At 35.9% G+C, this 72,089-nt stretch overlaps 2 protein-coding genes across 2 annotated transcripts; both read right to left on the bottom strand.

The window, feature by feature from the left end:
- Positions 1-17,305: 17,305 nt before the first annotated feature.
- On the bottom strand, positions 17,306-19,861 carry LOC131052084 (subtilisin-like protease SBT1.7). The gene has a single exon (XM_057986673.1). It carries the CDS (start codon positions 19,743-19,745, stop codon positions 17,514-17,516), a length of 2,232 nt encoding a protein of 743 aa, XP_057842656.1. The 5' UTR covers positions 19,746-19,861; the 3' UTR covers positions 17,306-17,513.
- Positions 19,862-26,711: 6,850 nt separating this feature from the next.
- On the bottom strand, positions 26,712-28,937 carry LOC131052075 (subtilisin-like protease SBT1.7). The gene has a single exon (XM_057986657.1). It carries the CDS (start codon positions 28,935-28,937, stop codon positions 26,712-26,714), a length of 2,226 nt encoding a protein of 741 aa, XP_057842640.1.
- Between the last annotated feature and the right edge of the window lie 43,152 nt (positions 28,938-72,089).

Here is a 72,089-nt window from a genome sequence, read left to right on the forward strand (position 1 = left end):
TATTGACCAAGATGTGTGAGAGTAGATGAAAATGGAAAGAGTATGGAAGACTAAGAGTTGGATGGAATGTAAATGAATCTGAGGTGTACTTGCAATGTCCAAAGTGTAAGACCAAGTATGTATGTAGTAGAGTACGTGTGGCTTCCAAAGAGATGATAGTTTCTCTTGATGAAGTAAGTTGACCTTGACTCTAAGTAAGACCAAATGAGACCCAAAGGTGATAGACCTTGATGAGGGACCAATTAGAAAAATGTTGTTGTTTGTAATGTGTTGACAAAGTATGATGAGGACAAGAAAGTGACCTTTTGTCTCAAGTTTAGACAAATGTGTATGTAATGTAAGGTGTAAAGCAATGATGGACTTTGTGAGACCCAAAGACAGGTTGAATTCTAGATGAAAACCTGAAGAGATAGCTTAGGAAGCTCAAGAATGCTGAAACTGATTGCTCTTGTTTGTTGGACTGTAAATTTTTCCAATTTGTGAAGTTGTTTTGTTGTGACCCAATCTAAATTTTTTGACTATTTTCCATGACGAGGATACAATGTTGATGAGGACTCAATGTTTGTAAGTGTTTAGACTCAAAATGACTCAAAGAAAGTGTTTTGTTTGATGTAAAATTATTTTGCATACACTTGAAGACACAAAAGACACAATGTTTTGATGTTTGATCTTGAATGTTTGATTGTTCAAAATAAGACAAGCACAATTCTTATGGTTGGCCAAAACAATAGTTGTTGATCCCACATGAGGCTATGCTATTCAAAGCAAATACTTAGATGCTTGACCCCACTGGCTCCACCTTCGGCACTCACTTCTTGGGGCAGCCAAGCATCAGTCCCCATGAAAACTCCTCATGGTGAACTTTGTATCTCTACTAAGAACAGTATGTGTGTGGGCCACTCGAGAGGTCCGACCTCCTGACCCAACAACTAGAAGGATTTTGGCTTCTAAAACAAAAAGGTGCTAGTAAGGGCATCCCCTCATGTGGCCATACATGCGGCACTTTCAGCTTTGTAAATACAAAAGGCTCCCATCCGGCAGGGGTTATGCCCTACAACTGATCAAATAAATTTGATCAAATGGGTTTGTGGGGAGACATAATGTCGATATGAACTAATCAGCACACGTTATCCATGGTTTTCACCATGAATACAATTGTTTATAGTGGTTCGGAAGAGGTGGTTTTTCCTCACTACCACTTAGGTCATTCTCTCCTCGCTAGTAGTCTTAATGACCACACAGGGAGACAAGCCCTCTAAAGATTAAACAAAAAGAGCCTATTGCCCAAGACACAAAGGACACTGGTTCAATTTTAGTGCACCAATTGAAGTGTTTGCTAATCTATGAAAACAAGGCACACAATGAAAGATCAAAAACCATTGCCAAGGTCCTACAACAAAGATGTGTTAGTATTTTGGATTGTTTCAAATGATCACCCCTTCCTGCAAGCACACAAGTTAGGTAAATTTTAGATCCAAAAGACTTTATGAAATAGGGGCCTTCAACAATGCGTTTTGTTGACCAATTCAAAGATCTGATTCATCACAAAAAAAGAACACCTGTAAAATTTCAAGAAATTTTTAGAAATGTAAGAAAATCCAAAAAAATTGCTAATTTGCTCCAAAAATTAATTTTTTATGAAAAATCATAACAAATTCATATAAAATGCAAAATGGATCCAAAAAATCTAAAAATTTTACTAGAAACTCTTGATGACCTTACAAACCTGCATAAAAACATTCCTACAAAATTTCCAAGCAGTTTGTGAGATATGAGCAAACTAATGCAAAACCCTAATTTTCAAAGATCCAATTTTTTAGGAATTATTTTGCATCAAATTTAAAATCACAAAGAACATATCCTTTGTATAATTCTGAGATATTTCCAAAAATGTAAGAAAATCTGACAAATTCTCTAATTTGCTCTCAAAATTAATTTTTTATGAAAAATCATAAAAACTTCATATAAAATGAAAAATTGATCCAAAAAATCTGAAATTTTTACTGAACACCTCTAATAATTTTCTTGACCTGCAAAAACAATTTGATACCAAAATTCAATTCTGTTTGTGAGATCTGATCAAACTAATGAAAAACCCTAATTTTTAAAGATCTGATTTTTTAGGAAATATTTTGCATCAAAATTAAAATCACAAAGAACAAATCATGTGTATAAATCAAAGATCTTTCTAAAAATATAAGAAAATCTGAAAAATTCACTAATTTGCTCTCAAAATTAATTTTTTATGAAAAATCATAAAAAACTCATGGAAAATGCAAATGTGCTCTAAAATTTCTGAATTTTGGACTGAAATCTTAATGTTGTCTTCAACCTACAAACAAAATTTGGTGCAAAAATTCTAAGCCATTTGTGAGATTGGATCAAATATCTCCAAGACCTTGATTTTGTGTCCAAAACCCTAGTTGCACAAGGTTATTCTCCAAATTGTTTTACAAAACAGCAATATAGGGTTACAAAAACCTGCAAAAAACATAGATCTAACAAAAATCCATGTCCCACCAGGCGTGCCAAAATGTTTATGGTGAAAATGGATAACAACAATATTGAAAGACTAAATGAATTCAACCACAAAACCCTAGCCTAACAACAACAAAGATCCACCATAACATATGAAGATTACCTAAGACAATGCAAATCAAATGAAATCACAAAGATTATACCATCACATGTCCAATAGGGTTTGGATCTCCATTCTTCCTATCTCCATTGATCTTGCTTGATATATTTGCTCTCAGATTTTATGTGCACAATAGCTTAACAAAGAACGAAAATGTGGTTGCAAGTAGGCTTGATCGCATATGAAAGTTTGAATGCTAGGATGCTTGATTAGAATGTATATGTCCAGGGGCTAGATAATGAAGGAAGCATCTCCTTATATATAAGACACTATATGAAATGGAGGGATAAGATTAAGAGGTGTAAAAGATAAATGGTCAGCTATGATTAGAGGGTAGGTAGAGGAAATAAGAAAATAATAAGAGGGTAGGTAGTGTAGGAATTAAGAGATGAATGACATGTGTCATAGGTTGAAAAGGTTAATGAATTAATTAAATAAATAAAGATTTATTTAATTAATAGAAGAAGTGGGATCAATTAACTAAATAAAAGTATTTATTTAATTTAGGAAAAGGGGAATTTAAATTTAAATAAAGGTATTTATTTAAATAAGAAATAAGGCTAGAAGAGGATAAATGAATTAATTAAATAAATAAAGATTTATTCAATTAATAGAAGAATTGGGCTAAAATAATTAAATAAATAAAGATATTTATTTAATTAGACATGACAGTTTTAGGTGTCTACAAATCCAATAGTAGGACAAGAAAATCCATCAAATTACTTAATGGCCACATTAGTATCATCATAGATTGGTTGATGCAAACATAAAGTATAAAGATATTCTTCACTGATGACATTAACCATGCAAGAGGGATCAATAAGCACACCTCAACAAGGTTTGCCTTGGATCTTCGCAACTATGCATAAAGGGCCATCAGGTTCTCTAATGGTCTCACTAGGGTCAAATTTAATACATTGATCATTAGGTGTTTCTTGTTTCTCTACCATATTCACCAAATTTGGAGTTGCGGTAGTGAGATCGGAGGAAGAGAAAGAGGTATGTTCAATCTCAATCATGTTAGAGGAATGAGAGTGTAAAGGATCAGTGAAAATCTTAAGATTTTGATTGGGAGGAGCTACTGATTTGTTTCTCTTACCATTCACACCTGCCACAGATATAGTATTATTATCAATCAGGTCTTGAATCTGAATTTTTAATGCAAAACATTTCTCAGTATCATGACCAGGTTGACGATGAAATTGACAAAAAGAATTATTATTAAAGTAAGTTGAGGCTGCCTTAGAAGGGTCAACTAGTTTTATTGGAGGAAGTTTGATAACATTTCTTTGTAACAACTGAGACATGATGCTATGCAAAGATTCATTCAAAGGAGTAAATTGTCTTTCTCTTTTGAAAAATTTAGAAATAGGAGGCATACTTGCTGTAGAATTCACGTTGTTGCTATTGATGGTATCCTTGAATTTGACGAAGCCTTTGTTCTTTTTGAAATTTTCAAACGGTTGTTGAGAACTCTCACCCTTATCACTTGGAGTCATAGGAGTAGATTGCTCCAATTGACTCACAGTTAGTTGATAATTGTGAAGTGTTGCGTACAACTGCGAAAAGGAAGTAAACTCAAAAAGGAGAAGTTTTTCCCTAATGTCTTTTTGCAAATTAGAAATGTAAATTCTTTGAATATCATTATCAGGCACTGGAAAAGAAATTTGAGAACACAAATGCTTATATCTACCAATAAAATCAGTCACTTTTTCTTTAACACCTTGTTTACAATGCATTAAATCAGTCAAAGTGATTTTAGGACCTATGTTGTTTTGAAATTGTTGAATAAAATCATTTGCTAATTGTTGAAAAGAAGTAATAGAATAAGAAGTCAAAGAGAAATACCATTGTAAATCCTTATCTCTTAATGTTTTAGTAAACAATTTGGCAAGCAATCTTTGATCATAAGCAAATTCAGTGCACAAAGTTTGGAATGTTTTCACATGTGTTAAAGGATCACCTTTTCCATTATAGAGTTCCAATTGAGGGACTTCAAAATGTTTAGGAGAGACGATTCAACAATATTAAGATAAAGTGGGCTCTCAACATCAAAGGTGGGCACACTAAACTTGGATTGACTCGTAGAAGCGATTTGTTGTTGCAATGATGACACAGTTTGAGGAAGGTTATTAATGGTTTCTTCAGTTGAGGAATTTATGTTAGACATGTTTGATTGAGAAGGTGGTGTGATTTTATTGAAATAAGGCATTGATTGAGAATAACATGGTGGGACACTATGATAATTAGGCATAGGTGATGATTGAGTAAGAAATGGGACACTAGAAGGAGGAGTAAAATTATTGAATGAATTGCCCCCTTGTGTCACATTGATTGGTTGAGAGACAATAGGAATAATCATTGAAGGAATAGATAAAGATGGAGGATTAAATTAAGAAGAGGGATTTCCCCAATGGCTAATGGTTGTAGGTATGACATGTTGAGTTGATGTAGCCATGATGTTTGAAGTGAAAGTAGGAATGTTAGTCATTGAAGTGGTCAAAGGAATAGAATGATTGATTTGTGTAGAAGGTTGTGAATAACCTAAGTTCTCAGCACAACTCTTCATAGGCATAACATTAGAATAAAAAATGTGAGCAATACCATGCAATATATCAATTTCATTCTTATCACTTTGAATCATGCATTTTAGACCTTCAATTAATGGAAGAGCTTCACTATTGGGATATTCGTGGTACATCCATTGTTGGAAGTTGTTGAATTGATTGTCCAATTTTGATAGTTGATCTATGGAAAATCTAGTCAAAGCTTCTTCTTCATCATGGGAATCATCAATTGGGTAGATAGGGGCGTTATTAGGATGAGAATAATTAGCAATATCCTTATTGTAGAAGTCACCCAAATTAGGCTCCATCTCCTCGGGAATTAAACCTTGGGAATCCTTAACTCTAGTGCTTCATCTAATAGGGATAGTAGAGGTAGGACTAATAGTTGTAAAACTCATGCACTAGAGGGAAAATTTGAATTTTGAATTTTGGGGACAAAGTTTGCAAAATTGAATAATGCAAAAATCCAAGAAAATTATGATTAGACGATTTGAACTTTGTGGAAAGAAGGAATGACACAATCTCTAAGAAAATTTATGATGAATAAAAAAAGATGGAAATTTAAAATTAGGGCCAACGGGATAAGACTTAATTAAAATTAAAATTGACAAAATTAAGATTTTAAAATTAGGGCAGATTATAAGTAACCACTTAAATTTAAATGTTTCCTTGAAAGGTGTGATGTTGAAATTGAGAAGTATTTTTTATTTTAGAGGGATCAAAATTTGACAAAATCAACCAATTTTCTGGATTTAAGCAATTAAATACAATCATAACAGTCTCCCAAAATTTTGGGAAAAAAGCCAAGGACTAGGTTGAAAGTGTACCTGGTCTACCCAACTTTTTCGGAAATTTTTAGGGATGATAGCTACGATGATTTTAGTGCTAAGCCAAAAAAAATGATTGATTTTATAAATTCTAGATAGGCGAAATTAAGGTTTGAATGTCAAAATAGGACCCTATTAGGGTTTTGAAAAAGATAAGAAATTAAATTGCAAATTTCAAAAAGGTCAAACCTAATAGATAGGGCCACCTTGAATAACATTTAGAAAATTGAAATTGATTAAAATTGATTCAAATTCGCACAAAATCCAAGTAAATTTGAAAATTAGGGTTTCAGGACCTAACCACGGAATTTTGAAATTTTGAATTTTGGAAAAAAGGAGGGAAATTGAAATTTTGAATTTTAGGCAAGAAGACAAATCTGAAAATAGTCCCAAATCTGAAAATTAAATGTGAATCCAATCTCTGACTTTTTAAAATTAGGGTTTTGACAATTAACCACTTAATTTTGTAAATTTGATTTGCAAATTGAATAAGACAATGAAAGAATTGAATTTGATAAGCAATGTAATTTTCACATCTAAGATAATAGATAGCATTTTTTTTGCAAAACACAATTTCACTGTCAATTTTAACAACTAGCGTTTTGATTGAATTAACCACTAAGTTTTGCAAGAAAATTAAACTTGTAAATGAAAAATATGCAATAATTTTCAATGTAAAGCATGTAAGCACATCGGGTTCACCAAAATGTAATGGGGTGAAAAGTGATGAGGGTAGATCAAGTGGAAAGCTTTACTCCCCTCAAAAGAGGGGTGAAAGCTTCACAAAGGATTCTCTTCAACTTTTCATGCACATTATATTTAAAAGAGGGGGGTTGAATTGACTAGATCCAATCCCTACAGAAAGAGATTGAATGCTAAGTGAATTGTAGGAAATTGAGAATGAATTTGGAAAGTAAAGTAACCCTCTTTTAAAATAGACAAGTTGAACTAAGCGAATTGAGACTAAGTGTAAAGATGACAAAGAAACAATTATATCTTGAGATAGAGATGTTAGATGAAGTTTTGCACTTGGAATTAGCAGTAAAATGTCGAGATGAAGCCTCCCTGCAAATTTGAGCAAAAGTTGTAGGGACCGGATTGAATTTGCACTTGGTCCTCCGAAAAATCTACACGCCAAAAAGGGATTTTTTACCTTTGAAAATGAATCCTAAACCTGCAATTACAGTTGTGCACCTACAACCTACACACAGAAAAGAGAGGAAAATATTGTCAGGATTGGGGGTTTGCCTTCAGGTCAAACCCCATTTTGGAATTAACCAAGTGATTGAAAATACTTGCAAGTAAATGAAAAGAAATGTCTGAAGTAGAATCCACCTCAAGAGAGGATGCAATTGAAATGTTGATGGAATTGGTTGAAAGGATATATGGAATATAATGTCTTGAATGTTGATAGAGATCTCATCTTCAATGGTTGAATCCTTGATTTGAATGCAACACCTATCCTTGAAAGGAGACTTGAAATGCTCAATGGATGCTTAGATGCTTGAATGTTTGTTTGCCGCTTATCATCACTATGCTCATGAACTTAATTTTCGCTTGACTTCGCTTCCAAACTTTCTTATATATTCAAATAGGAGGGGAAATGCTTCTTATATACTTGCCAATTAGGGGTATTTAGCTGATTTTTCGTCTTAGGCCGACATAGGAAAACTTTTTCCCACTCACATTTGACAAGCCCAATGCAAAGTTTGATCAAGGGAGACCCAAAATAAGGCTGGGACAAGGGTACCATGCCCCTATCCTACCCTAATTTAGGATAGGCAATGACAATATGCAATACGGGGTGGTAAAAAATGCAAGTTTTTGATGTTTTGAGCATGTCTCAGGTCTCCAATCAGGCTTAGGGATTCATCCGCTAATGCAAAGACCCAAATGCGGTCAAAAATTGCAAGGGTCACAATTTTATGATGCTACAATATGCTTTAAGCATGGCCAAAAAATGACAAGAAATTATCCTTGACTCCTTCAATTGTAAACATTTGTTGATATTTACTTTATCTTATTTTGTTTATTCTATTTTTCAATGTTAACAATCGATACTCATATAGAAAGGCATTTTTCCATTGAACAAAAAACTTTATAAACTTATTTGTTATCCAAAACATAGAGCCTCTTTTTGTATCATTGATTTTTTGTTTTATTTTTTAGACTTGACCAAGGGCATGCAATTCGTTGGTTTGCTAAGGTATATATATACCACTATTTTTAGAGGTGGTTGTTGAAAAGCAAGATACAAAACTATCCATTTATTTAAAAATATTGTCATGGCGGCCTACCTTCTAAATTGGGGGTTACCTTTATATTCTCTTTTCACATATTAACAAAAGAGTATGCATAGATATGGTAACAAGTTATCATGGCACTCAAGGTCATACCAAAGAATCCTTAGCTATATTTCTTTGTCATTATATAATCTTAAAATATCTCTTTGATTATGGTCTATTGTATGAATATTTCACAAGTAGGAATTCTTGCCTAATTGGCAGTATATCTTGGACATCAACTACATTAGAAAATCCCTAATTTTTCCTCGAGTTATATGCACATTAAATTTAATTCATTTATTTTTTTGTAGGATAGAAGCAAGGCTAGTTTGCATCATACCATTGTTACTTCTTGTATTTCATCAAGGTGAGAATTATAGGGTTTTCATATTTTCTTGTATTTGCTTTTTAGAGCCTAGTTTCTTAGATTCATCACTATATGCCTATAATTCTTAGTTGGGTTTGTTATTTTCATTCCTTACCTAGAGTTTACTCCCAGCTCCATTTTGTATCCACTTCTCCTGGAATAATATTTTATTTTCATGCAAATATTGTACTTGTTTATGTTAACACACATTTGGTTGAGCTTCTATTTTGAAATTAGAAAAAAAAAACATTTCCAAGATTTATTTAAGGTAATGGTATGTGTTGCAGGACTACCTTTAAGGTCACAAATAAAAAACCTAGTGTGCTACTTTTCTTCTCATAAACAAAACGTTTATGGAAAGAAGACTATTTTTTTCTATGATTATCACAAATAATGATTGAAATCAATACTACTTTTATGTTTACAAAACAACATCTACAAAATAGGAGCAGAAGAATCTATGTAACTAATTACTTCTTTCCTCTATACAATGTGTGCATTCTATTTATATCCCTTTCATATGATAAGCAAACATGAATTTTCTAATGAAATTTTCTTGAGACTAATTACCACAAATAAATAATTGCACAATTACAAATACCACTCTTCTCTTACACAATACCTTCTCAATACTTCAAATAAATACATGAATGGGTTTATTTTGACAAAGATAATAGAAAGAGACATCTCTAATAAGAAGGATTGTATTAGTTTTGCATCAATAATTCATTGGCTAGGCAAACCTTTATATTTGAGTAGGATGAATATAATCTCTTTCAATGATTAGGGTATCTAAATATCTCTTTCAATTATTAGGGTATCTAAATTTCCTTCCAATAATAACAAAAGTATTATGTTGCCAACATATTCTTCACCACCCAACCAAGGGCAAAAGTTTAGGTGAAGCTTTTCCTTCTACCATTTATGATGCCATCTACTCTTCTTCAGTTCATATTGCCATGTTCTCTAAAAGATATGCAGACTTTGCGTAGTGTTTAGCAAATCTTGTTCTCATGTTACACACTAAATGTAAGATCATTCCAGTATTTTATGAAGTGGCCCCTTCAAACCTGCGCTAAATTGAAAGAGGAGCCCACGCAGATTCGTTTGCCAAACATAAAGAGGAGGGCAGATACATCAGCAAGCTTGAGAAATGCAAAGCATCCCTTCACACTGTGTCTTTTATCTCTGGCCATGAACTAAACGAACATAATCAGTATGTCTCTGTATTTCTGCATTTTTAATCGAATTATTTTGTGAGTCTTCGTTTATTTTTTGAAGAAAGACTAGTACACAACATAAAAATGGCCCACTATTTGACATGATGACCCTTGTAATTTTCTTAAGAGCTATAAACACTTAGATGCCACTTCTTAAATTGGTGTAAGAGCTTGAAGTGGAGGCCCAAAAATTTACCAATTTGAACTCATCTCATTTGTAGTTACCACCGTTACTAGTTCTGAGCTAATTAACAATTTTTTCAAACCTGATTGGTTTCCCCTACTGTAGTTTTGCCTTGGAAATTTTCATTGATGAAGAGAAGCTATGTAAAATGGTGGTTTCAACCGTTCCAAAACAGGTAAGAAAGACACACCACCTAGACAATGATTGATTTATACTTAGAAAAAAAATTTGACCATACTTACAATTTTCTGTCAACTTGATCAGTAACTCCATCCACAATCCATTTCCATGCATCTTGTCATAGATTCTTTATTCTAACATATCTTTTCATAATGATACTTCTATCCACATAGGGTAAAGGATGTAGATCTCAACACTTGTCCTTAGTATGTCCTTTCCTGTTACAATGTGAACATTGCACACTCTGCATTCTTTGATCTGATTTGTTTGGACCTGGAAGACTTGTATTCATCTTTTCTCTACCTATGACAAACGCAAGACCATCATACTTTGATATCATTGTTCGCTCAATTGACTCTCTCATTCTTTACTCATTCTTTCCCAATCCTTGACCTTTATATCTCATTCTTTCCATGATCTTGAAACCAATATTCTTTTCAAAACAACCTTTGTTATCACAAGCTAAAAAATTTGTAGATTCAAGCGCATTTTTACCTTCATTGTCCTCTTGAATAGCCTTTAGGGAAGCCGAATTCTTTAGAACCATCTCTTGGCTTCTCTTAGACATCTCCTTGATTTTAACCTTATGGATCTCCTGGCTTTATTTCAGATCCATAACAATCTTGTTCTTATTTCTTTGAAACACCTTCTCACTAAGATCTTTTAGCATCCCTCCATTTTATCCTAGTCCTCTAATTTATCAACCATATTGTTCATAGCTTCCCAAACCAGTTCAGCTTTTTCCTCCATAACCCATTTGTCCACTCTAGTACCAGCCTTAGCCACAACGTCAAGTCTATTAATCTTCTTGATAGCCACATCGAACTGTAATAAAAAGCCATTTGATCACTAGGTCCTGTCGCTCAACATTCTCATCTATCTTTAATACCTTTGATTGCAAATTAAGAGGGCCAGCCTTGGTGTCAAGAATCTCTTGGCCAGGATGAAAGGAAGCAACTTCCTCAGAGGCTACATGGGACTAGTCTGATCCTGAATCATAGGAGGACTCAGAATCCTCGTACACTTCCTCTTCATCCAACTCCAGCACATCAACGTCCTTTGAAGGTGGATTAGGAGAGGTTTTTGGTTTCACTTCTCTGATGGGATTAAAGCGGGTTGGAACAAGATTAGGTTTAGAAGAGGAACTGACAATGGGATTGGGTTTCACCATGGAGCCATCGAACTAAATTTGGGTTTGGTGGGGAGCTAGGAGGACTTAACAGAAACCTACTTGGAGGGGTTAAAGCAAGGTAAAAGTTCTAGTCTAAGAATTAGTCCTTGATGGAGGGGAAGGGAATTTATAGACTTAGTTGTAGCAATAGATTGAAATAATGAATAACAAACCCTGTAAATCAAATTCATATGTATGTCATACCTTAGGTGGTTTAACATCGGAAAAAGATGGATATGAAATCTTTTGTAACACCCTTCCAGAGTGAAGAATTTCATCAACAAAAAGACAGCATTTTTCCAAATACTAAGTAGCTCTTCTCTATTATACCTACTTTTTAACCTAGAAACATCTTCTCCTACTCTACCACAGATGCACGACCACCACATATTTTTTTGGGTAATAAAGATGATTTTTCTGAGACTTCAGCCGCTTTGTTATGGCTTGAGATTGACTTTAATTGGCATTGGCAAAAGATAATTCTTTTGTGGATTCCTCTATACAATTTAGAGTGTTTTAAAATTAAGAGAGGACATCTTAAAAGATTATGGCCAAGAAATTTACAGTTATACTGCATTCTAGTTTATTAAAAAATTCAGTCAGATTCATTTAAAATAGAAATATGGTTGATGCATTTTAGAAAAGCTGACTTGTCAGGTAGTATAAATAAAAAAATAGCTGACTAAAATACTTGTTTAAGTTTCAGGCAACGTTTGATTTGAAAAATATGCTTCTTACTGAGACGACATCACTGGGAGAGTTTACAAAATCATTAGAAACGTTACCTCACTTGACACTCTTAGCCTTGGAATTAAGTTTGGCATACCGAATGGAGAAATCAGAAAGGGAATGCACAATGTTATGTAGTTTGAAACATCTACTCTCAAGAAGAGAATTGGTAATTCAAGCGGGGAAGTTGTCAAAGTCCCTCAAAAAACTCACCAAACATAGAGTTTTGAGGGATTGCATATTAAGTGGAGAATCGACTTTGAACAGTAGTAGAGCAGAGTCAACTAGTTTTGTGTCTTCTTGAAAGAGCTGAATGTGTAATCTTGAAACCATAGAGATGCCTAATGTAAAACAGACATTCAAAGTTTCAATTAGTGGACAACTTTGTCCCAGACTTGAATCTTTGCACCTTGAGTCCATGGAATCTCTAATATAACTGAACATAACAGATATAACGACACCGCATTTTCTTGCATTGAAAGATTGTAAGGAACTGGAAACAGTGTCAGGAGAATTTGATATGATACAGGTTGTAATAATTTATTGTCTGGAGCTTCAAGAGTTGCCCAGTCTAGCAAATCACACTTCCTAAAGTGGATTTCCGTTGGTAGATATCAGAGTGTGAGCCATATAGAAGGGCTTTTGATAGCATCAAAATATCAACATTATCATACTGATACTAATATTAGAAGTTTCCTTCCGAGAAAGGTATACACACTCTCATGTTTTAGTACTACAATTGTAGACTTGCAGATTAGCTTCACTCAAAGCTTTGTTTAGGAAAAATTGACGGCTTGTTTCGCTGAAGATTTATATTAGACTAAGTTTTTTCTTTTACTCCTGCATTTTTAGATTCCACCGTCAGAATTGACGAGTATAATTGGAAAAGCAATTCCTGGAGCAGACTCGACCTTAAATGCGGATCTCTCTGATTATTCTTAAATTAAGACATTAGACACAATTAGAATAAATAGAAGAGGGAGGGCTGATGCATCATTGAAAGTTGTGCATTTATGAGTGTCATCATCATCTTATGTGTTCTTCTTTGAAGCTATCAGAGAGGGAACGGCTTAAATCTCACACGCTAAGCTTATACTTTTATATTGAAAAGTGTTAAATATTTAGAGTTGACTGACATTTTTTAGACTTAATATGTTGCTTAATGTATATTGTCACATTAAGAATAAACTTTTACACTTAAAAGTGTTAAGGAGGCAGAACTGACTAATATCCTCTAGACTTAATATATTACTTAGTGTGTAAGATTTAAAACTGACCAGAGGGAAGATGTTGTGCAAATCAGACTGCCTGATATGTTTCTGTCTGGAGTAAGGAGAAAGGGTGTGGACTATTGTTGTTATAGATCCTGTACTGATAAAGAGTGCACAGCATTACAGTGTCGAATCCTGTTGGATTCCGACAATGGATCGTCCCCGTTTTGACAGTGAAATAAAGAAGAGCTATGTCTGCACCATCGACGTAGGCGAGGAAAGAAGACAACCCACCCAATTATTGTGTCTGATAATTGATCAACTCTATCTGGAGGAATACTCCGGATGCATACTTTCTATCCAATATCCAACATCGGAAAGCATATATGACTTTATTTATTGATTAATTAGAAAATCAGCAGCATTCGACCCAGTCAATAAACCATCTTGCTTAGCAAAGACAGTCGCAGAATAGACAGCCCATTAGTTTAACGAGTTGTCAATTACTTCCTGCATAGAGGGATTAATGTCAAGTTCTTTATATATTTCTTATATCTAGATAGCAATTCTTTTCACATATTTTATTTTTCCATTATCATAGATCATTCACATGGGTGCAAAATCAATCCTACAATTGACCTCTAAATTTTTCAAATTAAAATTTAATTGAATCTTACTTATTTCGTTATTAATTATTGGATGATCAAATATACATTTATGTTATTTATTATTATGTTCATATATTTAAAGACATTCAGTTGAATTTATTTCTTATTACAAGACTTAAAGCATTCATTGAATGATTATTTGCATTCAAAGAACATTTGGAAGAATGTTTTGATTTGCAGCATGTAAATGAAATCTAGTTTTGCATCGTATTGACCTGAGTGGTCTACATGCTTGCTTATTGCTTATTAGTCCTTATACAAAAATGCATTTTCTTAGGAGTTGACCTTGGAAGATATTTTCCCTAATAGTTTAGTATTCCTCAAAGAGTAATCTTAAATATTGCTAGTCCTCATAGCAAAGAAAAAACAACACATCACAAATTAGTTTTGAGTATGGATTGTATCAAATCATGTCCATTAAAAGAGAATAGATTTATCATAGAGGCGACGAAATATTATGATGTCAAGACAAAGTACAAATAGAGATCTACCATTCTAGTCTAGATATTGTATACACTTAAAAAATTTCTATTCCTAATCAACCAAAAATATCACCTAGTCAGATCCCCTTCACCAAAATTTTCCAACTTAATCAAATCTTATTATTTAACTAATCCCTTTTTTCATAAAATGTGTTAGTCAAATTAGAACAAGTAGTAGAAATGGATGTAAATATTGGAATTTAAATATAAAGTTTTTAATTTTGGGGGTGCATTCCCATGTTCTTTAAGATTGACCTAGAAGTAGTCAATCCTAAACCATGCAAAAGTAAACTAAAAAAATAAGATGATGATGTTTAGACAAGGAAAAAATATCTAGAAGTATATGTTAATAGAGATGAAATAAGAAAGATTAGATAATTAATATATAACAATGTGTAATAAAGATGAAATGGAAACATAAAAAACACAAAAAAATATATACAGATATCTATGTCGAAATGAACATAAAATTAAATAAATATAATATCTATTTCATTATATTATATTTGTATTTAAAATTTTCATACTAATGCAGTTCTTTATTTTAAAAAATTAAATTTCAAGAAATAGCTTTCATGAATGATAAAAACTTAAACAACAAGAGACACAATGCATCAAGTTCCTGTCAATGTGTGGTTAGTGTAAAGTAGATAAAAGTAGATATGAAGATAGAGGAGGGAGGAAGAAGGAGATATTTAGATGGAGAGGTAGAGAAATAGATTAAAATAGAGAAATAGAGATAAAGAGATGGATAGAAGAATAGAGAGAAATATGGAAAGTGTGTGAGATATATATATATATATATATATATATATATATATATATATAGGGAGGGAGAGATATATAGATGGAAATTGTATTGCCTAACAAATTTAGATTTGATATAAGATACTCATAGTTATCTAATTGGATTAATGATATTTCCATGTGTTATATAAGTAATACATTAAAAAAAAAAATCATATATTCTCTAGATCATTTGTGTTTAGTATGTTAATTAGTTATGTTGCAACTACTTATTTATTAACATATAAATAAAATTTAAGACTATTTTTCCAATTTTATTAGTAGATTTAGTTAAAGTTCTTATTGGAAAATAAGCTTTGAAAATTTTGTTGAGTTTCAGGTTTGTAATGTTTCAAGTGATTTGGTAAAATGGATGTTTAATAATTCTTGATTCTTGATTAAACGAGGTTGATGTATTATCCTAACAATAAAATGTTTAAGAATATATGTGTTCTTATAATTTTTTAATCCAAAAGAATCATGTTTTAATATAGTTGGAATGACATCGTCGATTCTCTATTTGTTTGACTAAAATATAACAAGCTCATTGCTTCGATGATTCAAATTGCCACATGCATGAATGTAAATCTTGAGATTTAAAATTCATTAAACTTTGTCAACCTTTTTGCTAGGAATTTTGAGTTGACATGGTACATGTTTGCATGGAATTGTTTGCTTTGTGGCTATATTAAAGGATATTCATCATTCATTTTAAAATCCCATGCAAGAATCATCTACGGGTCATTAGAAAAGTATTAACATGACATTGCCATATTATAATCTAGAGAATCCTAATTGCATCATCCTAAGAATATTTGTATGTTATATTGTGGTATTTAATTGTTGTTCCACAACTATTCAATCAATCTACTTGAGGAATTGACTAAGGTGAACATGAACTTTGTTTACCATGTTTTGAAGTAGCGTTTCTAGAGGCCTCCTGATCTTAACCTTAAGTACAATGATATTATACAAATATTCTACAATCATCCATTCTTTCATCAATTTTATAAATAAAATGATTATTTTTTAATGACACAAATTTAACTTGAACAAAATTTTAAAAATTAAAGTATTCACTAAATACATCCTAATTTTTTAATATCTTAACAAATCAATTCTCAACTTTTAAACAATATACTCTAGATATCTAAATTTAAATAAAATTTTTAATTTTATATATTTAAATTCTACAAATTTTTAATTATGTATTCATAATTTTAATTCCTCTAAATCTTGAATTATTATAATATATTAATTCATAAAAAATTTATTAATGAAATGCTATTTTCATTTCCAGTATTAATATGCGCAGTAATATTTATGTTTATGTATGTCACAAAATAATACATTGACTAAGAGAACAAAGAAATAAGTCCTGAGTAAATAAGTTGAACACCTTAAGGGTATGAGGTTTTTCATTATTTGAAAAGTGTTGTCAATTTTATATTTATACAAGTTAAGAGGTAGACCAGAATTTGGAACTTAATTGTATGACGACGTTATGGATGAGGAGATAAATTAATATGACATTATTTTGCTACACATTATAACAACTTACACAAGATTGGTGTTGATGTTTGGAAAGGTTTAATGATCCCAATTTTAGCAAAGATAAAACTCAAATTTTCATTTGTAGATATCCGAAGATCCTACTAAACATAAGCATGTCAATTGCCCACAAAAAAAACCATGCTAGAAACATGCCTAACAAAGTATTTTGGCCACCAAAAAAATACTTTTAAAAAAAAAATTGGATGTCGTGATGTACTATATAATATAGTCATTTCACCATTTTTCAAGTACTAATAAAGTATTGAACTGACATACATTTAATATTGCTAACATTATTTAATAAATGAAATAATAAAAATTATATTTTTTTTTAGAAAATTGAATTTTCTACCTACTGTTTTCAATATAAACCAATAGATATAAAGAAAATTAATATTTTTATAATTATATAAAATATAAAATAAATATAGACTATAGATTTACAATGGCAGGAACTAATAATCTTCTAGATGTTTAAGAAGATAAGCATTGAAAGGAATGTCCATCGCGGAACAAGAACGGTTCAACAGCATACACCACATACCACACATATTGTATTTACGTGCACTATATATCTCACCATATCAATTGGGCCTTATTTATACATAAGTAGCTATTACCTATTTATACAGAGGAGCTCCACTTCAAACCGGAATCCAGAGAACAGAAATTGGGCTACGAACGATGTGCGTCCCGCCTTTGATGCACTTCCACACTATCTCCCCGTATTCACTCTCCTCTCTCCCATCTACTTGGCTTTCGAATGTGACATTAAAACTTGCCTGCTCGCTCCGTTTCTTCAACACCAATGTGTCTGGTTCCACGCTTACCTTCACGTTTGGGCTGCTCTTCACCCTCACTTTGTATACGGCATTGTTGCCGCCCACGTTGGTCACCGTCCTCCTCTTTACCTGAACACGCTCTCCATACTTTAATATGACAGAGAAAGATGGATAGTTAAGATCTGCACCTGATTCCGATTTGGGGCAGGGAGGCCATTTGTGAGTGAGCAGGGCTATTTGCTTTTTGGTGTAGTTGTTGAGACCACCACACAGATAGTTGACGTAGTCTTGAGGGCGCAAATCGTACACCAGACCCGGCTCCAGCGCCGCCCTTGGATTTACGTGACCTGCACCCACTGCAAAGGGGTCCGCGGCTCGCAAGGTTAGCGCATCTTTGATGGGCTGCTTTCTGTTGTCCAGCGTGGAGGCCGTAGTCATCAGAGCCGATCTGATTGCCGCAGGACTCCACGTCGGATGGGAGGCTCGTATTATCGCTGCGATGCCGCTGACGTGGGGACACGCCATTGAAGTCCCCGAATCTATCCTGAAACCACCCTCCTTCCACGCAGCCAAGATATTGACACCTGGCGCAACTAGATCTGGCTTAAGAACGTCAATATAGAACAAGCTCGGTCCCCGGGAAGAAGACGTGTCCACAATGGGAGCGATTGCTTTTCCAACCACTGTTAACCCCGTGGGGTTGATGGTGGCCGTAGGCGCCGCCGTGCTGTTAACGTAACTTTTTATCTTTTCACCAGTCGAGAAACTCACGGTGGTAGCCGGCAAATATGGTTCGTCAAGAGGTTTATCTTGGGCACCATAGAATTCATCGTTAACAAATATCATTCCTGCTGCGCCCGCCTTCTTCAGAAGCCTTGCCGTTTCCGTCGAATTGACATGGAAAGCGCACATCACAACTTTATCTTTGAAGAGGTGTGGATCGACACCGAGGTTGCTGCAAAAATCGTAGACCAGAGGCAGATTTTGAATCCCGGGTCCTCTGTAAAGCGACGAGCCTTTGAACACCTCGCCATTCCCGATCTTCACAAGAGAGAGAAACTCTCTGTCTATACTGCTGGAGCCCACAGTAGCTATCCACGGTGCCGTGTTTGAAAGAGAAGCTGGGTAAGGCCCTTCGTTACCAGCAGAGGCGGAAACAAATACACCCTTGTCTATGGCTCCGAATGCTGCCAGCGCTTGATGATCCATGTAGAATGGATTCTCAAACCCGCCACCAAGTGACAAAGATATAATGTCGACGCCGTCTTGGATGGCTTTTTCCATAGCAGCAACTACATCGCTGTCATCGCAGTTGGGTTCCGGTCCTCCCCAGCACGCCTTATAGCTGGCCAGTCTGGCCGCAGGCGCCATCCCCATGGCCGTTCCATTACCAAAGCCATTGTAGCTCGCTCCACTTACAGCTGATCCCGCAGCAATAGAAGCAGTATGGGTGCCGTGGCCGTAGCTGTCTCTTGCTGATATGAAATCCTCGCCTACATGCGATTTGTAGCCCACAGAAAAATTAAATCGAGCTCCGATGAGTTTTCTATTACACATGGAGGAATCGAATTGCTCTCCACTTTCACATTGGCCCTTCCATCTGGAGGGAACAGGTCCCAGACCCTTGTCATGGAAGCTTTCACTCTCAGGCCATATTCCCGTGTCCACCACGCCCACTATCACATCTTCTCCACGACTCAAATGCTGCGACCATAGTCCTCCGCCATCGGTGAGGCCCAGAAACCGAGGTGAATGAGTGGTATGAAGCTTCTTGAGAGATGATGGAATCACAGCCAGACAACCATCTACGCTCTCCAAAGCTGCAGCCTCCGCACTGGTCAGCTTGGCCGCAAAGCCATGGAGGAGTACATCATACGTATATAACAGGACACTTGGATCTGAGGTGGAGGTAACAGAAGTTGCCTGGGTGAGAATTGAATGATACCAGTGCTCATACAGACTGAAGTGCTCGGGCTTCATGGATTTCATCATGTGAACGATATATGGCTTCCTTGTATATTCGTCACTTGCTGTAGTGGATAGCAAGAACAAGAGCAATGTTGCGAGCGTGGCGATTGGCATGCTGCTGCTCATGATGAGTAACTCACAAGCAGGGGATGAACAAAATTGCAGGGAAATGAGTTGGTTGTTATGCAGATAGCGAGGATTCCTTTAAATTACTAATTGTAAGAGAAACTTCGATGTCATTGTGAAGTCCTGGTCACGCAGACGATATGAAGAGAAAATTACATGTGTAGACATTGTCCACAAGAGATAAGATATCGCGATCTGCCCACGCGGAATCATAGACTTTGAAAGGATTTTGAAACAGGTGTTTTACTAAGCAAACGCGGAAATTTAGCCTTGTTGACTTGAATTTTGAAAGAGATATGTAATTATGAGTCAACTAAATGTGCTTATACCGGGGAAAAAACACACAAGTTGAATAAATTAATGAGTAGGAGTTTTCAAAGATGTGAGAAAAGAAACAGGAATTTCATAAAATGTTAAGTTGAAATGTCATAAGAATCTTAGGAAAATTAAGAAATGTTTTATATTAAGAAAGCAAAAAATAAGATGTGAGAAAAGATATAAAAATTTCAAAGTTGAAATGTCACAAGAATCTTAGAAAGATCGAGAAATTTAAATTTTATTGAAATGTCTTATATGAAGAAAAGTAAAGATATTTAATGTCTTATAGACTTTCTAAAATAATATTAATAAAAAATTAAATGAATTTTAGAGTTAGAATGTAAGAAAAAGTGTAGAAATATGTAGAATTATGGATTTTCAAATAAAAGTGTTTGATATATGAATATAAATATAAAAGTTGAATAAATTATTGAGTTAATTTTAAGGAAATAATAAGTGAGAAAAAGATTTAAAAAATATATAGAAATGTAAATAAATACGAATGTGATAAAAGATATAGTTACATAAAACATTGTTAATTTTTTAATAAACATTTAAAACATGCAAAGAAAATATAAAAAGTATGAAATTGATATATCTACACATACACCCACAGAAGGGGGGGAGGGGAGGGTAGTGTCTATATAAAACATAAATATGTATGTAAATGTGTATATGTGTGTGTTATTTATATGAGAAAATATATAAACATATAATGTATTCTTATTTGTAATTGATTGTGTAATTTGATAACATTCAAAATTTTAAAAATTTCCAACTTGCATTTATAAAGAAAATCTTACCCATTTTCAAGAGCTCCTTTATGACCTTCTCAATCTCTTCCTTTTTACATTCTTGAATATAACTAAGAATAGGCATGACCACCTTAGACCCCAAATCCAACTTCATGATGTGTTGGGACCCTTTTTCAAATTATAATGTTGGAGGAAAATTATTAAATATCACATGCTTGTTTAAAACATATCTTAAAAATCAATATGATAATATATTATTAACTCATGGATGAATTTGTAGGCAACACTACACAACTTGCTTCCAAGCAACTTTTTCTTTATGGGAAGTCCTATTTGTTATTTTAGTTGTACTTGTGACCACTCATAATATTTTATTATAAATCCATCTAAATGCCATCATTTTTCTTTTAGATTTGAACTTAAGCTCCATGGATTGCTAGTTCTATGAAAACTCGCCAAGGGAGTGCAACCATTGTACACCCAAAAACATGTACATTACCCCCAACCCCACAACATATAATTCATCACATACTATGTGATCTCTAATGACTATGTTGATTATTCATTCTATTTTGGTGCATGGAATAGTGAATCCGTCAACAACAATAACATTGAACCCTTTAATGTCCATAACTGTCAATCCTCTCTTAGCAAATTACTCTTCATCAATGAAATTTATAACAATCCCACTATCAATAAGAATGGTTAACCTTTGGCAAGATATTACTCCTTAAATTCTAAATGGGTGATTTTTTAGTGATCTTGAAAGAGGTGCAAGTGTTCCTCTATTTGCACATTGATCCTTCTTTATTAGGTTCATGCTACTCCATGATATGTTGTAGCTTAGGTTCTTTATAATTTGATTCACCATCAAATAGTATATAATAAAATGGAATTTTCCCTTGCCAAGGAATTAATGATTAGGTTCGCATGGTTCCTTGCTGAGAAATATAACTTCTTCCTTTGAAGTTCAATCTTGAACTAATAATCTATTTTATTTTTTGTAAAGGTTTATGATGTAACTTTTTGGGAATTAAAGATATATCCTCCATTATAGAAACTACCTTTTTTGTAACCATAGTTGGATGGTTTAGATGAATTATTTTGGTGTGTTAATGAGTTTAGTGTTGAAGCCCTCTTTAGGGCTTCCTAGAAAGATGATGGATCGATATCCTTAACTAGGCCTTTGAGATATCTAAACAAACCTTGAACATAAAGGACAATAATTCCTTTTTTAAAACATAAGGTACCATTACTACAATCCTTTTAAAATATACCACATATTTGTCTACTAAATTGGTGAATAGTGTGCTCCAATTGTGCTAAGTCCTTAAAATGAATCTCCAGATCCTTCCTCTAGAATCTATCAATTGACCTTTGGTTGAACTCATCATATGTAGTAATAATAGTAAGACCTTATTTGATGAGGCTATAGTATTACTATTCATGATCTATTCATTTTAATTGAAATTACTTAAATTTTCTTTTCTTTTCCTCATACATCAAACCTGAGAAAAAGTAAGTATTGAACTTCTAAATCTAGGCACTTGGATGAACACTTGTTGGAACCATTAAATGAAGGAAAATCCTATGAGATTAAATCCTTATGATTTTGATTATAATTTAGCCTCTTCACATTTTTAGGCATATTATTTGAATTATGTGTGTAAAAAATTATAAGAGATATAAACACTAGAAGCCACATCACTCAATACTATATATTCAACATGTAGAGATAGCATCTCATTATCCTACTGATCTATGGATTCTTCATTTAGCTATTCCATCTCATTTTGTAAAAAATGTGAGATTTAGTATATTATAACCAATAGCTAGGCTAGATATCTGATACACTTTAGGGAAGAATATTCTTCTTGATTTTCAATTTTCGTGGATGTAACAACAAAATTTTGATTAGGAGTCTAAAATATTTAGTTAAATAAAATATTAGTTGTTGTTACCAATTATTAATAGGACTTATGGTTTCCATGGAATATTTTTTCTCTTAATCTTCTACATCCATTGCTTCCTCTTGATCAAGATATTATGTTTGACTGATGGTTTTCTTCAATTTAATTTTCTCTCTTCTTTTATACTGTAATGGTGAAAAAGTTACCCTGCAAAGGGAAGAAGTATGTTCCCTTGAGAGCCAATTTCACAAGATACATTCAAATATCTCCAACTAGTGAAACTGGTGAAGATATCTAATTAGAGAAGTGGAGAGAGAAGACAACAGAGAGTCTTCAGTCCGAGTCTAAGTGTCTCAGTCAAGGATGTTAGCACAATGCGTAGATTTATATACAATGCACTGTAATCTCGTATAGACCACAAATAGAAGACTCAGAAACATGAAAACCTAACTCTGTGTTTTGATTAACATACAAAACCTAGAAGTTAGAAATGCAACAGTAAATACTAGATGATAAATACAAATAGAAATGAATATAAATGAAATAAATAGAGCATAAGAGAACCCTCATGCATTTGAGTGCCTTCAAGAAACCTACACACATAAAGAACAGTAAAATTGTTGGGGCTTTATAGAGGCTTGCCTTAGTCAAACCCCCACTTTGGTGTTTCCACCTCCACGAATAGCCAGATAGATAGATAGATCAAAAGGATAAATAGATAGGATGATAAATTATCAAATAGATGTATGGGATATGATAAATCCCAAGATACTCAAAGACACAAGATAGATAGAAATATATTACCAGTAAGGCTTGAGAAAGCCAAGGGAGATGCAAAAAGTGTTACAAGAGCTTGAGATAGTTGTAGAAAGTTAAAGACTATTGTAGCGAGCAGGAGAGAGCAAGAGAAAATTGTAAGAACTAGAGATATTTCGTAAAATAACCAAGAGAGATTACATGAATGAAAGAGATAGATTTAAAAGAGAGAATAGGAGGGAAGGAAGAGGCTAGTGAGCCATTTGGAAGATTTTGAGTTGTTTCCACTAACCTGGGTAGGTGACAAGTGTCGAAACACTCAAAACTAACATTTGAACATTGATATGTCATATGATGAATTCATGGTGCATAGACATCCTTGCAGTGAGCTTATGTCTAGATGAATAACATTAAAAAACTATGGGTGGTAAGAGAAACACACAACTAATTTGCAAAACTAATGTTGAAAGCTAGCTACTGAAAAGGTGTCATGAGTATATTGAGAGGGAAAAGGCTAACGCAAGGGCTGAAATGAGCCTACTCAGATGTTAGGGAATAGACACTAAAATGGACACAAAAGTGTAGGTGGAATTGAAAAGGGGTATGCAATTTGAGACACTACACATACATAATCTCATTTTCACTAGGAACCATCAACATTACTTTATACAATAGGATAGAAAGATCAAGGTTATGGTTCCACTATAATTTTCTTATCAAACACCATAATAAATATACTTAAAACTTTGTAATAGGTTTTTAGTAGGAGTGAAGGAAAGATTTTGTTTATTAAGATCTATGATGCATTCTAGATTGAAGAGTTTGTGAGGGAGGAAAACATAAAGATTTAATTATAGAAGAATAATGTTTGTGAATGTCACATGAGGTTCTTAGCATAACATTGACTAGGGTTGGATCACTAATAAAGGAAACTACAAGATAGCTTCTAACAAATCAGAAAAGCCATACCAAACCCTATATGATCTACTTCTGAACATGTTTATGGTGAAAAATATTGAATTCAATTAAGAAGTTTAAACCCACGATCCCTTATCTTGCCCAATGTGGAGTCTCCTTTGAACAAATAAATCTTCTATTGAATGGACATACATGGTAGAGACACTTATCGTAGAGTGGAATGGTGAATTTATCATTGATAATGATTAATTTCTCTATATTTTGTATTGCATTAAAATTTTCAGTAAATTATAGAGCACATGTCACCCTAGTACCTTTTGTACTTACATAATTGTTTTTGGCCATTAAAGGCCACAATGTCATTTCAAATTATGCATGCTAGGGAAACCTTACTTCCCTTTATGTCATCTCTGGACTATATGTGCTTACCATACTTTATCAAATTATATATGTTACACATTTTCTCACATGATATATTCATTATTACTAGTACTCGACATGATGTATATGCTTACATTATTATCTATAGATTATATTTACTTTAATCTATGACTTTACCTCTCCCTCGATTCTATTTATTTAATGAATAAATCGATCAAGAACTTAGACATATATTGTCACTAGCCTTCCTATATTGATCTTGTAAGTAGTGTTAGGTGCTATGGAGACTCATTATTCTAACTATTTGACAGAGTATTATCAAATGACTTGTTTTTCACTTCCTACAACTTATTATCCGATGGTCACCACACAAAAAATATCATTTTCAGTTATTGAACATGAAAAATTCTCATTATTCATTTTCCATTATTTAAATTTCCTAGATAGTTTGCAAGTTCCTATTTTGTAGTAGATTTAATGTTTGTGAGATAAAATACTAATTGCATACTTTTTATATATTTTAAAGGATCCATAGAGACTATATGAACACCATATACTATAAAATCTTGCATGGTCCATTACATTATATGGATCACCTTTTATATCTTTTGATGTCTACATGTTTACTTTGTATGCATGTTTATGAGTGCTATAGACTTTGAATACACAACCATTTTAGGATTCATGGACCAAAAAATAATAATAAAATTACATGTACCCACACATGTCATTTCGCATTTAGTTTTATGCCCATTTTGCCTTGATATGTGTGGACATCAATAAATGATGTAGTCTTTTACAAAGTTGGGTTCATTACCCTAGCCTTTTACCTCTCCATATACACTCACATTCCAATACATTTAACACCTACAATGTCCTTATATGCGCACATACATATACATTCTTCTTATCCTAGAATAATTGATCACATTCACTTATGTGCTTATCCTCATTTATTTGTTAGCTAGCTAGGACATTCTCATGGTCATGTGGTAGCCTTGTGGTTACAAATTTTCTCCCATTCATTTAAATATTTAAATTTTAAGTTTGATTGGTTAGACCGATTCACTTTCTCACCTTCAATCAGCTAAACACATATTTTGTGAAATTTGATGCTATGTGTTAGTCCTTACAAACATTTGATTGCATTTATTTCAGAACCATCAACTATCAATCATCTTAGAGCACTAGAGAAGCAAGTAGTAGCAACTCACTTCGATTTGGTTCACTAAAAACAGTAATGAATCTCCATTCTAGGGCACTTGCTTGTTGTTTTAAATTTTTGTACACCTTTTGGGGGTTGATCTATGAAATCTATGACCTTGTGACAAAACAACAACTCTTTCAAGTGTTTTTCAATACCATGAACCCCCCAATCTTCTAAAGATCAATAAAAAGAATTATCTACTATGCTAAGGATTGAGGAAAATATCACTTTGCATAAGAATGAATGCAAGCTCCAAAAAGTAATCCACAACCTTTATTTCATTAAAAACCTATCAATCAGTATTAAACAAATTTAACTATTACAATTATCAAATTCATCAATCACTACTATAACTAATTAATACTTATTTTATTATAATTAACTTATTCATCCTAGATTAACTCAAATATGTATCTATTTTCCTCTACAATGTTATTCCATGTTATTTTTTCAAGAGAAGTGTCGTAAGGAAGGCATGGGAACAAGAATAGTAGTAGATCATAAAACAAAATACTATATAGAACTGGTCTTACATTAGTAGAGGGTTCTTTTCTCCAACCTCGCCAATCCTTTCACCACGTAAAATAGTATTTAATTATAAAATTGCTTATAATGGCACAAGTTTTTAAGTGCGGATTCAATCCACAGAGGAAATTTAAGTTCAACACCAGATACATTAGTAAAGCTATTCGCTATATAGTATATAAAGACCTACTCCACTTCAAAGTGTAAACCAGAGGATGGCAATTGGACTACGAACGATGTGCGTTCCGCCTTGGATACATTTCCACATTATCTCCCCGTACTCTCCCTCCTCGCTCCCTTCCACTCGGCTTTCGAATGTCACATTATAACTTGCCTGGTCACTCCATTTCTTAAACACCAATGTGTCTGGCTCCACCTTTACCTCCACGTTTGAACTGCTCTTCACCCACACTTTGTATAAGGCATTGTCGCCACCCACGTTGGTCACCGTCCTCCTCTTTACCTGAACACGCTCTCCGTACTTCAACAAAACTGAGAAAGATGGGTAGTTAAGATCTTCACCTGATTCCGATTTGGGGCAAGGAGGCCATTTGTGGGTGAGCAGAGCTATTTGCTTTTTCGTGTACAAGTTTTGACCACACAGATAGTTGACGTAATCTTGAGGACCCAAATCGTAGACCAACCCGGGTTCCATGGCAGCCCTTGGATTTACGTGACCTGCACCTATTGCAAATGGCTCCGTGGCTCGCAAGGTTAGCGCATCTTTGATGGGCTGCTTTCTGTTGTCCAGCGTGGATGCTGTCGTCATGAGAGCCGATCTGATTGCCGCAGGACTCCATGTCGGATGGGAGGCTCGTATAAGCGCTGCTATGCCGCTGACGTGGGAACAAGCCACTGAAGTACCTGACTTTATCTTGAAGCCGCCCTCCCACGCAGCCAAGATATTGGAACCCGGCGCAATTAGATCCGGCTTAAGAACGTCCGGATATAAAGCGCTTGGACCCCGCGAAGAATACGTGTCCACAATGGGAGCAATTGCTTTTCCCACCACTGTCAACCCCGTGGGGTTGATGGTGGCCATAGGCGCCGCCGTGCTGTTAACGTAAGCTTTTATCTTTTCGCCCGTCGAAAAACTCACTCTGGCAGCCGGCAAATATGGTTGGTCGAGAGGTATATCTTGGGCACCGTAGATTTCATCGTTAACAAATATCATTCCTGCTGCGCCTGCGTCCTTCAGCAGCCTTGCTGTTTCCGTCGAATTACCTTCGGAATTGCACATCACAACTTTACCTTTGAAGAGATGTGGGTCGACACCGAGGTTGCTGCAATAATCGTATACCAGAGGCAGATTTTGAATCCCAGCTCCTCTGTAGAGCGACGAGCCTTTCAACACCTCACCGTTGCTGAGCTTCAAAAGGGAGAGAAACTCCCTGTCCATACTGCCAGAGCCCACAGTTGTTATCCACGGTGCCGTGTTTACAACAAAGCCATCAAAAGGCCCGTCGTTACCAGCAGAGGCGGAAACAAATACATCCTTCTCTATGGCACCGAATGCTGCCAGCGCTTTGTGATCCATGTAGAATGGATTCTCAAACCCGCCACCAATTGACAAAGATATAATGTCGACGCCGTCTTGGATGGCTTTTTCCATAGCAGCAGCTACATCGCTGTCATCGCAGTTGGGTTCCGGTCCCCCCCAGCAGGCCTTATAGATGGCAAGTCTGGCCGCAGGCGCCATGCCCATGGCCGTTCCATTACCAAAGCCATTGTAGTTCACTCCCCTTACAGCAGATCCCGCAGCAACAGAAGCAGTATACGTGCCGTGGCCGTAGCTGTCTCTTGCTGATATGAAATCCTCGCCTACATGCGATTTGTAGCCCACAGAAAAGTTAAATCGAGCTCCGATGAGTTTTCTATTGCACATGGAGGAATCGAATTGCTCGCCACTTTCACATTCGCCTTTCCATCTGGAGGGAACAGGTCCCAGACCCTTGTCATGGAAGCTTTCACTCTCAGGCCATATTCCCGTGTCCACCATGCCCACTATCACATCTTCTCCTCGATTCAACTCCTGAGACCACAGTCCTCTGCCATTAGTGAGGCCGAGAAACTGAGGTGAGTGTGTGGTATGAAGTTTATTGAGCGAGGATGGAATCACAGCCAGACAGCCATCCACGCTCTCCAAAGCTACAGCTTCGGCACTGGTCAGCTTGCCTGCAAAACCATGGAGGAGTACGTCATACGTATATAACAAGATACTCGGATCTGATGTGGAGGCAGTAGAAGTTGCCTGGGTGAGAATTGAATGATACCACTGCTCATGTAAACTGAAGTTCTGGGGCTTCATGGATTTCAACATATGCACAATATATGGCTTCCTTGTATTTTCCTCACTGGCGTTAGTGGACAGAAAGAACAAGAGTATTGTTGCGAGCGTAGCGATCGGCATGCTGCTGCTCATTGTGAGTAACTCTCAAACACGGTATGAACAAAAACTGCAGGGAAATGAGTTGGTTGTTAGGCAGATAGAGAGGATTCCTTTAAATTACTTGCAGGAGAGACTACGGTGTCAATGTAAAGTCCTGGTCACGCAGATAATTTGAAGAGAAAATTACATGTGTAGACATTGTCCACATGAGAGAAGACTTCCGGATCTGTCCACGCGGAAACATACTTAGTAAGGATTTTCAAACAGGCCTTTTTCGAAGCAAACGCAGGAAATTAGAGTCTTATTCAATTAATAATTTTAGTGATATTTCAAAATAAATTTATTATTTTCATATTTTTTTTTATAAAAAGATAATCTCAAAAATCTAAAAAATTTTAATTATCCTGATAATTATCTTCTTCCTGTAAATTCATAATAATATTATTATTATTATTATAGTAGTAATACTTTATTCAAAGTAATTTAAATTACTTACAGGAAACATAGACTTTTGTAAGGACTTTAGAAGAGCTATTTTTTCTAAGTAAACGGGGAAATTTACAGCGTTATTGACTTGAATTATCAAAGACCTCTTATTCAAAGCAAATGCGGAAATACAGTGATCTTGACTTTGACTTTTGAAAAAAAAAATCATGCAAAGAAAATTCAAATTCAGAAATATAGTGTTACTGACTTGAATTTTCAAAGAGATATGTAATTAGTGGAGAAAAGACGTAAAAAGAAAAACACTGTTATTGACTTGGCACTTTAACGCAAATGAGATGTGAAAAAAGTTAAGAAACATAACAATTTAATAATAAATGTGTTTAGGTATGGACGAAAATGATAGAAACTTAATTGTCAAGAATTAGAATTTTCAAAGAAATGTGATTAAGGAGTAAATATAAAAATATATTGAATTTTGAAGTTAAAATCTAAGATTAGATGTAGAAATTTGAAATATTCTTTGTTTTTTTAAATATATAGAGTAAAATATAGAAATTTAATAAATCATTGATTTAGAACATTCAAAGAAAGATCTCATAAAAAATTACAAATTTAATGAGATATGATGTTAGAAATTTCAAAAGAAATTGATGTGAGAAAATACATAGAAATTTAATAAATTGATAAGTTTGAATTTTCAAATTTAAGTGTGATGTCAAAAATATAAAATTTAAATTATGATGTCATTATTTTTTATTAAATATATTTATTTTTAAAATAAAACCTTGCAATCAGCAAAAATTGATTCCTCGTAGGCTCATTAAGAGTCATTCAACTTCATAGTAGACCAAAGACCCATTAACATGAGTCATATTTTTAAAAGAGATATATTATTTTATTTTCAACTTGAATTTTATATATATATTATTTAATTCATTTTGAAGAAGAATGATTCCTCAAAGAATTTCAAGAGATGTGTCAACTTATTATTAAGATAGAATTGTATAGTATACGCAATTTTTAAAATATTAAGAAATCTTTTTAAAACTTAACAATAAAAATCTAATGGAATATTGAGGTTAAAATTTTAAATAATTTTATTGTACAAAATAAATTAATAAATCCAATCCAATTATTTTCAAGATGGAATTTTTTAAAAATAAAGCGCATAACAAAATATAGAAATTAGACGAGATAATTTCAAAAAATGGAATACAAACAAAACTTAGATACGTATGAGGTAAATTAAATGAATTGTTCTATATTATTATCTACTTATCCAAGTTAACTATGTAACTCTCTCTTACATATACTCTTATATGTCATATATTCTCTTTCAACACTATCTTTATCATAGATACTGTACTTAGGGGTAAATTAAGTGTAAATTGCATAATCATATATCAAAGAGAAAATCACAACTCTAATCTAACTAATATTACTCCTAAATTACAATGAAATGATGCAAAATCAATTGAAATGAAAGAAAGCTCTATCTAAAGCTCCCTCAATTGACATAGCAAGGCTTCCATTTCTCTTCTCCATTATTGTTGATGTAGGTGTCTCTCAGGTATTGCACTGATTTCCTGCATGAGATGGACAATAGCTTTGAAGACTGTGATTCTAGATTGAATTGAGAAAAGAGGTTCAATTTATAGATTTTTAACACAAAAGGGGTGAGAAATAGAACTCAAGTGTTGATTGACAAATAATTGAAATTGATTGATCTATTAACTCATTTGATTGATCTCTTAACAAAATTGATTGATTTGTTAACTCAATAGATTGGGGAGTCAACTAGATGGATTAGATAGTGAACTGAATAGACTAGTCAATTGACTGAGATGATGAAGAGATTACTAAATTGATTGAGAAATAACCGGTTAGTCAAAAAAAGGTGATTGAAGGAGATTGAAGAGTTAACTGAGTTAACTGATTGGTTTAACTAATTTGATCAACCAGTTATGATTTTCAACATGTGTTATAGGAGATTGACTTGAAATTCAATTTCATTTTGATTTACATTTGAATTTGGGTTTTCGAATGCTGAAATGCACATGAGATAAACAGAAATTCACATTTGGTGAAATGTGAATTTGATGATTTGGAATTAGATGAGATTAATTGAAATTCAAATTTGGGGAAATATGAATTTGAGAGAAATGAAATTAGATAGAATTATTTGAAATTTGAATTTGGGGATTTGGAAGAATTATTTAATTAATTTAAATAATTTAAATAAAATTATTTAAACATTAGATATGAGCAATTTAAATAATTTAAATAAAATTATTTAAACATTAGAAATGAGCTTAATTAAATAATAAATATTATTTAACTAAGGAATAAAATGCAATTAATTATATAATTATTATTTAATTAATATTTGAAATAGGGTTAACTGATTAAAATGATTTGAGAATGGAAATAGAATAATTAGAAGTGTTGAAGGGTGATGATTAGAAGAAATAATTAGTTTAATCAAATAATTAAAGAATTACTTAATTAATTAGATGAATAATTAGTATACAATTAAAGAGACATTTTTAGGTGTCTACATTTGCCCCTCTTTGAGACAATATTGAAATGATGTTGTTTCAAAGAAAACAAAAAATTTTGCCCCAGTATGCCCCGGTAATGCTGGGGTATAATGCCCCCTTGAGAGATTGTTTGTGCATTGAAGGCATGAATGATCTCTTGAAAGAAGAAGAATGTTTGATGAAAGATGAAGAATGGTTAATTTGATGAAAATGAGTTTGATTATAGAAAATAAATGGTTGAAGTGATTTGTAGATTGATTGATTTGATAGGATTGGATTGATAAGATTGATAGGATTGATCTGATTGATCTAATAAAGATAAAGTTTGGGTTTAGAAAGGAAACATCCTGTATAAGACAAAACTGATCAAAACGTCTGGTTTTAGGAAGGATTCATCTTGTATAAGACTGATCTATCTGGTTTCAGGAAGGATACATCCTGTATAAGAAAAAGATAGATGATCATGTCTGGTTTCAGGAAGGATACACCTTGTATAAGACGAAGATAGATAAAAATTGGATGAATGATAAAATATGATGAAGGTGAGGAATAATTGATTGATAGATAGAATAGTTGATGTGAGGGAATGAAAGAGTTATAGATGAAAAGATTGTCCAATTAAGTGATGAGAGAGATCATGTTAGATGAAAGAATGATTGTAAAGAATTGAAAAGGTTGATCCAAGAAAAGATGCTTGATGAGAGAATGATCTTGATTAAAATAATCAGCATGATGAGACTAGAAAAATGAAATGATGTGATTGATGATGAATAGTCTTATTGTCTTTATTCATAGTGCAACACTTTTTCATCATTGAGCCTTATTATGTAACAATGAAGCTTTCTACATCAGGGTATGAGGAACCAAGATGTAAATATATCTCATTGCAAAGAAATGAACATGTAGCAGACAAGGAATGAACCCTCCATTCTGGGAATAGCACCAGGGGTCGAGGTATGTGTGGTATTCATAAGCTGAATGCTCCTATCACAGACACCCACTAGAGCAATTGCCCCAGAACTTCATTGGTTCAAACCACAAATAGCAAACAAAGAAAAAGGATCATGCCCATCACGGCTCCTCTAGTCACTTTTGGACATCCTTGAGTAGCTAGAAAGATGATCTTTGCCAATTGATAAAAGATAAAACCAACTAAAACAAAATGCAGCAGCCATACCGATTTGTGCGACCCTATTTAAGACTGATCTGTCTTGTTTCGAGTGTATCCTCTGTTAGGGTTTCAAGCAGATCCGAAGCAAATATGAACTAACAATTATATGCAGATTTAAATACAAAAGATAAAGAAATAAAACAGGACACAGATAACACGGAGATTTAACGTGGTTCACCCAGAATGGGTTACGTCCACCATACACAGCCGTCCAATCTTTCTTATTATCTAGCAAAAACAGTACATTAACCTTACAATGCCTTAAGCATCCCAGCCGCTTATAACATGCGTTTTTAGGGCAACAAACAAAGTCGGCTTTTTTAGGGTTTTATAACAATGTCGGTTTTCATCAACAAAAAAACGGCAAATAAAAAATTTCTCAGAGGCTGCCGCCCCCGAACCCCTACCTAGGGCCCGGCCCGGCCCTGGACCCCGATGAGGATATGTGCTGAGTGTACAATACTTTGTTGATCAGTCACCACATTTCAACAATCTCCCACTTGGAGACTGATCAAGCTCCACACCAAACAATCTCCCACTTGGAGACTAATACTACACGACACCACTGTACATGCAACATTCGCTGGATAAAACACTAGGATTTGACTGGTATAAATTCCACAATTATCAATCAAGAAGACCAACAGAAACTGATGAAGAAATCAGCTTCTCCTGTGGAACTGCCTTCGTGAACATATTGGCAGGATTCTCACTTGTGTGAATCTTCTCAAGCCGTAACTGACCCTCCTCCAAAACAATCCGGATGAAGTGGTACCTGAGCCGAATGTGCTTTGTCCTTGAATGAAAAGAAAAGTTCTTCGCAAGATGAATGGCACTCTGGCTATCAGTATACAATGGGCGATCCTCCTGTGTCTGACCCAATTCCTCCAGAAAACATTGTAACCAAATCATCTCCTTGCTAGCTTCTGTAGCAGCAACATACTCAGCATTAGTGGTTGAAAGTGCAACAACCTTTTGCAGCCTAGAAACCCAACTGACTGTAGTTCCCCCTATAGTAAAAAAATACCATGTAGTACTCCTCCATGAATCAATATCACCCGCCAGATCAGAGTCAACAAATCCACTTAGAGCAGCATTAGATCCTTTGAAACATAATGCCTTCGTAGTAGTTCCTTTCAAATATCGAAGAATCCATTTCACAGCATTCTAATGTTCCATACCCGGATTACTCATAAACCTGCTCACAACTCCCACTGCATGTGCAATATCTGGCCTTATGCATACCATTGCATACATCAGACTGCCAACAAGTGATGAATACAGGATGTTAGACATTTTATTAACCTCTTCCTATGCCTTTGGGCACATCTCCTTAGTCAATTTGAAATGACTAGTCAAAGTTGTACTAACTGCTTTTGCATCCTGCATGTTAAATCTTTTAACACCTTCTTTATATACTCACTTTGGAACAAATTCAAGGTTCTATTTTTCCTGTCCCGTGTAATCCTCATACCGAGAATTTGCTTAGCTGCACCCAAATCCTTCATAGCAAATGACATGGCTAATTTTTGTTTAAGATCATTTATATGTTGCATGTTAGACCCAGCAACAAGCATGTCATCAACATAAAGCAACAGGATAATATAACTGTCATTATCAAATCTCTTAAAATATACACAATGATCAGAATGACATCTACGATAACCGTGTTCAGCCATGAAACTATCAAATTTTAAATACCATTGCTGAGGTGCTTGCTTTAGGCCATACAGACTTTTCTTCAACCTGCACACCAAGTTCTCCTTACCTTTGACCTCATATCCCTGTGGTTGCAACATATAAATTTCCTCCTCCAAATCTCCATGGAGAAAAGCTGTTTTGACATCTAATTGTTCAAGATGTAAATCATCTGCAGCCACAAGACTAAGTACAGTTTTAATTGAAGTCATTTTTACAACTGGAGAAAATATTTCATCATACTCTATACCCTTTTTCTGTGCAAAACCTTTTACCACAAGTCTGGCCTTATATCTTTTCTGACCTCCTTCCTCCTCCTTCAGCCGATAAACCCATTTGTTAGGCAAGGCTCTTTTTTCTACAGGTAAAGGGACTAAGTCCCAAGTCTTATTTTTCATCAAGGAGTCCATCTCCTCTTTCATGCCTAGCTCCCACTGTTGTTTGGCATCTACCTGCATTGCTTCTTCATATTCTTCTGGTTCACCAGAATCTGTTAATAAAATAGAATACAAAGAAGGAGAAAATCTTTCAGGGGGTCTACTTGTCCTCGTAGAACGTCTAACACTTGCAGGAGTTTGTGGGACAATCTGTTGTTGTTGAGCATCAAGTACCTGTGGCATTTCATTTTCAGGAATCTCATCCAACACCACATATTCTTGTTTGTCATGTTCATGCTTCTTTTCCTGCATCTGTTCTTTATACATAACCTTCTCATTGAATATAACATCTCTACTTCTAATTATTTTCTTATTTTCAAAATCCCATAACCGATAGCCATATTCATCTATCACATATCCAATGAAGGTACATTTCTAAGATTTAGCATCAAGCTTGGTTCTATTTTCTTTATCAACATGAACAAAAGCTTCGCAACCAAAAGTTTTTAGAAAAGAATTATTTACCTTTTTACCAGTCCATGCCTCCTCTGGAATACCACCATCCAAAGGGGTTGAAGGTCCTCTATTTATCAAATAGACAGCAGTATGTATAGCATCTACCCAAAAATGTAAGGGCAATCCAGCATGCAATCTCATGCTCCTCGCATGTTCCATGATGGTCCTATTCATTCTTTCTGACACAGCATTTTCCTGTGGAGTTCCTAGAACTGTCTTCTGTTTTCGAATCCCATTTAAGGACAGTAATCTTCAAATGTTTTGCTGCAATACTCACCTCCATTATCCGATTTGAGACACTTCAACTTTTTTCCTGTCTCATTCTCAACCAAAGCTTTCCATTTCTTAAAAGTTTCAAAAACATCTGATTTTTATTTTAGGAAATATACCCATGTTTTTCTTGTTGAGTCATCAATAAAAATAACATAATAACAAGAGCCACCAAGAGATGATACCTGAGCCGGTCCCCATACATCTGAATGTACAAGCTCTAACTTCTCACTCTTTTTCTCTTTCCCAACCTTGAGAAATCTGACTCTTTTTTGTTTACCATAAACACAGTTTTTACAGAACTCTAAATCAATCTTCTTTAGTCCTGGCAATAGATTTTTGGAGTGAAGGATTTTCATCTCTTTCTCACTCATGTGCCCAAGCCTATGGTGCCACATTATCGAATCTGTTCTTGCAACATTTATTGTTGTTGTCCCTGTAGTAACTTTATCTGTAGCAGCTAAGGTAGAGTAAGTGTTACCAATACACAGATATAATGTTCCTACCTTCGCACCTTTAGCTACTACTAATGATCCTTTAGTGACCTTCAACATACTGTCTAAGAAGGTAACTATACAACCTTCACTACCTAGTTGCCCTGCAAAAATTAAATTTCTTCTTAAATTAGGAACATATCTTACCTCCTGCAGAAACCAGTCATTACCATTTTGCAACTTGATCTTTATCTTTCCTTTTCCAACAATTTGACAGGGCTCATCATCACCCAAATATACCTGTCCAAAATCACCTTGAACATAATCTAGAAAATATTTTCTATGGGGTGTGGCATGAAATGAAGCCCCAGAATCTATTACCCAGGAATCATTAACTTTATCCAAACATAAGATTAAAGCATCTTGTAAAGTATTACTTGCAATATTAGCTTCCTTACTATCATTTTCATTTTTGCCTCCTTCTTTGTTTTTCTGAGACCAACAGTCTTTCTTTAGATGATCAGGCTTTCCACAGTACCAGCAATCTTTCTTTCCTCTAGATTGAGAGTGTCCTTGCTTTGACTTCCCTCATGACTTCTCATTCCCAGGGCCTTTTCCTCTTTCCTTTGATCTTCCTCTGTTCTCCACATTCAAAACACTACCTGATGATGTTGAAGTCTCACCTGTGCTTTTCCTTCGCATTTCCTCGCTTAGGATAACACCAACAATATCATCAAATATCAAAGTATTTTTACTAGAGACAGAGTTACTTATAGCCATAACCAAGCTATTCCAGCTTTCTGGCAAAGAACATAAAATCAAGAGAGCCCTAACCTCTTCTACAAAGGTAATTTTTACCGAAGACAATTGACTGGTAATTATATTAAATTCATTTAAGTTCTCCGCTACAGATCCTCCCTCACTCATTTTCAAATTAAACAAACGCTTCATAAGAAATACCTTATTCGAAGCCGAGGGTTTCTCATACAACTTAGCCAATGTTTCCATCAAATCTACAGTCATTTTTGCTTTTGTTATATTGAATGCTACAAACGACGCAAGGCACAATCGAATGGATCCTAGTGCCTTTCTATCTAAAATGTCCCACTCTTCATCTGATATTGTGGTCGGTTTCTTTGCCTTTCCTTCCAATGGCCGCCACAAATCCTTTTGATACAGGTAATCCTCCATCTGCATTTTCCATAACTGATAATTCTAGCCGTTAAACTTTTCGACCTTGAATTTGGAATCCTCCATTGCTCCCACTCAAATCTAAAAAGTCCTGCCAATTTATAGAAAACCTCGCTCTGATACCAATTGTTAGGGTTTCAAGCAGATCCGAAGCAAATATGAACTAACAATTATATGCAGATTTAAATACAAAAGATAAAGAAATAAAACAGGACACAGATAACACAGAGATTTAACGTGGTTCACCCAGAATGGGTTACGTCCACCATACACAGCCGTCCAATCTTTCTTATTATCTAGCAAAAACAGTACATCAACCTTACAATGCCTTAAGCATCCCAGCCACTTATAACATGCGTTTTTAGGGCAACAAACAAAGTCGGCTTTTTAAGGGTTTTATAACAATGTCGGTTTTCATCAACGAAAAAATGGCAAAAAAAAAATTTCTCGAGGGCTACCGCCCCCGAACCCCGGCGAGGATACGTGCTGAGTGTACAGTACTTTGTTGATCAGTCACCACATTTCAACATCCTCTTCTATTTAAGACGAGATAATGATCACGTTGATATGGATAGTTGAAGATTGATAAGACTTGTTCAGTTTGATTGTAGATGTTTGGTTTAAGATAGTCATATCCTTTGTGAACTTCAGGCGAATTGTTTGTTGGATAGCTGCTAGGATATTTGATTCTTGTGAGACATGTTATTGCAAGTTTTTTATATTTTTTTATTTTTAGTTTTTTTTCAAAGTGTTTTTCAATGTTTAGGGTTTGGTTTTGAATTTTTCAATGTTTTTGTTTGATTTTGAAAAAAATTCGATGTTTTGGGATTTTCATGTTTTTGATTTTGAGTTTTTGATTGTTTTTGTTTGATTTTGAGTTTTTTGATGGTTTTTTATTTTTTCAAGACTTTTTTCGAATGTTTTGGTATTTTTATGGTTTTCAAATGTTTTGGGTATGTTGATGTTTTTTTATGTTTTTGTTTGATTTTGAATTTTTCGATGTTTTGGATTTTGATGTAACATGACTTGCCATTAATTGATAAAGATAAGACTAACTTGGACAAAATCCAGCAGTCATACTAATCTATGTCATTGTTTTGATTTGTGTGATCATTAATAAGAATGTCTGGTTTCAAAGAATGAGTACGCCGTATAAGACCGATCGGTCTGGTTTTGAGTGTGCCCTTCCTTGTATAAGACATGTTGATGTTTGATAGAGTTTGATCGATAGATTGATTAACAAGACATGTGATCAGTTTGATTGTAGATTTTGAGAGTTTACCTTTTGTTGATCTAATTTGATGGATGGTACATGCTTTCTTGCTTTGATTTTCAATTTTTTGATTTTGTGATTTTGATTTTTATGGCTTTTTTCAAGACATTTTGTGATTTTTTTATTTTTTTAGCTATGCCCTAGTATGCAGACCTATGATGACATCATGATTTAGGCGATGCGTATGGAGACAATGATTTTTTTATATGAGTTATGCTAATGCAGGATGCATGACAAAAATGCAGATCCTATTCGAACAAGGATGAGTGTGTGTGTGTCTTTCATTCTGAAATGCACAAATAGGATTAAAGGTATGAATTTTTTCAGAGATAGGAGTTCAATCCGTTCTCAAAAGACTTAGACCATCCAACTTAACACATTATGTAACCAAGATTTATGAATGGAGGCATGGAAAACTTCTCCATCAATTCTTAAAACTTTGGTCTTCTTTTGCCCATGTGTGTGCATTTGAGTTCATTTTGACTCTTATAACCATCAAAGACCCTTGGAATCCTATGTGGCTAGCTACATGAGTTCTTCTAACTTCAAAAACATCCTGGATAGAGCCTCGTTGCCAGTAATCGTTTAGGACTCCGATGAGATTATACATCATAATCTCTCAAATATTGCTCCATTGCCAACAGGCGTCCATAGCCCTGATGGATTTATTCGCATGTTCCCATAGTCAAGTTTTTTGATGCACTTGTATGCATGATATTTCAGCTATATCTCTTTGCTCTTTTTGCTCTGATATGGATATTGGCATAACACATTTTCCTTTTATTTTCTTTCCTTGACTTGTAAGTAATGAAATCTACTTGGGTATGACAATTACAGCGGCGCTGAAGCAAAATATTGGATTTTTCACTAGCCACATGACCAACTAGGTATCTATAATGACTTAGAGCTATTGATTAATGTGTGAGATATAGCAATTAATAGATTTTGGGTAACAAGACTTGATAGTGAAACTTATACCCAACCAAGGATAAAGTGTAATCACAAGGTGACATTTAAGATGAATGACTGAAGACCTCCTAAAAGCTTCATGAACAAGTATCTAGGAAATGAGACCACCTTCTCTCCCTTTAGTGCATCTAGGTGAATGACTTAGACAATCTCCTTGATTTATTGATACCACTATATGAGAAAGCAATAATGATATGAAGCTATATGTTGTGCAATGGTGATATGCAAGCAACAATGATGTACTCTGAAATGAAGATATGTAATGTAGTAAAGAAATATGCAAATGCAGTACTAAAAATTGAAATGAACCCACCCTTAGATTTAATATCTTTTTAGGTGCATGTTGTTATTGAGTTGGTATGAATTTTATGTAGATATTTCATTGGTATTTGTTTGAAGAGCTGGATGAACCTATCTTTTTCAATAGGATATTCAACTAGGAGTCTTTCATGTACAGTTTTTGCTATAGCCTCCTTATTTTCAAACCAATTCGACTATAATAGATCTTCTTGCCCCCAGTCTTTCAAGTGTGGGTGTATGAGGCAAATCGATTTTGGTTTCGAAGTTGTGACATGAGCAGGTGTTTTTTTTTTTATTGAGCTGAGTCCACTTTTTGGCCAAAAAGTGGAAGTGTTTTCCCTGATTTTTTTAGGTTTTGTCTCATTTGAGCTTAAATTTTGAAACACTTGGAGATTGAATATTGGAAAAAGTCAGTAATATAAACAATATCCCTCTGAGTCTACTTTCCAAATATGTAATTTATTTTAATACCCACATAATAAAAAAATAAATTTTTAAATGGTTCTAAAAACTATGTTTTAAAAATGTTTGTTTCAGGACCATACCATGCATGTGTACAACCCACACTTTTTGACACAATTAAAATTATTTTCTCAAACCATTTTGGAAAATGGTTTGTAACACATGGAGGATTGATGAGCATATTTTTCTGTTTTTTTTTTAATATTTTTTTTTAATTAATTTTTTAATGATCGTAATTATCTTTTTAAAAATTTGTCGTGTACAGCCCACATAATTTGACATAAACGTAACATTCTTTTATTTTTATTTTTTAAATAAAAAATTATTTTGTGTAGATTAATGACATATAAAAAAAAAATCAAAATTCATTAAATTAACAAAATTAGTTAATATTTCAAGTTTATGGACCCGATTTAGTATAAATTAAATGAAAAATAGTTAAAATAATTAATTTTTTTTTAAAATTACATAATTAGAATCTAGACAGTATAATCTGAAATGGGTTTTAATTTCATATAAAAATTCTCTAATTAGAGGCACATAAACTATTTCAGATGTTCATATTTGTGTTTTCGTTCATGGAGATTTGAATTTGCAGGTCCATGTCTCACGTGTGGCCATCCCAGGCCTATCTCGGACCTAATCCTGAGGCAAGTGGTGGGTTGTGGAATCAACTTCCACAGAATGGTCCCTCGTTTTGAAAACGGGGGCTCGTTCCTTCTTTAACCGTTTTCAAGCGGGCCTCCATTTGAGAACAAAACGGGGGCCTGTTTAGTTTCGCCTTGGGCCCTCGTTACTTTTTTCCTCAAGGGCCCGAAGCGAAAATGGGCCCCCATTTTTTGAAAACGGGCCCCCATTTCTAAGAGCATGTCCTCAAGGGCCCGAAGCAAAAATGGGCCCCCGTTTTTTGAAAACAGGCCCCCCATTTCTAAGAGCATGTTTTCCAACACGCGTAATTCCGCCAATTTGTGACCCATTACCTTGCACTTACCAACGCACTTGAAGAGTATGGTGAAGCCAACCAAACGTTGATCTCATTAGTTAGTGTTATGCTTGTTACTTGTTAATGCATTGGCATTTGATGATGGAACACATACCATTGTTGATAAATTTGAAAGGAAAGCAAGTGCGGAAATACGCTTCCCTAATGTCAATTTGTAGGGGAAAATAGACTAGTGTTTACAAATTTTCAACATTTACAAAATATGGCATAAGCATGAGCATACACAATTAAACAACACAGAGATAGAACACACAGAGTTAACATGGGAAAACCCTTTCGGGAGAAAAACCCACCACTAACAGAAAATAACTTTATTATCAGTATGTCAAATATAATAAAGTTCAGTTTGCAGACTTCCTTACACTCTGTCAAACAATCGTTCCAGATTGAAGCATATAACACTCGGGTCAAACTACTTCATAGATCACTCAACAGCTATTCTGGTTCGTAACCTTCATTTGGTTTACATTTGGCTTCAAATACCAAACTGGTCGACCGTTACATCTGCCCAAGACGGTTGGGAAGTCGAACTGTTTCTATCGATTTGCAATCATGGAAAGCCAATTATCCCACATGCATCAGGAAACTGGGTTGGTTCGTATTCATATACACCGATGGGACTATCTTCAGTATACAAGTGTTCACCTTTTTGAACCTCGATTGGATCACACACCCGCAGTCTGCCTCCGCTCCATTAGCCATCAGTATAGCTTTCAACCGGTAGAGCTAATCGCCCGATGATACCCAATCGCCAAAGTTGACTCCATTGGGTCATCAGTAAAGCATGTAAATTAATACCCCGATCTCCGATAACCAAGAGTGGACCTCATCGGGACATCGGCACCAACCTTGAGAAGTTATCCCGATCTCTGATATCCAAGAGTGCACCTCATCGGCCCATCGGAACCAACCTTGAGATGTTACCCCAAACATGCATTGTTATCCCGATAACCTAAGGTGGTCTCATCGGGTCATCTACTCAAGCCCAAAACTGCTATCCCAATAAGCGAAGCACTCCGAGACAAAATAGAGCAAACTCATCGGGACTTTGACGTAGCCTTCATCATGTCGACCTGATTGTCGATATCAACCTGATTGTCGAAGGTGACTTCATCGGGTATCAGCTTAACTCCAGACTGGAACCTCTGATAGTCGATGACAACCCGGACCACCTAAGATAGCTCCATCGGGTCATCAACACAACTCTCATGCAGTCATCCCTAAAGTCGAAGTTATCCCGATAGAGAGAACACATCGGTGTAAGTCATACCGATCAGAAGGTGTTCTACTACCAAGAAGGTAACACTCTGCTATTCCATCGGTGTAGGCTAGCCCAATCAACCCAAAACTGTCAAGTGAATTAGAGGCACATTTCCAACAAACTCCCACTTGACGAGGAATTCACTAGACCGATTACCATTCCAGACATTACTGGGGAACATGGGTATCAAGACCCATAGAATTTGAACACCACTTGAACTTGTGCGTGCTCATCGGTTTCGTCAAAGGATCTGCAATTTTGTCCAGAGTGTCTACCTTGTTAAGATAAACTTTTCCATCTTCCACCATGTCATGAATGAAGTGATACTGAACATTAACATGCTTCAATCTAACATGGAAAGTAGGATTCTTCGCCAAACATATGGCACTCTGACTGTCACTCCAAATTTCAACCTGTCCTGCATTAAAACCAATATCTGAACTCAAATGCCTAAGCCAGATAGCTTCTTTGCAAGCATGTGTGGTCATCATGTATTCTGCCTTTGTAATGGACAAAACGACTACAGCTTGCTGCTTGCTCATCCAACTAATTACTCCACCATTCAGGACAAAAACATATCCACTAGTGGATCTTCTGCTGTCAACATCTCCTGCCCAATCAAAATCTGTATAACCACAAATGCTGAGAGTTCTCTTTGAATCCTTCAGACTACCATGGTAACACAATGCAAAGTCTAAAGTACCCTTCAGGTATCTAAACACTCTCTTTACAGCATCCCAATGTGGTCTCCCTAGATTTGACATAAACCTACTAAGTACTCCCATTGGTTGGGCAATGTCTGGTCTTGTACAAACCATAGCATACATCAGACTACCTATAGCACCTACATAAGGTACACTTTTCATCTCTTCAATCTCTTTTGGATATTTCAGACTGTCAAGCATAGATAACTTAGTTCCTTGCAAGATGGGAACAACTTGTGGTTTATAGTCGGACATATGAAACCTGTCAAGAACATTGGCTATATACTTTCTCTGGCTGAGCCAAAGTTTCCTCTTAGATCTATCCCTTTTGATCTCCATTCCCAGAATGTAATTTACTGGTCCTAAGTCCTTCATTTCAAATTTCATAGAAAGCTGAAATTTTAAATCTGAGATCATACTTTTTGTGTTTCCTATGAACAACATGTCATCTACATACAAAGCTATGATAAGAATCCTATCACCATTAGTTTTTTAGTAAACACAATGATCAGCTTTTGATCTCACAAATCCTAAGGACAAAACAAATGTATCATACTTTTGATACCACATTCTGGCAAACTGTTTCAAACCATATAAAGACTTCTTGAGTTTTCATACCAGATGTTCTTTACCTTTTTCCACAAAGTGCTTAGGTTGGGATATATAAATTTCTTCTTCAAGATCACCATGAAGAAATGTTGTCCTCACATCCATCTTCTCAATCTCCCAATCATATGTTGTTACAAGTGATAAGAGAAATCTAATAGATGTCAGCTTAGCTACAGGAGAGAAGATTTCCCCATAGTCAATACCTTCCTTTTGAGAATACCCCTTTGCAACCAATCTTGTTTTGTACTTGTCAATGCTGCCATCTAGACCATACTTCTTTTTGAACACCCACTTGAAGCCTACAGGCTTTCTGCCTTTAGGCAATAGCACTAAATCCCAGGTTCCATTTTTATCCAATGATGACATTTCTTCATTCATGGCTTCCAACCAGGAATCTGAATCAGGCATTTCAATTTCTTCTTTGACAGTCCTAGGCTCATCAGTATCTACAAGTAAAGCATAAGCACAATTAACATTCAACATAGAGTGACTATACTTATTAGGTGTATACCTATTAGATTGTCGCCTCTCTCGAGTAGATCTTCTCAACTCTGGTGTTGAGACTTCTTGAGGTTCAACAGGAGGCTTGTCATCATGTTCTTCTTCAGAACTGCTTGAACTCTCCTCATCTTCAAGTATCTTTGGAGATTCTTCTTTGGCTGGAGGAATTTCAACCTCAGCTTCTCCTTTCTTTTCTATTTTATGATCTAGTGACATAGGCTTTAGCTCATGAAAGATCACACTTTTGTTGTACACAACCTTACCAGTCACTGGATTCCAAAGTTTGTATCCTTTCACACCAACTTCATAGCCAATGAAGATACATTTCACATCTTTATTATCCAACTTAGATCTATTAACATCAGGCACATGAGCATATGCCTCTGCACCAAAAACACATAGGTGTCTTAAAGAAGGTTTCTTACCAGACCATGCTTCCATAGGTGTTTTGTCAACCAATGTTGAAGTAGGAGAACGATTTAGCAGGTAACACGTTGTAGCAACTGCTTCAGCCCAGAATGTTTGTTCCAGCCCAGCTCTGCTCAGCATGCTTCTTTCTTTCTCCCTTAGAGACCGATTCAACCTTTCTGCAACTCCATTTTGTTGTGGAGTGTAAGGAACAGTCTTATGTCTCTTAATTCCATGATCAATGCAGTACTTGTCAAAATCTACACTACAGTATTCACCACTATTGTTTGTTCTTAAGCATTTAATCTTTCTCCCAGTCTGGTTTTCAACAAGGTTCTTAAACTCCTTAAACTGACTGAACACTTCTGATTTACTTTTAAGAAAGTACACAAATGCTCTTCTTGAATAATCATCTACAAAGGATACATAGTATTTAGACTTAGACAAAGAAGGTACATCCACTGGACCAAACACATCAAAGTGAACATAATACAGGATGTCAAAAGATTTATGAGAACTAAAATAAAAATGAATATGGTTATGCTTTCCATATATGTAGTGTTCGCAGAAATCGAACTCAAAACTACAATCATCCAGACCTTCAACTAGATTTTTATTCTTCAAGGCTTTTAAACCTTTTTCACCTATGTGGCCTAACCTATTATGCCAGAGCATTATTTTCTCAGCAGGAAGTTTAGCTTCCAAAGAATTAGCATTATGCATCATTACGATTGTCTTAACGGACTTTTCAGAGGTTACATTACAACATATAGGTTTAGCATTTAACTTATACAGTGTATCAATGTGTTCACCCTTTGCCAATACAATAGAACCCCTAGTCATATTACAACCATCAGATACAAAAGTAACTTGTACTCCAGCATCATTAAGTTTACTTACATAGAGAAGGTTTCTTGCTAGACCTGGTATATGAAGAACTCCGTTTATACCATTCACTTTACCATCTGGGTATTGAATTTGAATTCTACCTCTCCCTACAATCTCCAACATAGAATCACTAGCTAGGTATACCTTTCCACCAGCATACGGTTCATACTTCGAGAACCACTCCTTGTGGGAGGTCATGTGGAAAGATGCGCCAGAATATACTAACTAGGTGTCATCTGAGGCAGGCACTGCGAGGGCTACTACAAAAGCATATGCATCACTCCGAAAAGACTCATTGTCAGAATACTTCTTGTTCTTCTCCTCCTTGCAATCCTTTCGGATATGCCCTTTCTGTCCACAGTTTCAACACTTCACCTTTGACTTCTTGCCTGGAGATTTTGATCTCTCTTGAGACTTGGACTTCTTTCCTTCCTTCTTGTCTTTGTTCTTCGGTCTGCCTCGAATAGAGAGTGCATCTTTTGTCATCTCAGAAGACTTCTTTCTCATTTCTTCTGACAAAAGAGTATTTACCACAGTATCCATCTTGAACTGGGTCGTAGTACTACCGATTGCCATCACTAAGTGTTCCCAAGAGTCAGGCAATGAACACAACAACAACATACAATGTTCTTCTTCCTGGATGGACACACCAATAGAAGTTAACTATGCAAGAACCATGTTGAATGCATTTAAGTGGTCTGCCAATGGTGTTCCTGTATCCATCTTCAGAGAGTACAACTTCTTCCTCAAGAAAAGTTTATTCACCAAGGATTTTCCTTGATAAATGTCTCCCAACTTATTCTAGAGAAGATAAGAAATCTTCTCCTCATGGGCGTTCAACAAAACAGAATCAGCAAGACATAGCCTAATTAGACCCCTTGCCTTTCGGTCGGCTAAATCCCAATCCTCTTGCTTCATGCCTGTAGGTTTCTGTGCAGCCATAGCAATCCAAAGATCTCTGTCAACCAACAAGTCTTCCATCTTGAGTTTCCATAGTTTGAAACTGGAACCATTAAATTTCTCCATGTCTATGTGCCCTAAGGTGCTCACCATCTTAACCTGTAAAACAAACAAGTAGACACTTTGCAAGATTCCCACTGAAACAGAATTGGCACAAAAAACCAACCCTACCCAACAAGGATTAAAAAATGGGTCAAGCTCTGATATCAGTTAAAAGGAAAGCAAGTGTGGAAATACGCTTCCCTAATGTCATTTGCAGGGGAAAACAGACTAGTGTTTACAAACTTCCAACATTTACAAAATATGGCATAAGCATGAGCATACACAATTAAACAACACAAAGATAGAACACATAGAGTTAACGTGGGAAACCCTTTCGGGAGAAAAACCCACCACCAACAGAAAATAACTTTATTATCGGTATGCCAAATACAATAAAGTTCAATCTATAGACTTCCTTACACTCTATCAAACAATCATTTCAGATTGAAGCATATAACACTCGGGTCAAACTACTTCACAGATTGCTCAATAGTTATTGTGGTTTGTAACCTTCATTTGGTTTACATTCGGCATCAAATACCAAACTGGTTGACCGTTACATCTGCTCGAGATGGTTGGGAAGTCAAACCATTTCTGTCGATCTGTAATTTTGGAAAGCCAACTATCCCACATGCATCAGGAAATTGGGTCGGTTCGTATTCATATACATCGATGAGACTATCTTCAGAATCTGAGTGTTCACCTTTTTGAACCTCGGTTGGATCGCACACCCACAGTCTGCCTCCGCTCCATTGGCCATCAATATAGATTTCAACCAATAGAGTCGATCGTCGAAGGCGACTCCATCGGGTCATCGGTAAAGCATGTAAAATGTTACCCTGATCTCTGATAACCAAGAGCGGACCTCATTGAGACATCGGCACCAACCTTGAGAAGTTATCCTGATCTCCGATAGCCAAGAGCGCACCTTATCGGCCCATCAGAACCAACCTTGAGATGTTACCCCGAACATGCATTGTTATCCCGATAACCTAAGGTGGTCTCATCGGGTCATCGACTCACGCCTAAAACTGCTATCCCGATAAACGAAGCACTTTGAGACAAAATAGAGTGGACTCATCGAGACTTTGGCATAGCCTTCATCATGTTGACCCGATTGCTGATATCAACCCGATCGTCAAAGGTGACTTCATCAGGTATTGGCTTAACTCCAGACCGGAACCTCTGATAGCCGATGACAACCCAGACTACCTAAGATAGCTCCATTGGGTCATCAGCACAACTCTCATGCAATCATCCCAAAATTTGAATTTATCCCAATAGAGAGAAGACATCAGTGTAAGTCATACCAATCAAAAGGTGTTCTACTACCAAGAAGGTAACACTCTATTGTTCCATCGGTGTAGGGTAGCCCGATCAACCCGAAACTGTCAAGTGAATTAGAGGCACATTTCCAACAAAAATATTCTGTGGTATGATCTGGATTGGTGATTTCATTGATGAGGGGCTCATTTACAACTTGTGTAGAGGTATTGGGATTATGAGGAAGACTAGGAGAAATGGTAGATTCATTTCAGAGGGAATCTTGTGAGAGAAATGGAGGATTATGACATAGAAATGAAGGGAAAGAATGATCTTGATAAGGATCCGGATAAATAATGGGATCTTGTTTAGGACATGAAGGTGAAGGGATACTTCGATCTTTACTTGGAAATAGATTATTAGGAAGGATGGAAGGGATGTCCTGATCTTGCTTAAGAGGTGGATGTTGGATGGAACGTGAAAGAACATCTTGCTCTTGAGAAACAAAGGTGTTATTATGAGTGGAATAGAAAAGAATGAGGGGATCATCATAATACTCTTGATAGGTGGAGCCTTCATCAAAAATTGGTTGGGATGAAAAGGTTTGTTCTTGATCCTGATTTATTTTATGACTGATTTCTTCTTATTTTGGATTGTCCTCCTGACATGGGGGAGTTTGCATGGGAGATTTTTGGAAGGTTTCAACCTTTTGACTTGATGAGGAAGGATTTTGAATGAGATCCTCTAAATCATAACTTGAATTAGATTGGATTTGTGCTATGGATACCCCTTGAGAGATTGTGTTATTGGGTAGAGATGGTGTGGATTGGTCTTGTGTGACTTCAGGGGATAATGAAATGGTGGATAGATATGATTAATTTGGATTTTGGTTGAAAGGGATTTGATTTTGGTTGAAAGGAGTATGATTTTGGTTGAAAGAGGTTTGATTTTGGTTGAAAAAGGTTTGAATGTTGGGTTCTAGTGTGAATTTTGATTTGGACTTTGGTTGAATGGGGTTTGATTTTGGTTGAAAGTGGTTTGAATGTTGGGTTGATGTGATTGATATGCTGGGTTGAAAGGAAAAGAAGGTTTACCTGAATCTATTGTCGATTGAACTAAAGTAGAAATGATTTTGTTGGAGAATGAAGGTTGGCATGTTTGAATGGTCTCGCAAGAAAAAGAAGGTTGGCCTGATAATGATTCCCTTGTGGTTATCACCTCCCTCATCATTTTTTCTAACCAATCCCTATGGTTGTTAGGACTAGTCATGTCTCTCATTTGTTTTTGCAATGTCTTGATTTGTTGAGCTAAAATTTATATGGATGGCAATGGAATAAGAATGGAAGGGATGAATTCTCCACCTTCCCTATGAAATTTATAACACCAATCCATGATGTTGCTTGATTGGTTTGGACCTAGGATCATAGCATGTAAGATGTTTTCTCCATTTGTTGATTTTGACAAACTTGTTTTCTATAGGGTTTTGATCTTGTTGATATTGAAACTTGACTTTGTTGAGGGGTTTGATCTTGTTGATATTGATGTTGCAAAGACACAGTAGCAAGCAAATAAAATATTCTAAACTAAACAAAGAGAGCACTTATTTAAAGGAATTTTTCAAATCCTCATGAATGTTGAGATCTTTTTCAAGACCCCATTTTGTTTTCGATGGTATTTTGGCAATTCGATAGCACATCAAGCAAACTCTCCTAAGGTCAAAAGGTCACAAGTATTATCACGGCCCAAAGCTTGATACTCTGTCAGCTTAAATAGCCATGTCACAACCTAGGGTGCGGTGCGCCTGTTTTTTTTCCTTTTTCCGGAAATTAGACCAAAGAAGATTTCTCCTCAATTGGCTTGTTATCTTGGGAGATATATGGTGAGTGTCTTGGGGGAAGATTCTTCCCCACCCTTGCATGGTGATAATCCAAGTGCCTCATTACTGACTCAGCTAGGCTTCTAATTTCTATGGTGTTTAGATAGGGTTCTGTTCGAGTGGTCACAGTCAACAACGTTTTACACAACATTGAGGGAGGCCTCCTAGTTTGTAGAGGTTACGCACTACATATTTTAATGTATTGTATAGGCACTCAAGGAGGCATAACGTTGTTGTGACAGCATGTAACACTTGTCGCATATGATTTTCATCACATACACATTTATTTATAGTGGCTTGGATTACTTGGCTTTAGTCATTGCCACTTGGGTCGTTCCCTTCTCACCAACCCCCTCAAGGCAACTTGGAAAGGCATGCCCTCTAAAGGATGTAATTGCAAGAAATAAATGAAAGCATGAAAGAAGAGAGTCTGGCTTTTTGATCATCCATTGAAGGGGGGAGCATAATAGCCATCCCTTCAAAAACTTGTAAAATAAGGGTTCTTTCTAACCTTTTATCGCTATGATTTTCTAATATATCTAGAGATGTTGCTCCAAAAAATCATGGGGTTCAGTTTTAACTTTCATCGCAATTGTGATATAGAAGACAAGTTTGTTTATGTTTTATTTCATTAGCACCAAACTGAAGTGTTTCTAAGCTACCCCTGCAGAAAATGATGTTAGTAAGCACATGGTGGGCTATCCAGCCTAATTGTCCAATTACAAAGCTCTATCTTTTTATAGACAGAAATAAATTCTGATAAAAACCATAACTGAACTAAAATAGAGTGAAAAAAATCTAATCTAACAATTGCAACTTACCTACTGAGCAAATGTGAATTGATGTCGGATCAATTATGAATTGATATACCATCAATTGTGAATTATTGTTCGGTTGCAGATGTGGGTGTGGGGGATTTTTTTGGTTAGTAATGTCCGGTTCCTTTTTGGAAAAGTTATTATAGGTTGCTTATGTTTGTAGTAAACTATGTAAGCCCAATATGGGTCAGAATAGCATAGATATGTTTAAATAGTAAGAAGTCTATATATCATCATGTGGGTTTCTAGGGAGATGGATGGGTGGGTGTTTTTTTGTATCTTTTTGGTGGTGGTCTGAACACCAATGCCTGGAATATGAGGCAAGTATAGGTTTGAAAGTTCTAGGAAAGGGATAAAGAAATTCATGAAAGCCTGAAATTTGAAGATGTAATAACCATATTTTATAATGATAAATAAAAATATTATTACTGATCAAAAAAAAAATTGTGAATTATTGTTTAAGCAATTGCAATGTGATGACTGATCAATTGTGAATTGATATAAGATCAATTGCTCATCAGTACAAAAAAAAATTGAATTTTAAGAGACAACAAAAAAAGACAGAAGATAGAAGGATTATTCTACAATGATATTGTAGTCACATAAATTTGTCCACTTAATTAAATGAATACTTAGTATTTATTTGATTATTTAACCATCAATTAATAATTAATTAAATTAATATTTAATTAATTCATCTTAACCCTATTCTCCTATTAATTAAATAAATTATTCAATTTATTTGATTTAATTCACTTAACCAAATTCAGACCATTAATTAAATAAATAAATCATATTTATTTAATTAAATCTTCTCTCACATTTAAATAAATTAATATTTATTTAAAACCCCCAAAATCCCACCTCTCACATTTAAATAAATAAATCATTTATTTAAATCACCTTTATCCTCCACCCACTTGCATTTTCCTACAAATGCAAGTTGCACAATTATTTTAAATAAATAATTTATTTAAATCACCTTTATCCTCCACCCACTTGTATTTTCCTACAAAAGCAAGTTGCACAATTATTTTAAATAAATAATTTATTTAAATCACCTTTATCCTCCACCCACTTGTATTTTCCTACAAAAGCAAGTTGCACAACTATTTTAAATAAATTATTTATTTAAAATCCTATTTATCCTCACCCACTTGAAACCTTTAATGGTTTCCCTTAAAGTAGTCAAACTTGATGGCTTTAAAGTCTTCAAACTTGATGGCTTCCTTCTATAGTCTTCTTAAGACTTTAATGGTTTTCCTTAAAGTCTTCAAGCCTTTAATGGTTTCCCTCAAAGTCTTCAAGCATTTTAAATGCTTTATCTTCATTTTTTTCATTTAAATAAATTAATATTTATTTGAATATTTATCCAAATGCAAATTACACCATTTAATTGAAATAAATGATTTTATTTTAATTGAAAATACCAAAATTTCTCCCACTTGCATTTTCCTACAAAATCCACTTGCAAAATCTAATCCCCTTCTAGATTCTTCTAACCCCTTCCTAATTAGCCTAATCCATCCCCTAAATATTGTCACATTCCTAAGCAAATTGGAGTCACTTCTCAAAGACTCCAAAGTCTTTGAAAAGCAATTAATGCTTTGTGTGTTCAACAAATTAACCCTCAAAGTCTTGGATAACCTTTGAAAGCTTTCAACCTTCAACCACTTAATCCCCAAAGTCTCCAATAACCATTAATGGTTACCTCAAACCCTCCCACATGGTTAAAACATTTGTTTTGACTCAACCTCTACCCAACCCAAAGGTCTCATCAAGCCTTTAATACTTTGACCATGATTATCTCTTAATCATTTGCACAAAGGTTTATCCTTGCATTAACTCCTAATCTAGTGGGTAATCTTAATTTAGACTTGACCCTTACCTTCTAGATAACCATGAGGTCTTCTCAGGCCTTTAATGCCTCCAACCTCTTCTCTCAACCCAATCCTATGTTGACACTTGTCACCATTTTATTGGTGCCAATTGTGCACATGGATCCCCAACTTTCAAACTTGGCCCTTGATTAAACCATTTAATCTTAACCCTTCATTTCCCCATTTCTTCTATAAATAGAACCCTTCTCCTCAAGCAAAAGAGAAGCATTTTTAGAGTATTGTTGTTATACTGGCATTAGCATAGAGCTTTTTCATAGCATCACTATCTACTCTTGCATAGTATTTGCTTATCATATTCAACCATCTTAAATCTCCATATGGCATCCATGGCTAGTGCTAAAAGCTGAGAGCTACACTCATTTGGGACTTGGAGAGGAGAGGAACAAGGGAGGAGCAACTATGAGCATCTTGATTAGCTATTTCATTCTATGTTTATATGCTTTCTATTTCATGCTTAATATCTCTCTTGATATGTCTGTTTAGGATAATCTTTTGTTGCTAACACTAACGTTTGTTTCTTGTGCTCTTGTGTGTGTTGCCATCAAACAGATTTTCTAATCCTTTTTGCAGAGCATCATTTGGTGAACCCGACGTGAATCCAAACACCAAAAAGATCAATTTTTTTTTTTAACCAATAACATGTTTGAATGTTGAAAATGTCACACAGGTTGCGATTTTGACACTGTTTTGGTGCGTTTGGCATTATTTTGGCGCTATTCCCCCTGTTTTAGTGTTTTTCCCTTCTCTGTCTTTCCCTTTCTTTTAATACGTTTGTGTTAAATAGTGCCTCTGTTCAAACGCAGACTAGCGCTATTGTAACAAAACGTTGTACAAATCACTTTGTAACCAAAAAAAAAAAAAAAAAAAAAAAAAAAAATTTAGGCTTGTAGAAGCCCACCAAATAGGCGGATTTTACTAACTATTTTTCTCTTTTGTGCAGATTTAAATTAGATTAAAGAGTAGATTTATATTTTTTTACTAACTTGTTTTTGAAGTTGGTTTTAAAAATGAATTCACTTTTTATTTTGGTTTAAAATTAACTTCACATTTCAAATTTGGGCTTTTGAAAAAGAATCACACATTTGTTTGGGGCTATTAAAAAGAATTTCATTGTTCAAAGGTAAAAAGAACCACAAACTTATACAAAAACAACTTTTTTTTTTTTTTTTTTTTTTTTTTTTTTTTGCAAGTTAGGAAACAAACTTCGTTTTGGTGCTTAAAATCAACAAGACAAATTTTATTTCTTGCATCAAGATAAAACTCACAATCCACACTTCCATTTTTGGTGCAAATAAAATTCACAATCAACTTGTCTCATTTTTAAAGCAATCTTACTTCATGCAAACGTGTTTTTCATTAAGTTGACCAGGATTTTCAAATTCTAGTTTACTCAAACAATTGCCTTTGAAAATTAAAAAGAACACCATGATTGTTGGAGCAACATCTCCAAATAGTTAGATCACATTGCAATGATAGATTAAAAAGAACAGGTGTTTTTCGTGCTTGGCACACTTGTGCAAAGAGTTGGTCGAGTGGTCCTACTCCTAACACACACTATCCTCTCCCTTGGCTTTCGTGGTCCTAGGTGCAAGAGAAAAGTGTTAGTAACACTCACATTTTATCTTTTTAAGAGAGGTCTGCCAAGGGATCGATACTCTTGGGAACGACCTCGAGCGGTAAATCCTTCGAGCCGCTATAGAAATCAGGTGAGAGCGAAAGCTGTAGCCTTGGGTATAGCTGTTCCTACAGTGTAACTGGCCGAAAGGACAAATGGGCCCCACCACCAGTTACAAGGCTCTTAAGTGAGTCACTGCAGAATGAACTTATGTCCAAAGCCATCGAACATGACTAAACACCTTTAAGTAGTAGCCCACCTGTTCTATTGATTGAGGATATTTGAGGTATAATTTAGTGCAAGAGCATAGATGGTTTTGCTCCCAAGATACTCACCATACATATTTCCTTGAGTAGAAACATAGCTTTTTGAAAAGTCACTTGTGGCTTGATAAAAGTGGTGACTCCCCCATCATAGGGATCATCTATTTGTTATGCTCGTGCAAGACTTAGTATATCACATCCTTACCTGCCATGACGGGATTCATAAGGTATGTAGTACCAAAGTCGAAGAAATATCAAGATGTGGGCTAAATTTATCACAACTGGCCATTTGACCTTAGGGATAAAAAGTGTTTGAAGTGTGTTCGTTTTACAGACCTAGTGCGAATTGAGCCGACTTCAGGCTTTGGAAATACACCTTAAAATAAATCTAAAGGAAGGGTCAAAAACAAGTCCAAGGATTGGGTTGATCTAGACCCATACTCATTTGTGCCTTTGAGGCTACAATTTTGTGTTTGTGTGCTTGCTTTGTTTTCTTGTCAAAGGAAAAATCAGAAAATCACTTTCAAAAACAAAGTACTCATCCAACATCTGTCAACACAACCAAAAACATCAAAAACAAGGTACAAACAAACAAAGAATCAAAAATTTATGACCATTCTTCACATCTTGCGAAAGAAGAAGTGTCATCAAAATATCACCTTGAAAAGGAGACCACTAAGCTCAAAGGCTTTGATCAAAAGGAGGAAATTCTTCTATCTCAATAGACAAATCTTTGTCTCCCATAGAGTCTTTTTACATCGCATGCGTCTATACCTTCAAAGTAAAACAAATGAGTTTGATTCAGAATCATTGAACCGCAGAGCTTTTATGCAATATAGAGCTCTGAGTTATCACAAAAATCAAGGAGGAAAGATTAATCCCAAATTCTTCCCAAACATTTGTATCACCTACAACACAGCTCGAGAAGTGCCACCAACACCTGAAAGGGAAGAAGAAGAGTTTGTTCCATTTGTGACACAAAGTTTTTATTGAAAGATTGAAAGTTGAAAACAAAAACATCCATCATCTCACTCATACATCATCACTCCATCATCAATCCATCCCAAAACTCTCAAAACATTAAGAGGTTCTTGTCCCAAATTCTCTTTTTAGATATTGCTTGAAATCAAACACATCACATCACTTTTAGATTGTTTCTACATCTAGGATAAGTTCATCCTAAGAGACACATCTACGCAGGTTAAAACTAGTTCATGAGTGAATCCTCTCATTACTAGGTAGTCAAAATCTGTAACACATCTCAGATTTCTCTACACCTTATCACATCCAAACTCATCAAAACAAACAAGCAATTCAAAGAAAGAATTCTGGTTACATTTACCTTTAGAGTGCTAGAGATCTACAATCCACTAATCATCCATCTTTCATCGAACAACTCATCATCATCTTCAATCAACTTCAACACAAACTTGCAAACAAAATGGCTCAAACCCGATCGCGATCAAGGCAACGAGAAATAGAAATTGAGGAAGAAGAGGACAACCTCAATGAATTTCAAGAAGCACTTGGAGGAAATGTAAATGATGAAAACCCAAGTAGTCCCACTCCTTCAACAATCGAAAGGGTTCAGCATAACCCTCACTTTAACAGATTATTTGATGAAATTCTCAGGAGCAATGCGGATGCTCACTTCTTAAGACTTGCTCAAGAAGGAGCCAAACTCCCCTCAGACTTTGATCTTGCCCAATTAAGACAAGCATCAGAAAGACAAAGTCGCCATGAGGAGGAAAGGCGTAGAGATCCCATCAGATATAACATCCCTCGAGGTAACCCACCACCTCCTCCTCCAAATGAAATGGAGATGTTGCGGCAACAAGTCGCGAATCTCGCCCAACAACTTTATAGTGGTGTTAAGACCAATCAATTTTCACTTAACGACATCTGTCCCTATCCGTTTGATAGGAATCTTTATATGCCACCCTTTCCACGCGGGTTCGAAACACCCAAATTTGAAAAATATAGAGGAAAGGGGGATCCCCGTGATCATGTCCGAGAATTTCATTCCGCTTGTCTTGAAGTGGCTTATGAGGACACATACCTAATGCGCCTTTTTCCCCAAAGCTTGGGAGGAACAACCACATCATGGTTTTCCCGACTTCCAGGTGGCATTAGAACATTTGAGGAACTCATCCAGAAGTTCCTATCTCATTACTCTTATAATATTGAACGCGACATCACCATGGCTGATCTATGCAACACCAAACAAAAACCAGGTGAATTATTCACAGTATTCCTGCAACGATGGCGCCAAATGTCTAGCAGACGTTCTCTTCAGTTACCTGAACGAGAACTAGTGGAAATTTTCATTTCCAACTTAAACGAAGAAATGGAATTTCACCTGGATGTCAAAGAAACAGACTCTTTTAACGATATGATCACCAAGGGTATAAAATGTGAAAGGGCACTCATCAAAAAAGGACTCATCAAAATATTTAATGAACCAAAAGATGCTCCTCGCCCGCGTTTCAATAGCGATAAACCGAACTTCTGGAACAAGAATAAGAATATCGTTAACGATGGAGTTGTGGATGCTCGGACTGTCCAAAATGCACAACCTGTGGTTCGATTTGCCGGACAAAATCCTCCATCTCAAAATAACACAAATGTTCCTCTTAATCAAGGTCGCATCACATCTCATGATGAACCAAGACCTCGTCCACAAAAACAAAAACGCACATACACTCCCTTAGGGGAACCCATTGAAACAGTGATGCGACAACTCATTTCTCAGAATTTGATCACTCTACCTAAGTTATCGAATTATGAGCCTCAAGTCAAACCTGCATGGTGGAGAGATACTGAACACTGTGAGTTCCATCAAGGAAGAGGACACAAGACAAGTAATTGTCACCGATTGAAAGATCTCATTCAAGATCTTATTGATCGAGGAGAAATTGAGATTGAAGGACATGATCCAAAAACAACCAATAATGATCATCAGATGTTCAAGAATCCACTTCCATCGCAAGATCAAAGGGGTCCTTCCACTTCTAGACGAGGTCCTGATACCACTGATTATACGCAGGCTGCGTATAACTATACTGTAAATCACCTGTATGATGCCAGTGAACAAATTGCAACTATAACCTTCAAAAATCCCAAATCCAATTGCAATGTTGTTACGCGTCGCGGCAAAGTTACCATCAAGGCAGCTCCACAAGGCACCACCTCCAATCCAAAGCAGTATAATCTTGTGGAACAATTAGACAAAACGCCTGCGCTTATATCCATTTTGGAGCTATTGCGTCTGTCACCGTCTCATAAAACTATCTTGGATCAAGCACTCCAAGAGGCGTCAGTCCCTGCAAACCTAAACATGGACCAATTTCAAGCCATGGTTGGAAATCTAAAGTCATCACCTTGTCTCACTTTTTCCGAAAGTGACAACTCTTCGTTCCAACAACCTCATAACGCCTCACTCCACATTGAAGGCTTTGTCAACCAACACAGGATCAAGCGAGTCTTGATAGATAATGGAGCAGGCCTAAACATCTGTACACTACAGTTAGTCACAGCATTGGGATATGCAATAGAATCAGTGGATCCTCGTAAGAAGATCACCATCAAGGCCTATGATGATGCAGAGCGTTCATCCAAAGGAGCTGTGGTACTACCAATCCGAGTGGGCCCTGTGGTAAAGCATATCATTTGTCAGGTTCTGGACCTTCCTCTGCCATATAATCTATTATTAGGGAGACCTTGGATACATGCCATGCAAGCCGTTCCATCTACCTACCATCAATGTATCAAGTTCCCACATAATGGTGCAGAGATCACAATCCCGGGCGATGCAAATCCCTTTGCATTTTGCCATAATATTAGCCATCAACCAGAAATTACTGTTCCTAATAATAGAGAAGCCATTTCCTCCACATCATATGTAAATCCCGCCTCTCTTGCCAGTTCAAACACTCTTATACCCAAGCAAGAAAAGCTTAAAATGAAAGTCGCAGAGGAAGGTCCTGGAGAATACAACTTGAGTCAACTCTTTTGTGTGGGACAAATGCCCACTTCTCCTAGAACACATGGTAAACCACAGCAGTTGCTCCAGCAACCACTAATCACGCCAGCATGTGCTTTGACGCCTTTCGTCCTTGGAAAGAGTCAAGAGGAAGAAACCCAAGATGAGGACCTAGCGGACTGGATCTATAAAGATCCCATCACCACTGACAAACTGCAAGTTACACTTCCTACGGAACAATATGGCAAAGGCCTCCTCATTATGCAAAGAATGGGGTATGATGGTCAAAGTGCTTTGGGATACTGCAAACAAGGACGACATGAACCTCTGCTGCCAGAGTTCAAGCCCAAAGGTAATACAGGCCTAGGCTTTGAAAAAGAGATCCTTCCTAAACTCAAATTCAAAGGAAAACCCAGCAAACCATTTTGTCCACCTACTGCAAAGAAGACACCTTTCATAATCAAAGCACCATCAAACACTATCCCCACTGCCCCATCGAGGGTCACAAACCCACCGCAACCATCACCAATGCCAAACATACCACCAATCGCACCAGTAATCCCATCAATAACACCAATAGCAGCAGCAACTATATCAGAATCCGCAGCAGCATCTATGGCGCCAGTAATTCCAGCAGAAGCCACTGAGTCACCATTACCAATACTTCCAGTAACAAATCCTTTAAACCCCATCACGGTTCCTGCAGCACCGATCACCACAAAGGTACATAAACCAATCACACCTGCAGTATTCAACTCCAGCGACATCCCAGTATGGTATAGCAATCGGATGCTGGAGAGTGATTCAGAGACCGACTCACATGAGTGGGAATTTGATTCTGTACAGCTTAACACTTCAGATGAGGAAGACACATCACCACCTCCGCCACGCAAAGACATTCCTGTTTACGGAGAAGCACAGATAAAGACCACTTGGGTACCTAAGCTGGAAACATCTTCCACAGACCCTACGTCTCATCCTACGCCTGATTCTGACAAGGAGAGTACCATCAACGACCTTCACCACACTGTCTTAACCCTCACTGATACATCTCCCACACTTAACTTAATCGATGAAGTAATGCCCATTATCCACCCTGAACTCATTGAATGGAACCAACCAAATCCCCCATGTCTTGACCTCTTCCAGAACGATGAGGCTATCATTGACTTTTTGGAATTAAGGGATAATCTACCAAGCGGGGATCACAAAGCTGGATTCGCCATTGAACTTAATAGCGCAGCATACTTCGGGGTGGATGCCAAACCCTTCAGCTGCAAAAATATAACAATAAAACATGGATCTTCTAGTGAAAACCACACTGTGGCACTATTTGATCCGACAAAAGTAAAAAGAAAGAGCGTATCCAACGGTGAAAACCTCTCTGAGGCGCCTGAGGATGAAGGGTTTGACATTCTCCCTGCTAATACACAACAGGAACGATCAACGATCCTCATTGAGGAGACCAAAGAATACAATGTGGGGACTCCTGAAAACCCTCATATCATACATCTGGCATCTCTTCTCACTCCAGAGGAACAGCCTCAATTTATAGAGTTCTTCCAACAGTGTCAGATCAACTTTGCATGGTCATATGCAGACATGCCTAGGCTTGATCCTGATTTAGTCATGCATCATCTCACAGTAGCAAAAGGAGCCAAACCTGTCAAGCAGAAGCTTCGTAAGATGCATCCTCAGATTGCCGTGCTAGTCAAAACAGAACTCAAGAAACTCCTGGATGTTGGTTTCATTAGACCAATTGATTATGCAGAATGGATCTCCAACATTGTACCAGTTGGCAAACCAAAAGGGGGCATCCGCATTTGTACAGACTTCAGAGATCTGAATAAGGCATGTCCTAAGGATGACTTCCCTCTACCAAATATCGACATCATAGTAGATTTGACAGCAGGACATGCCATGCTTTCACTCATGGATGGCTTTTCAGGATACAATCAAATAAAGATCACACCAGAGGACCAACATAAGACAGCCTTCACATGTCCATGGGGCACATACTGCTGGAATGTAATGCCTTTTGGTCTAAAGAATGCAGGAGCGACCTATCAAAGAGCAATGACCACCATCTTCCATGACATGATGCATACTATAATGGAAGATTATGTGGATGATTTACTAGCAAAATCACTTACTAGAGAAGGACATCTTCACATCTTAGATAAAATCTTTGATAGACTGGAACAATACCATGTTCGACTCAACCCAAAGAAATGTGTCTTCGGAGTGACCTCCGGGAAGCTTCTAGGATACATTGTCTCAAGCAAAGGCATTGAGGTCGATCCAGCAAAGTTTAAAGCAATCATGGACATGCCACCTCCAAAGAATATCAGTCAGCTAAGAACACTACAAGGACGGCTTCAATCTATCCGCAGATTCATTGCACAATTGGCTGATAAGTGTCACCCATTCACACACCTGCTACACAAGAACATCCTCTTTCAGTGGGATGACAGATGCCAGCAAGCATTTCAGGCGCTTAAAGACTATCTCATGAATCCACCATTGCTGATGCCACCAGATCCAAGTAGACCATTATTGCTCTATATCTCAGCAACAAGTACAGCATTGGGTGTACTACTGGCACAATATAATGCAGAAGGAAAAGAGTGTGCTATTTACTACATCTCTCGCACACTGGTGGGCTATGAACTCAATTACACACCTATTGAGCGAGCTTGCCTAGCAGTAATCTTGGCAGCCACTAAACTGAGGCACTATTTGTTAACACACAAGGTGCAACTCATTGCAAAGATTGATCCACTCAAGTATTTACTTAGCAAAGCAGCATTGACAGGTCGCTTAGCCAAATGGGTGATGATTCTAAGTGAATTTGATATTGAGTATGTGGACCGTAAAGCTATCAAAGGTCAGGTTATTGCAGATCAGTTGGCCGATGCACCTCTCATAGGTGATCATCCCCTCATTTCCAATTTTCCAGATGAAGAGATATTCATGATCACAACAGCACAACCATGGAAACTATATTTTGATGGGTCATACACTAGGCACGGCTCGGGGGCAGGCATTCTGTTTATCACACCTCAAGGTGATAGCATCCCGAAGTCTTACAGGCTCACATTTCCATGCACAAACAACATAGCAGAGTATGAGGCCTTGATCACAGGACTCAGATTAGCCATACAATGGAAATTAAAAGAACTGCAAGTATATGGCGATTCCCAACTAGTCATTCGACAAGCAACAGATGAGTATCAGACCAAAGATGATAAACTCATGCCATACAAGCAAATGGTGGACAATCTAAAGACATCATTTACTACTATCACTTTCGAGCAGATACCAAGAGATCAGAATCGAGCTGCTGACGTTATGGCTACCATCGCATCTCTACTAGATCTTCCACAGAATTCAACACGCTACGAGTTCTTGGTAGAACAACTTTGGATCCCGGCTTATGATATCCCCGAATCCGAAATGATATGTCGCCTTGTTGGTTCTGAATCCCCATGGTACGATGAGTTCTACACCTATCTCCGCGATCACACCCTTCCTCCCAACCAATCAAATAACCAACGTAAAACCTTCATTCACCAAACTGCTCGATATACCATTATTGCCGAAACCCTATACCGACGCGGTCTTGATGGTACTCTCCTTCGATGTCTGGAACAAGGTGAGATAACAAAGGCTTTGGAAGAGGTACATGAAGGAATTTGCGGGACTCATTCAAGTGGTCCATCACTAGCCAAGAAGATCATGCGAGCTGGATACTATTGGCCATCTATGGAAAAGGATTCCTACTACTTTGTCAGGAAGTGCAAGAAATGTCAAGTTCATGGCGACCTGATACATGCACCAGCACAGGAACTACAACCAATCACAACACCATGGCTTTTTTGTCAATGGGGCCTTGACCTTGTGGGTAAAATCCATCCATCTTCATCCAATGGCCATAAATTCATTATTACCGCCACCGAATATTTCACCAAGTGGATCGAAGCTGTTCCACTTACCCAAGTCACCGGCAAGCAGATTGCCTCATTCATCCTCAATTACATCATCTGCCGGTATGGTGTGCCCATGTCCATTGTCACAGATAACGGTCTTCCTTTCAAAAATCAGGATGTCCGTGAGCTTTGTGAGAAATTTCATATCCAACACCGCTTTTCCACTCCCTATTACCCACAAGGCAATGGTCAGGCCAAAGCATCCAATAAAAACATATTGAGGATCCTAAAGAAGACAGTCAATGATGCCGGCCGTGATTGGCATGTTCAATTGAATCCAGCGCTATGGGCATATCGAACTAGCATTCGGACCCCTACAGGTGCAACTCCTTATTCATTGGTCTATGGTGCTGAAGCTATCTTACCTATTGAGGTCGAGATACCATCCTTACGAGTTTCATTGCACAATCTCATCGATGATGAAGCATACAGAGTATCTCGTCTTCAGGACTTAGAGTTACTAGATGAGAAGCGACAAGCTGCATACAATCACCTCAAAGCCTATCAGCAGCGCATGAGTAGAAGCTACAATCACCGAGTTAGACCTCGTACATTTGAGGTAGGTGATCTTGTTCTTCGAGAAAATCCTCGCAACCAACCAAACAGAGAACATCAAGGCAAGTTTGAATCAAACTGGTTGGGCCCATATGTTGTCACTGCTGTATTCGGGTCCGGGGCATATCAGTTGGCTACATCAGAAGGAGAACCGCTCGCAGATCCAATCAACAGCATGCACCTCAAACGGTTTTACACATAAGCTGTACAGAGCATCAGGCTCCCCTGCCTATCAGAAAATACCAAAAAACATTCAGAAAAATGTCCTGAAGAAAATATAAAAACATTCAAAAAAGTAAAGAAAAATCATGCATCCAAACGGTGAACAACCACTCCGGTGGCACCTTGGGTAAGTGCGATGGTGAAAACCTGGCAAACAGGCGCCACTCGTAAAGGCAATGGCTCCAGTATCTTTCACGCTCGTTGCGATCACATTCATACATACACACATCCATCCATCTAACCATGGCTTGTTATTTGATCTGTCATCCAAGAAAGTACTTCATGCGTCTAGCATCCCGCTTTTTCATAAATCATGTCCAACTTGGGGGCAATGCCCTTACAATCTAGATGATGGAAGTGGATTCTACATTACTGGTGATTCATTGGCAAAAACATTCAAAAATGTCTCGCAAAATACAAAAACATTCAAAAATGTCTCGCAAAATACAAAAACATTCAAAAATGTCTCGCAAAATCCAAGAACATTCAACAATGACTCACAAAATCCAAAAACATTCAAAAACTATTACACAAAATCCAAAAACATCGAAAAACCCATCGAAAATCACACAAAAACATGACAACACCTTGTACATATTCATCCGATCAGATACAAAATACTCACACAACTGACCACTTATCAATCAAACCAAAACAATTGACATCAACAATCCAACCCGTCTTTAAAACAAGGATGCATCCTTCCTTATCAAAACAAAGACAAGATGACATTTTCTTTGACAAGAAAATTATGTTAAGCTATCAAATACTTGGTTGATTTATGAGTACAATCATTTGTTTATCTGTATCGGGATCTTTCAGCATTGTTTTGTATCGTTTGCGCATTACTTCCGATGAAGTTCTGGGGCATGTACTAATGGTGTCTACGTGGGAAGTTCACTAGGCTACGTGATCTTATGCCAAATGCAATCATAGATCACTACGGCTTGCTGACTACAGCGTATACCTCTACCATATGAGCATGAACCATTACCAAGGATCCTTATTCTTTATTCTTTATGTATATATTGTTTGTTTGCAGGTGCAATGCTCTTCCTTTGGTTCCTCCTACCTCATCCAAACTGGATAAAGGTTTTTTATCTCTTATTACGGTATGCACTTGTCTCAGGATATGATCAGCCTAAGATCAAGGAGGACGTTCCAAGTCATGCATGAAAGGAGATAATCCTTATCTGTTCCGCAAGCAATACTCAGGTCAACTTGATCCATTATATCAAGTTGCTTGTATTAACTTGCTATATCAAAATCCATGTAAGAAATACTCTGGTCATCTTGAATCTTTATGTCAAGTTGCTTGTATTTTCTTACAACATTTTAAAGCTCAATGATGAAAAATAAAGCACTATGGATCGTCATCTCATCTCATCTGTATATATTGCATTTCGTTGCATTCCATCCATCCATACATTCATAAATAGCTGCATATCATGCATACATAGTCATAATAATGCATACTCTATTTTCCTCTTCTTCCATAGGAATGAGTCATAGGTCCTCCATTTCTTCTAACATCGAACCCCCCCCCAACCCTCCCCATCTCAATAATCAACATCACATATCCTTCATCGTGTCCCAATCAACCTAATCAAGCCACGTTCATCACCATCCATCTCTAAATAGGAGGGATTGTGTTTCCTATCCTAAGTCATCCAATAAGCCAAGCAAGTTACTCTGTCTGCATAGGTACCTCGACTCACACACACCTAGACTATCAACAGATACTCTGATCAAGTATCTTCGGGTCTCAACAGGTAATCGATCATGGTAATCCTAGACTACATCAGGCATTTATCATAATGACCTAGTCTCAACGGGGCTGCTATGATTCCCCACAACCATCCATCACACACACATTATCAATTGATCAAACCAATCAAACACAATCCAACAAACAATTACATCAATTGTCTACGTCTCAACGAGTATTTTGCTTCATATACCTTGACTTCATCGGGCAATTACATCAATTGTCTAAGTCACCATCAGGTCACTTTGATTCACTTACTCAGACTTTATCATGTCCAAGCGACCAACTGACATCAACTGTCACGCTTTGACTTGACCGGGGCAATTCAACCGATTGCACCAGATTGTCCAACCAATTTTGATCAATTGTATAGCATCAATCCAAACCCCACACTACATCTGCTATGTATCTCTTGCATGACCTCAGGGTACTCGCTGGCTTGTTGTTTCTTCATATTCACTCCATTTTCTCCCATTCTTTCATCATTAGTTCTAATTTCTTCTATTCTACCTCCCCTCCACTTTTCATTCTTTTTCGAGAGATCGCCCGATTTTTCAAAAAAAATTCGGCCCATCTCTCGAGGGGGCATACCACCCATTAAATTTACATTTTATGGGGCATTTCTTCACACCTATTTTTCTTTCTTTGAAACGACGCGATAAACCACACCGTCTCAAAGAGGGGCAAATGTAGTCACATAAATTTGTCCACTTAATTAAATGAATACTTAGTATTTATTTGATTATTTAACCATCAATTAATAATTAATTAAATTAATATTTAATTAATTCATCTTAACCCTATTCTCCTATTAATTAAATAAATTATTCAATTTATTTGATTTAATTCACTTAACCAAATTCAGACCATTAATTAAATAAATAAATCATATTTATTTAATTAAATCTTCTCTCACATTTAAATAAATTAATATTTATTTAAAACCCCCAAAATCCCACCTCTCACATTTAAATAAATAAATCATTTATTTAAATCACCTTTATCCTCCACCCACTTGCATTTTCCTACAAATGCAAGTTGCACAATTATTTTAAATAAATAATTTATTTAAATCACCTTTATCCTCCACCCACTTGTATTTTCCTACAAAAGCAAGTTGCACAATTATTTTAAATAAATAATTTATTTAAATCACCTTTATCCTCCACCCACTTGTATTTTCCTACAAAAGCAAGTTGCACAACTATTTTAAATAAATTATTTATTTAAAATCCTATTTATCCTCACCCACTTGAAACCTTTAATGGTTTCCCTTAAAGTAGTCAAACTTGATGGCTTTAAAGTCTTCAAACTTGATGGCTTCCTTCTATAGTCTTCTTAAGACTTTAATGGTTTTCCTTAAAGTCTTCAAGCCTTTAATGGTTTCCCTCAAAGTCTTCAAGCATTTTAAATGCTTTATCTTCATTTTTCTCATTTAAATAAATTAATATTTATTTGAATATTTATCCAAATGCAAATTACACCATTTAATTGAAATAAATAATTTTATTTTAATTGAAAATACCAAAATTTCTCTCACTTGCATTTTCCTACAAAATCCACTTGCAAAATCTAATCCCCTTCTAGATTCTTCTAACCCCTTCCTAATTAGCCTAATCCATCCCCTAAATATTGTCACATTCCTAAGCAAATTGGAGTCACTTCTCAAAGACTCCAAAGTCTTTGAAAAGCAATTAATGCTTTGTGTGTTCAACAAATTAACCCTCAAAGTCTTGGATAACCTTTGAAAGCTTTCAACCTTCAACCACTTAATCCCCAAAGTCTCCAATAACCATTAATGGTTACCTCAAACCCTCCCACATGGTTAAAACATTTGTTTTGACTCAACCTCTACCCAACCCAAAGGTCTCATCAAGCCTTTAATGCTTTGACCATGATTATCTCTTAATCATTTGCACAAAGGTTTATCCTTGCATTAACTCCTAATCTAGTGGGTAATCTTAATTTAGACTTGACCCTTACCTTCTAGATAACCATGAGGTCTTCTCAGGCCTTTAATGCCTCCAACCTCTTCTCTCAACCCAATCCTATGTTGACACTTGTCACCATTTTATTGGTGCCAATTGTGCACATGGATCCCCAACTTTCAAACTTGGCCCTTGATTAAACCATTTAATCTTAACCCTTCATTTCCCCATTTCTTCTATAAATAGAACCCTTCTCCTCAAGCAAAAGAGAAGCATTTTTAGAGTATTGTTGTTATACTGGCATTAGCATAGAGCTTTTTCATAGCATCACTATCTACTCTTGCATAGTATTTGCTTATCATATTCAACCATCTTAAATCTCCATATGGCATCCATGGCTAGTGCTAAAAGCTGAGAGCTACACTCATTTGGGACTTGGAGAGGAGAGGAACAAGGGAGGAGCAACTATGAGCATCTTGATTAGCTATTTCATTCTATGTTTATATGCTTTCTATTTCATGCTTAATATCTCTCTTGATATGCCTGTTTAGGATAATCTTTTGTTGTTAACACTAACGTTTGTTTCTTGTGCTCTTGTGTGTGTTGCCATCAAACAGATTTTCTAATCCTTTTTGCAGAGCATCAGATATTATCCCACACCACTCAAGCCATCACATCAATGTCATCGTGAAATTTGTACTTGGCTAAGAAATGGTGGATATTTTTGTGATATTGAGCAATCTCCTATTTTTCTTCGATTTCACAAAGATCCCTTTCTACCTTTAAGAGCCTTTGATACATCCTTTGTTGGCTCCTATATTGTTTTGCCTTCCTTGCACCTAAAATTCAGAATCTCGCCTTTCTTGCCATTGAATTAGATACATTTTATATGCATAAATTGAAATTTCTAGAATTTATTGAAATTTCTAGGTTAGGTGCACAAGACTAGATAATGACAAAACAACTTAAGACAAATTAATTTTGCAAATTCCCAAGGCAATTGCGAACTGTTTTTGCAATTGTGGTGTAGGAACTAATCAATTGCAATGTAATATTCTATCAATTGTGGTGTAATATTGTCAAATGTGAATTTCTTCTTAAGCAATTGCAGTATCAGGATCTCCTTTTGAGTATGGACCTACAAATTCAATTTAAACAGACAATTGAAGTTAGCATGATTTCACGTCGAGTTCACCGAATGTATCTAGGGTTAAAATCATTATAATTAATCAGATTATAAGAGTGAATCATAAACTCTAATCTAATTAGAATTAATCCTAAATAACAATCGAATAATGCAAAACCAATTGAATAATGAACAAATGAATCTAATTAAGACTCCCTCAATCGATTCGACAAAGCTTCCATTTCTCTTCTCCATTATTGTTGATGTAGGTGGCTCTTAGGTATTGCATTGATTTCTTGCATGAGATGGACAATATCTTTGAAGACTGTGATTCTAGATTCTGGATGTTGTTATTCTAGATTGAATTGAGAAAAGAGGTTGAATTTATAGATTTCAACACAAAAGGGGTGAGAAATAGAACTCAAGTGTTGATTGACAGATAATTGAAATTGATTGATTTGTTAACTCATTTGATCGATCTCTTAACAGAATTGATTGATTTGTTAACTCGATAGATTGGGAGTCAACTAGATAGATTAGATAGTGAATTGAATAGACTAGTCAGTTGACTGGCATGATGAAGAGATGACTGAATTGATTGAGAGATAACTGGTTAGTTAGAAAAAGGTGATTGAAGGAGATTGAAGAGTTAACTGGTTGGTTTAACTAATTTGATCAACCAGTTATGATTTTCGACATGTGTTGTAGGAGACTGACTTGAAATTTCATTTCATTTTGATTTGCATTTGAATTTGGGTTTTCAAATGCTGAAATGCACATGAGATTAACTGAAATTCACATTTGGTGAAATGTGAATTTGATGATTTGGAATTAGATGAAATTAATTGAAATTCAAATTTGGGGAAATATGAATTTGAGAGAAATGAAATTGGATGGAATTATTTGAAATTTGAATGTGGGGATTTGGAAGAATAATTTAATTAATTTAAATAATTTAAATAAAATTATTTAAACATTAGAAATGAGCTTAATTAAATAATAAATATTATTTAACTAAGGAATAAATCACAATTAATTAAATAATTAATATTAATTAATATTTGAAATATGATTAACTGATTAAAATGATTTGAGAATAGAAATAGAATAATTAGAAGTGTTTGTTAGGCCCAATATGGAAAGCTAATGTACTGAGAGGGGAGGGGTGAATCAGTACTTCAAATCCTTTTATCAACAATATCTTTACTGTTATGTATAGACCAAAAAATGTTGTAACATAACATAAAGCTAAAACAAATGAGTAACAATCATACATGATTCACTCCATAACACATATATTTTGGTTACGTAGAAACTCTTGGTTAGAGAGAAAAACTGCGGTGGGGATGGCACCCACAACTTCACTAGTACAATAATAAAGAGTGCTCGGTTAGAGCTACATATTTAGCTATTTCTGATAGCTTACCCTGTTAGGAGTAACAAGATCTGTTAGATCTACCTTGCTAAAGGATTTTACAACACTATATAAATGTTGCACCTGGTAAGAGGATTTACAATTTATAGACTTGATTAGAGTCTTTTACCCTGTTAAAGGTTTCTCTTACAACTTCAATATATTACAATAAGATTTTACAAATATCTACAACTTTACATCTGAAATGATGTAGCAAATTCTATGTGCTCAAAATAAGATTACCTTGCCTATAGCATACCTCGGTAACTCATAAAGTAACTCGGTAAACCCTTATGTTTACTCTATTCTTTGACTGTTCTCTGATAACCTTCTCGATGACCTCTGTGTCTCTGTAACAGTCATGTAATACTCTATGATTTCTCATGTATCACATAAGTCTTGCTTCATACACATATGCACACACATTTCTCTCATTCACATATGTCTCTAACCCTAAATTCATGTTGTATAAATAGATTTCTTGTGTCGGTGATCTGATTCATTGCTTTGATCTTACAAACATGATTTCTCAAATAAATAACCATGCAAAATATTTCATTGGTTAGATGACCTCAAAATTATACAAAGTCTATATGTGCAATTTCCAATGCGATAATGGTTCTAAGTGCCTCGATCTTGTAACATGTTTTCATATGTGTGTCCAGGTTCAATGAATCTGGTAACACGTTTCACTCGGTGTATTATCTTTACTGCTCGGTAGATAGCTTGGTGTATACTGAGCTTTGTGACTGTTTTCCTTTTGTAACCGACTAGACTGTTCATATCGACTAAATATTTCGGTAGTGGTAACCGACTAGAGTATATAGAATGACTTTGTATATAAAACTATGGAAATTTGATAAGTAGTAACAATCTCCCCTTTTGACATTAGTTGAGATGTTTGACAAAACTACTTTCAAAGTCATTACTCAAAAATCTGTATACTTTACAAAATTTGACTAAACATACAGTATATACATTAGTCAATGAAATAGTATAATCAAATATAGTCCCCTTATCAATATGCTATACAAAACTCTGATTATCAATACTCTGTAATCACTGTTCTTTCCTCTGTTCACTGCTCGGTTCACTACTCTTGGATACTCTGCTTATTCTGCTCATTCTGCTCGGTATACTCCCCCTATATACTACACTCCGGTTGTTTGATACTTTGAATACTATACACTCCCCCTGTGTACTTTGATGCTATATATACTTTGATGATATACTCCCCCTATTTTACAAACATCAAATTTTAGTTACCATTTGGAGGTAGCAACTAATCAAAAATGGATTTGTACTTTGTCTTGGCTTCGGTGAGAGCAACAGAGAGTGCATCCTTTACACTATCCATTAAAGAATTTTGTGCATTAATATCAGCCAATAATGAAATTAAGCCATCTAAAGTGCTTCCCTCTTGTGTAGTAGAGAGGTAAGTGGCTCAGTTTAGCTATTCTTGAATGGATGAAAGATGAGGAAGGAATAATGTTTGAAGTGTCATTATGTCCATCCTGATCTTGTGTTCTTCATTCCTTAGTTCCAATTGTTGAGCCATGAGCAGTTGTAGCTTAGTATAAAAATTCTAAACTAAATTGGGCTCGGGGGTCAACTTATTTGAGAGATCAGTGATCTCTTTCTCAATTGCTTCTGTTTTATTCTTAATGTCCTTAAGGAATAAAGAAAATGTGCAGAGTTTCTGAAATAATGAAAGAATGTGCTTGAGTTGAGGGGACAACTCAACAATAAATTTGACAAGTTTTACCTTGCCAACAACAATGGATTTCTGTACTTCCTCTATCATTTTGGCAGTTAGCTCCTTGTCTTTTAGTTTGCTCAAGTATTCGGATGCATCTACTCCAGATGTCTCAATCTGATTTAGGAGTTCATCCAATTGAATATGGATGGCTGCATCGGTTGATACTATAGCTGAAGGTAGCATATCTGATAGTAAGGTCTTTACCTTTTGAAGTAATTTATTCTTCTTTTGTATGGCCAGTTGCTTCTCCTGTTCGGCCTTTGCTTTGCACAATTCACCAAATTCAGTGAGTGCTTGCCCTTTCAATTTGGAGATGTCTACATTGGGCAACACTATTGGTTTCGATAAATCAATTTTGAAACTATGCTTTTTCAACTTCTTTTCTTTACCTTTCATCGGGTGAACCACTATAATAGCTTGAGAGGATTGAGGACCCTCAGTAGGTTGCTTGGTAGAGACAACACTTTGGTCGGTTTCTTTAGCCTCGGTAGTGTCCTTCGGTGTCTTGATGCTTGGTGTCTCAGTTGTAACATTTTCCATGCTAGAAGGTGCTTGAGAGGTTTGTTCTTGTGAAGTACCTTTTCTGTAGACTTTTGACCTTCGGTGCCTTCACCTTTATCCTGAGGAGCTTCAGTTTTAGCAGGTTGATTGATCGGTGGGTAAGGCTGAACTTGTTCCAAAA

This window comes from Cryptomeria japonica, chromosome 7 (genome assembly GCF_030272615.1).
Source record: "Cryptomeria japonica chromosome 7, Sugi_1.0, whole genome shotgun sequence".
Classification (NCBI taxonomy): Eukaryota; Viridiplantae; Streptophyta; class Pinopsida; order Cupressales; family Cupressaceae; genus Cryptomeria; species Cryptomeria japonica.

Bases quoted from the DNA above. Each gene is read 5' to 3' on its own strand.
- LOC131052084 (XM_057986673.1), bottom strand. From the start codon at position 19,745: ATGAGCAGCAGCATGCCAATCGCCACGCTCGCAACATTGCTCTTGTTC.
- LOC131052075 (XM_057986657.1), bottom strand. From the start codon at position 28,937: ATGAGCAGCAGCATGCCGATCGCTACGCTCGCAACAATACTCTTGTTC.